The sequence below is a fragment of the Danio rerio genome, chromosome 19 (assembly GCF_052040795.2).
Source record: "Danio rerio strain M-AB ecotype USA chromosome 19, GRCz13ab, whole genome shotgun sequence".
NCBI classification, from domain to species: domain Eukaryota; kingdom Metazoa; phylum Chordata; class Actinopteri; order Cypriniformes; family Danionidae; genus Danio; species Danio rerio.
The window spans coordinates 29047218-29119306 of NC_141039.2; the positions used below are offsets into that span (position 1 = coordinate 29047218).

Sequence of the window (72089 nt, forward strand, 5' to 3'; positions counted from 1 at the left end):
GTGTGGAGTATTATGATGTAAAAAGCTTCTGCGTTATCATGTAATTACAGTATGTTAGTGTGAAAACACAACATTCTATAGTGGGTTTAGTTATACAGTAAACACTCATCATCTTTTATCATCACATGCAGTCTAAACAGTCTCTCTGTCATTGCGACTGAAGATTTTTGACATCTTCTTGGGCACTTTTGCTTCCAAACAGTTTTCTGCATTTATAAATCGCCCATGTCTTGAGGTAGTTTAGTATGATGCGATTTACCTTTTATGTGCGATTTGATTGGACAGGAATCACAGGACAGATTTTTCTAATCCCCATAGACTGATAATAAAGTAGTGACTGCAGGTTAAATAAAAAGTAGTGAGGTAAAAGTACCAATACTGCACTAAAAATGTACTCAAGAGAAAGTAAAAGTACACATTTTTAAAACTACTTACAATTTCAGAGAAAAACTACTCAATTACAGTCATTTGAGTATTTGTAATTTGTTACTTTACACCACTAAAGCTGATGATAATTTTGGTAAATGATATTCAGTTTTTGCACAGACCAGTCAATTCACTTGTGTTAATTTTGATTGCCTGTATATTTTTTGATTCTCCCCAGCTGAGTAGTTGTAGATTCATATCCGTTGAGTCACCACAGACTGCAGTTTTCAGCTTAAAAATGGTCTTCTTAAAACGTTCCCTATATTTTGGATGACCTGAGGGTGAGTAAATTAAAAGCAAACTTGCATTGTTGTGTGAATTTTAAGTGCTGCGGTCTTGGTTGTCAGTGAACATTTGCATTGTTTATAAGAGTTTTGTTTGGTAACTTAATTGTCCTCGTGAAAAAAACATATAAAATGTATATAAAATAAAAAATAATTACAGCAAAACATATAGAGGACAGTGGGTAACATTAACGTTACTTAAATTACTGTGGGACAAACTGTAGGACTCCTAAACTCAAAACGAATGACAAATAATATCATATAACATGAAAATTAGCCATTCACTAGCCAAACACTATTTATTAAGAATATAACGCATTTAAAATGCTAGTTCGGTAACAATTCGTATTAATTTTGTAATATGAATATTATACAAACACGTGGTTAACGTTATACACTTGAGAAAGAAACCGTCACTCAATGTTTACATTAACTTACTCTTGAGCTAAAGTAACGTTAGCTCAACACTAGCATCTTTGTTTTAGACGAGCTATTTAATAACACTGTCCGCACGACTCTTTGATTTAGTGAGAGGAATTGTGAGTGATTCAGTGAGAAGCAATGAATAACCCAAAAACAAATCGCAATCACATGATGCTCGAGGATCACATCACTGTCAACACCAAACAGATCTCACTACAGCTGTCTTCTTTTTGTGTCTGATTTCGGCCATATCTGCCCAACAGTGATCACGTGCATTTTAAAATGTTACGGCTTTGATTAGCAGAATGAAAATAAGTCAGAAAACTTACCAGGAAATTTTTTGCACACAAAAAAGATGATTTTCAGAATAAAAGCCCCGTTTTGATTACAATAAACCAGCGGTTTGTTAACAGTGGGTCGAGTACCCCTTGAGTATTATTGTAAGGCAAACAGTGATTGGTTGGCGCAACAGCGAGCTACGATTGGTACAAGCAATGCTGCCGCTATCCTATTGGTTTAAATATATGTGGTAGGTGGAGTCTATTGGTTCGTAACAACTGAGTCAGTGGGCGGAGTAAGAGGCGTTATCTACTACATCCTAACCATAATCAAATCATAGGTGGGTGGACAGATCAAGCTCTATCCATCACATCCACACAGGGATTCCTTCAAATGGATGTGGTTTTTTGGCTCTACAGTGGCTTGGATTTGGGGAAGAGGATGAAACCAAATGTTTTATCATTTTCTTTAGTGCCGCACACAACAGGTTACATCAGTTATTACAACTCTATTACAAATCTATTTTTTAGATTTGATCAATATTGATTAATGATTAATTGATGTTTAAGTGCATTTAAATATATAAAATAAATAGAAAAAAAGTTTGGTTTGCAAAGAGCCCACTCTTTATCTCTATATTTTTCTAGCAACATACGAAACAGTATGTTGTTGCACAAATCAGTGACTAAGAGGACCAAAAATGTCCACCGGGTCCAAGAAGAAGACATGCTGAGGCTATAGCTACACTGTTAGACATTTCTGTAAATTACACAGTTATTTACTGTATTTCACCCAGTGTAATACTGCAAATTCCTTTTACAGTAAATAACTGTATTTACCGTTGCATTATGGGAATTTAGTGTGACGTCGAACAACATATACAGCGATGTACTGTATTTGTAAAAATTCGTGTATTATACTGTATTTTCCACAACTGCTTCAACGCCACCTTGCGGCGATTCGACTACTCTGCACCACATTTTGCCTGAGGACCCTGGAGCAATTCTGGAAGACAATTTATTAGTGTGCCTGAAGAACATACTGGATTTAACAAACTTTACTCTGGTAAGCTGAGGCAGTGTTTCATTTTACAGAATGTTTTGTGGACGAGAATAGAACAAAGTAAAGTATAAAGTTGGCTATTATTATTTTCTCTGGCTTGGCGTTATTTCGCCCATTTGAGAAATATATCATCTATTAAGATGTTACCTTTATTTAATTTATTACATTAACACTACTATTACTACTAAAAGGGCATCCTCTGCTTAAAACATCTGCTAGGTAACTTGGATGTTTATTCCGCTATGGCGACTCCTGATTAATAAAGGGACTGTGCCGAAAAGAACATGAATGAATGAATGAAAATAATAAAAGAGCAAACAAATACATAAATAATAGGAAGAATAAAGAAAGAGTGGTTAATATTATTAAACGTTTTAAATGATATCTCAATCATTAAAACTGAATATCAGAGAACTGATAAATAATAATACATCAGGGTTTGTGAGAATAAATACCCTGTATAGATGCATTTTATAGCTTTAACTGGATTCCACGCAACAGTTTTAAGGTTTTAAAATACACTCTAAAAATGGTGCTAAACAGCACTAAAATTGGTTATTGGGTGCAATCATATGGCTATATCTTTAAAGATGGTATATATCACCTTAAACACCTGGAAAAAAAACCGCTGAAGAACCATTGCCTTAACAGATTATTTATAAGTGCTTAATATCACATATTACATGCAATAAAAGTTGACCTTAACTAAAAATTGTGTGGCAACTTGCTGCACAGCTTGTTTGAAGCTGACTCAACTTTTAACTCACACTCAAACATAAAAGACTTTTGTTGCTCGTTCTTCAAACTACTTATTTAAAAGGAGCTGAAAAAACACAATTCTTTTTTTTTTTCGTTTTTTGGGGAGACAACTTAATTCTTTTATGTTCAATCCACTTAAATTTGTAAAAACGATTAAGTTAACTTAATTTGTGTTTGTGGGACAATATTAAGGATTTGTGTGGAACCCAGCATTTTTTACAGTGTAAGTATTGCACTTGACTCAATGTAAGTTGATGCTCTGCAGCAAGTTGCCTTACAATTTTAGGTTGAGTAAATTTTTTTCACACTGTATTTATGTAGCACTTCTTATTGATTGCTGTAACTTTGCTGGAAATTTTTGCTGTAAAGCTGTTACAAACTCTGGCACTATTTGAAGAATGTAATGCATTGCTTACAGCATGTTTTTATTTTCATTTAGTATGAAATGCCTCTAAGCAGAGATAAGTTACGCAGTTATACTACCAGTCAAAAGTTTGGGGTCAGTGCAATTTTTAAATGTTTTAAAATAAGCATCTCCAGCTCACCAATACTGCATTTATTTAATCAAAATATAGTACAAATTGTAAAAATGCAAATTGTTATTGCACAATAAAATAACTGTTCAAAAGTAGTTTAGCATTTAATTTAATCATTTATTCCAGTGATTTTAAAGTCATTACTCCAGTCTTCAGAATCACGTGATCCTTCAGAAATCACTCTAATATTATTATTATTATAAATAATAATAATATTATTATTAATGGTAAAAGTAATAAAAGCAACAATGACTGGAGTAATCATTTCATCTGAAACCACATACAACAAGAAAGCAGTTATTTCAAATTGTAATAAATCTTATTATTATTTTTTTTACATTTAATAACTGCTGTCTTGATGAACAGAATAATTTTTTTAATTATTAAATTATTTAAAATTAACTGACCCCAAACTTTTCACCCGTAGTGTATGAGAAGGAGAAGTGAATACTGGGCTGCTATTACACAGAAGTGTGTCTGGTTCCAGTTCTAACCTTAAATGGACATCAGCCACCTTGGTTGAGTTTACTAAAGTTCAGCAACAGAATCCAGGGCATTTTGGGGGAATTCCTGCTCACATCAGTCAAGCTGACGACAACTGGATAAGACTAAAATGAAATTTGGATACTGATATTAGAGTCTTTGATGAAAAGTGCAAATTTTGAAGTGCTGAAAAATGCAAAAAAATTTTTTTTAAAGATATTTGATGCTTCTTGTCTGCAGATTCATGTTTTTTGGCTCTAGGCTTTAAGATGTCAAGAGCATCCTTACAAAAATTAACCATGGTTCAACTGCAATTAGAGCAAAAAAAAAAAAAAAAAAACTTGTTACTAGTTAAACATGTTACATTTACAAATCAACCATGGTTTTGCTACATTAACTATAGCAGTGCTTCTCAGCCACGTCCCTGGTGGACCACCAGCACTGAATGTTTTGAATGTCTCCTTTGTCTGTCACACCCATTACAGGTCTTTCAGTCTTTGCTAATGAGCTGATGATCTGAATCAGGTGTGTTCGTTAAGGAGACATGTATGTGCAGAGCTGGTGGTTCACAAGGAAAGTGGTTGAGAAACACTTAACTATAATAACACCAAGGAATTTTATAGTAAAAGCGTGGTTAAACATATGTGGTTAAACAAATAAGCAAAATTAACTGTTGTTTAACTGCCAATACAGCAAAAAAACAACAAAAACATACTTGGTTATAAAAATAGAAATTATGGCATAAAAATGTTTACTACAATTTTACTACTATAAAAGCATGTTTAATTTTTGTACGGGCACTGACATATTTAAGCAACCAAAGTAAAGTATTTTAGGAAAGAAATAACAAGAAATAACAGCTCAGAGTCATAGAACAGACACAGATAAACACACACATTTCCATATAGGCTACTGGCAGTCATATCTCTCCCTTTTTTAAAGTGTAGGCACACACATTAAAAACAATTACTTCAAATATCTGCCCATAATCATAAACAACAGTCCATTATTTTTACTCCATTGACTCAATATGTGTAGCAAAAATGAAAAGCGTAAAAATAAAATAAAAGCCTGCCCTTTGTATTACAACACCACTTTTATTAATTTTCACTCAGGCATGATGAATATTATCCTTGTATTCACCGGTCTGCAACACATGCATGCAATATTACATCAAGGGTTGTTTATAATTTATTAGTCAATTATACACTCTCCTTGCTAGTAGGTTTAATAGAACTACCTTAATTCATTGTGGCATAGCTTTAACAAGATGTTGGAAATTTATTGCCAACTGCTAAGATACATTATAAAATCCTCCAGTATTTAAGTGCCCTTGAAACTATAAATTCAGTGAACTGGGGCTGCGCCTGGAACTTCCTCCCTTATATGTAACCTTCTTTTTTACTTGCCACTCTTTCAAAACCTTCTGCCATCTGTATAATACAAATAAATGAATTATATTAAACCTAAGGTAATCTAATACAAATATAAATATTTATAGTATACTCATCTCAATGGGACATGCCTGCAACACCTTCCTAGGCATCCGAAACAGATGCCCGAGCCACCTCAGCTGACTTCTCTCGAAGTTGAGGAGCAGCGGCTGTACTCCGAGCTCGTCATCCTATCTATAAGGGTGCGCCCTGCCACTCTGCAAAGGAAAGTCATCATCACCATAGGTGAGAGTAGGAACGTAGATTGACCGGTAAATCAAGAACTTTGCCTTGCGGCTCAGCTCATTCTTTACCACAACAGACCGGTACATTGACCGTATTATGGCTACCGCTGCACCAATTTGCCTGTCAATTTCACGTTCCTCACTTGTGAGCAAAACCCTATACCTGAACTCCTCGACCTGGGGTAAGGACTTTCAACCAACCTGGAGATGGCAAGCCACCTTTTTCCGGTAGAGCACCATTGCCTAGGACTTGGTGGTGCTGATTCTTATTCCAGCCACGTCACACTCGGCAGCACACCGCCCATGCAGTGCATGCTGAAGGTCCATGTTCAATGAAGCCTACAGAACAACATCATCTGCGAATAACAGAGATGAAATCTTGTGATCCCTGAACTACATCCCCTCCAGCCCAAGGCTGCACTCTGAAATTCTGTCCATAAAAATTATGCCCTGCCGGAGTCCAACATGCACGGGAAACAAGTCTGACTTATTGCCGGCAATGCAAACCAAACTCCCACTCTCTTCATACAGGGATGAGACAGCCCTTAACAGAGCGCCTATGATCACATACTCCCAGAGCACCCTCCACAGAATGCCATGAAGGACACAGTCGAATGCCTTCTCCAAGTCCACAAAACACATGTGGACTGGTTGGGCATACTTCCATGAACCCTCGAGCACCCAGCTGAGGGTATAGAGCTGGTCTCGTGTAGTCACTAACATAGCAAAGCATAATAACTAACTTGCACTAGAGCGTGCAAACAAAATGCTAAACTGAGGTATAGTAAATTGTAAAAAAAAAAAAAAAAAAAATGCTTTAAACATAAAATAAGCTATGAAGTGCTAAAAATGCAAGCCTTTTTTTTTTTTACCTAATTAGCGGTTAAAAATATTATCAGATGACTGCTTACCTCCGTATGGACAGCTTTCCCACTGTAACCAGTCTGTCCCATCAGCTCGCCATGTACGTCAGTGGACTTGATATGCAGAGGAGATGACCACGACAACGGGATTTGAGTCCAGTAAAGAACGGTTCCAGGAAGCAGGTTTTTTTAAACAAAAGAAATAATAATAAAAAATAAAAAATAAACAAGTACAGGGTGAGAATGTGGTAAAATCGTAAAAAGTGGTAAAAGTCAGATGAGAGCTTTTCTTTTTCATTTAGGGAAGTGGGTGGGTGGCTCAGTCGATCGGTCAGTTAGTCAGTCAGTCATTCAATCATTCAGTCAGTCAACAGCGGCCTCTGGTGGGTTTATGTGAGAACAGCAGGTGCGAATAGCACTCGCGAAAAAATTAAGAACTAAAAAAGCGCACACAGCGACCTCTCCTGGATTTGAGAAAACAAAAACTGCAAAAAAATGTATATGTATTTCGCAGTCCCCAGAAATATATAGAGGTACATCTTCAGAATGAGCCTGAGTTGTAATTACCTTTATGGGACCAGCAATGTAAAATTAATTCACAGCAAAAAAAATTTGTTTAGACAGTCATTTTAATTAGGCTTCCATTAAATTAGTGACATACAGAGACTAAAGTTACGCTACAGAAAAATGACATGTTTTCTTTCGTTCCTTCACGCCACACTAACTTATAAACATATTTGATACTTTTTATATTAAATGTTTAGCACTTCCAGAAGCCCTACAAATACCTTCACTGTGCATTTATTCTTATCTGCTCACTTGTACTTCTCACTTGACTTTTAACCTGTAAAAAAACAAAATCTGTGCTCTTATGTGAAATAAAGGGACAGTTCACGCAAAAAAAAAAAAAAAAAGTTCTATCAAATCTTACGGTCCTTAAAAACAAAAATATACTGAAAAAAAATTGAGGTTCAAACATCATTGGACTATATAAACACATTGGGTATATAAACACAAACCTTTAATTTCAGCCAGCCACCCTCAGAGCTTCCAGTGAAGTTCTTTCCCCTTCTTTCCATTATAAAATTGCCACCTTTAAGATCTGATTTCTTTAAAAATTTGTGATCTTCACTGCCTGATATAGAACATGAAGCGGGTCTCAAACCTGACAAGAAGTACTGCATTAAATTACATTTCTTTAAAATATGAGTTTATTTTACTCCAATATTGTCAGTGGTGTTTCTGCGCTAATCCTAACAGCAGTGGTTGGTCTTTTATCACTTTTAATGCTTAAACAACTAAATGAATGCTGAAGTCTATTTAAATTAATGTATTGTAATTACATTACAACATTCATTCAATCATTTTCTTTTCGGCTTAGACCCTTTATTAATCCGGGGTCGCCACAGCGGAATAAACTGCCAACTTATCCAGCAAGTTTTTTAAGCAGTGGATGCCCTTCTAGCCGCAACCCATCTTTGGGCAACATCCACACACACTCATACACTACGGACAATTTAGCCGACCCAATTCACCTGTACCGCATGTCTTTGGACTGTAAGGGAAACCGGAGCACCCGGAGGAAACCCACGCGAAGGCAGGGAGAATATGCAAACTCCACACAGAAACGCCAACTGAGCCGAGGTTCGAACCAGAGACCTTCTTGCTGTGAGGCGACAGCATTACCTACTGCACCACTGCCTCGCCCACATTAAAACATCAATGCTGTAAAAGGAACCTTATGAAATTGAAAATAGTCAGATTAAGCTTTCACCGTAAGTTTATCACTGGCTGAAAGTCAATAGCTGTGCATATACCACATTGCAAATAAGTATAAGATCATTCAGTCTTTCCAGGCTTTAGAGTTCAAAAGCTTTGGCAGTGTTCAGCCTGCAAACTGATAATTCTGAATCACTTTGAAACAAACAAATCATTACATGTTGGTTACAAAGACGTACATTTTTACCTAATGTGCACTGATGCATGATAAAGCCTGATTTATACTTCTGCGTCGAGTTACCAACGTACCCCAAGGCACAAACCTTGTGGCACATATGTAGCCGATGCTTATGTGATTATAATGTGGCAGTGGCTCAAACACACATTCAGGGAAGAAAGACACAGGTACCAGTGAAACTTCTACAACTTTAATCACAAAATATACACAAAAAAGTTTCCATCTGTGAGACTAACTGTGCGTTCACACCTAAGGCAGCGAAAGAGTCAAAGTTCACTCTTGCCGCCCTGACAACAATGTGGTCTGCCTTTAAAGTTCTGTCGGCGAGAGCATCAAAATTTGCTACATTGAGCTCATTTAAAGGGGCTGTTGCGGCAAATTACTTACATTTCCACATAAAACATGCTTTCTAGCGTACAAATGTTGCACAATTTTTATCAAATTTATTTAACTATGGAAGATCAAGTTGTTGTGTGTGGTGTGGCTTTGCTCCACTTATCCAATATGTGTCCATATGTCTGAAATATTCTGAAGCAGCAATACTGTCTTGTACTGTCATTATAGTTAGTGAGATTCCTTTTTAAAAAAAAAAAACATCAATGATGCACATCAACTCTCCAGTACTAATCAAAAAACATAGTAAATAATTGGAAAATAGGCAACCACAATAATCAAACCCTTGGAAACAACTGTGATTGGAACCAGGACTGTGTTCCCTGGAATCCTCTGAAGTGGTGGGCTTCTACATTCCATTTGCTTGCCGCCAAACCGTATCATAGCTCATTACCATAAAGCTGACTTCATTTCAACTTTCCTTGATGCCCACACCGGCGAAGATGCACCTTGCCGCTGGCTTCCATTAAAAACTTATGACTTCCGGCGCCTTTGACACTTTCACCGCTTTCGGTGTGAACACATAGTTAAGACTTGTTCAACAACCTCCGCTATCAGCTTTGCTCCGCTCCCTAGGCCCTACCCTCTACCAAGTTGGCCAATCACAAATATTGTACTCTGCTTTGTGACGACACGTAGTTACATTTTTTGGGAGGTGTGTGCCAGGGTCTGTGTTAAGGTACACGACTGTGCAAAAGTTATGCCAGACGTCCCACATAAACTCGACACAGAAGTTTAAACTGGCCTTAAGCCTACACATGTGTATTGAGAAGGTAAATAAAGGTAAATTCAGATTTTATTGTAACAACCCACTCTGACGATCTAAACTCCTCCCCCAGCTCCACTCTCATTGTTTCGCTGCATCTCCAGGTAGTTTTGGGCAGTGCTGCACCACTGCCTCGCCCACATTAAAACATCAATGCTGTAAATGGAACCTTATGAAATTGAAAATAGTCAGATTAAGCTTTCACCGTAAGTTTATCACTGGCTGAAAGTCAATAGCTGTGCATATACCACATTGCAAATAAGTATAAGATCATTCAGTCTTTCCAGGCTTTAGAGTTCAAAAGCTTTGGCAGTGTTCAGCCTGCAAACTGATAATTCTGAATCACTTTGAAACAAACAAATCATTACATGTTGGTTACAAAGACGTACATTTTTACCTAATGTGCACTGATGCATGATAAAGCCTGATTTATACTTCTGCGTCGAGTTACCAACGTACCCCAAGGCACAAACCTTGTGGCACATATGTAGCCGATGCTTATGTGATTATAATGTGGCAGTGGCTCAAACACACATTCAGGGAAGAAAGACACAGGTACCAGTGAAACTTCTACAACTTTAATCACAAAATATACACAAAAAAGTTTCCATCTGTGAGACTAACTGTGCGTTCACACCTAAGGCAGCGAAAGAGTCAAAGTTCACTCTTGCCGCCCTGACAACAATGTGGTCTGCCTTTAAAGTTCTGTCGGCGAGAGCATCAAAATTTGCTACATTGAGCTCATTTAAAGGGGCTGTTGCGGCAAATTACTTACATTTCCACATAAAACATGCTTTCTAGCGTACAAATGTTGCACAATTTTTATCAAATTTAACTATGGAAGATCAAGTTGTTGTGTGTGGTGTGGCTTTGCTCCACTTATCCAATATGTGTCCATATGTCTGAAATATTCTGAAGCAGCAATACTGTCTTGTACTGTCATTATAGTTAGTGAGATTCCTTTTTAAAAAAAAAAAACATCAATGATGCACATCAACTCTCCAGTACTAATCAAAAAACATAGTAAATAATTGGAAAATAGGCAACCACAATAATCAAACCCTTGGAAACAACTGTGATTGGAACCAGGACTGTGTTCCCTGGAATCCTCTGAAGTGGTGGGCTTCTACATTCCATTTGCTTGCCGCCAAACCGTATCATAGCTCATTACCATAAAGCTGACTTCATTTCAACTTTCCTTGATGCCCACACCGGCGAAGATGCACCTTGCCGCTGGCTTCCATTAAAAACTTATGACTTCCGGCGCCTTTGACACTTTCACCGCTTTCGGTGTGAACACATAGTTAAGACTTGTTCAACAACCTCCGCTATCAGCTTTGCTCCGCTCCCTAGGCCCTACCCTCTACCAAGTTGGCCAATCACAAATATTGTACTCTGCTTTGTGACGACACGTAGTTACATTTTTTGGGAGGTGTGTGCCAGGGTCTGTGTTAAGGTACACGACTGTGCAAAAGTTATGCCAGACGTCCCACATAAACTCGACACAGAAGTTTAAACTGGCCTTAAGCCTACACATGTGTATTGAGAAGGTAAATAAAGGTAAATTCAGATTTTATTGTAACAACCCACTCTGACGATCTAAACTCCTCCCCCAGCTCCACTCTCATTGTTTCGCTGCATCTCCAGGTAGTTTTGGGCAGTGGTCCTTCCGTGCTGCTCCTTCAGGTGGCGCCGCAGAGCAGGCTTGTGGGCAAAGCTGACATGGCAGTATGCACAAACGTGTGGGCGCTCCCCGCTGTGCAGGTTCATGTGGTCGCACAGTGTTGACTTCTGAGTGAAGGTCTTGTGGCACAGGGGGCAGGAGTGAAGTTTGGACACCCCGCGGTGGACAATCATGTGGCGGTTGAGGTTACTGGAGTGGCTGAAGTGCTTCCCGCAGCATGGACACACGTACAGCCTATGCGTCGACAGGGAATGCATCGCTAAGTCCTGCGTTGTGGAAAATGCTAGTCCACACTGCTCACACACTACTGGTCCTGTTACGCAGGACGTGGATCCCACCACTGCCACCGACTCGTCAGCAGCTCCACGTTGATTCGAAGGTGCTCCTACTCCCATTCCCTCAGCCCCAGCAGAAGCTTCCACACCAAAGTGTGCTGGACCTCCATCAGGGCCAATCTCTCCTCCTTGTTCTTCTCCAGCTCTGTACTCAACGCGGACAGAGCCATCTGCGAGATGCTGATTGGACAAGTAATCAGCCCCAAAGTCAGCCCCGAAGCTACCCATGATCTCATCCGGGGTTGGAAAGCGCCAAGCCTCCTGATAGTTACCCAAGAGCTTGCGGTCCTTTAATGTGTATCGCTTCCTGTGTTTGAAGCCTCTTCCTCTGCCTCCCCTGTGCTCTCCGTGCCTCCGTCTCCATATACGACCTGCACCGCGGAAGCCACCACCTTTAGCTCGCCCTTCCATGATGGAATCCTCTACCCCCATGTCTAGCTGACAGTGGTCGTCTAACACAACAACTGCATGTCTGTCTTCCTCCTCACCACCAGTAATCTTTTCTGGGTCTTGATGATCATCGTCGATGTGCACCTGAAAGATGTCGCTGTCCTGCAGATCGTCTCCCTCTAAGTGGCCAGATGCATTTGATTCTCTAACCTGGTTTGGTGAAAACAAATTAGGTGAACCTGTTAGAAGCAAACAACCAAAATAAGACCTGATCTACCCTACTTTTTTGAATTTGTTCGATCTGACAAGCATGCAATAGAGAAATGGTTTATATTCAAGTATTCATTAGCAAGGCTCTGCTGTGTGCTCCTCTGAGATCAAGACTCATAACAAACCTACATACACTTTATATAATATATCATATTTATTAGCATGTTTATAGCATTTAAAGATATTTACATGATGTAAGACCAAATCACTGTCATCTTTGTGATGGATGTTGGAAAGTTCAGCATCGCAACCCTGGAGCTCCTTTCCTGAACTGTGAGGATGCAGTGAAGCAGTATCAGAAGGTGATGAAATAGACCCCAATGAATGGGAACTTCCACTGACAATCACCGGCATAGACTGAGGGTCTTCTGACTTCACAGTCTGAAGATATAAATGGGACAAAACAGACAGGAAAAGACAAAGAAAAAGAAGAAATTGAAAGAGTAATAATAATTTTTATAGGGAAACTTCAACCAAGAACCACAAAATATCTTTTGCAGAATAGATGAGGTATTCAAATGGATTTACACTTTTAAGCTCCAACAAATATAATGAGTAGTAATATACAGCACACATCTAAAATAATGAAGGAGTGGCTTCACGACAATTCCGTAACTGTTCTTGAATGGCCTAGCCAGAGCCCTGATTGAGCCACCCAATTTAGCATCTCTTGAGAGCCCTAAAAATGGCTGTCCACCAACATTTACCATCCAACCTGACAGAAATGGAGAAGATCTGCAAGGAGGAATGGCAGAGAATCCCCAAATTCAGGTGTGAAATACTTGTTGCATCTTTCCCAAAAAGACTCATGGCTGTATTCGATCAAAAGGGTGCTTCTACTAAATACTGAGCAAAGGGTCTGAATAATTAGGACCATGCGATATTTCAGTTTTTCTTTTTTAATAAATCTGCAAAAGGGCAACACAGTGGAGCAGTGGGTAGCAAATCGCCTCACAGCAAGAAGGTTACTTGTGAGAGCCTCAGCTGGATCAGTTGGCTTTTCTGTGTGGAGTCTGCATGTTCTTCACATGTTTGTGTGGGTTTGCTCCGGGTGCTCTGGTTTCCCCCACAGTCCAAAGACATGTGCTACAGGTGAATTGGGTAAGCTAAATCGTCTGTAGTGTATGCGTGTGAATGGGAGTGTATAAGTGTTTCACAGTGATGAGTTGCAGCTGGTAGAGCATTCACTGCGGGAAACATATGCTGTATAAGTTAGTGGTTCATTCCGCTGTGGCAACCTCGGATTAATAAAAGGGACTAAGCCGAAATTAATAAATCTGCAAAAGTGTCAACAATTCTGTGTTTTTTTGCCAATATGGAGTGATGTGTGTACATTAATGAGAAAAAATTAACTTAAATTATTTTAGCAAATGGCTGCAATTTAACAAGGAGTAAAAAAAAATGAAGGGGGTCTGAATACTTTCGGTACCCACTATATGCTTTTTACACAGCACTTAACCCTGGGATATCATGATTCAAAACACAGCTTTGTACCCTAATACATTTAAAATGTTTCAGACCCTTGTAATTTGAAAATAGCGTTAGCTCCACATTTTACCCATGCTTACATTGTACTCATGCTTATAGAACAGTAGTTAAAAATAAAGACCCAAAAGAACAAGCAGTGTGAAGCGTAATTACAGATAAGCCAGGATTTAATTTATATAGGGTTTAGGATGAACCTTGGTTGACAATCTCAATAGTAAAATGCCCTCTAGGTCACTGAAACAATAAAAGAAATATTGTAGAGGACAGTGAACAAAAAATATAGCCATTCAGCTGATTAAAGACCAAACATAAAAGAGACTTAAGTCACATCCTTCCTGATTTCGGACCTCTGCTTCCCAGAACTAAATTTATGGGTTTGACAAAAGCTGTTAACGCACTGGAACTGCAAATTTCAACCTCAGGTGCTGTTTATACTAATGCATTTTTGTGTTAAAATGCATAGGCGCAAACCATACTGAACTGAACTAAACTGAACTTCAACACTGAAAATTGAACTGACACTTACTGACCTGACACATTACATGGACATCAGTAATTGAATTATTTGCTTTAATCCAATTAAGACAATGATAAGATTAGGGTGTTTACATGAGTTGCTTTTTGAATGTTTCTACCATGATCGCGTTTTGCATGTTATAACGCATAATTCGATTAACGTTATTGCATCAACGCACTATCCGCATTTCATTCGAAGTTTCATGCAAATTCGGGTGTTTCATTATTTAATTTGTGGACTTTAACTGCAGTTTGGAACTTTCATTTTCATTCACAAACATTTCATGCATGCCCTCAGTGACAAACGAGATATTGGATGCAACTATGACCTGCTGGAAGTTTTGTTTTTAATGGAAGTTCATACCGCATGCTGAATGGAAGAAAAAAAAAACTCAGCATTTCACGATATTGATGTCTGTGGTCTGCACTGACTGGGTAAGAGCAAAGAGTGTCAAACAGCCGTGTGTGTGTGTGTGTGTGTGTGTGTGTGTGTGTGTGTTTGTGTGTACTATCTTGTTGCAAAACGCGGTGAAAAGTCCTACATGACGGTAATAGTTCAATTAAGGTGTTTACATGTCTGCACTGCACTTCAATAATGCGAATAAAATCGGCATACTGCACACATTTTAATTCGATTTCTCTTTAGTTCGATAACGACCTTAATCTGATTAAATTAATCAAAAATCGCTGTTTACATGGTTAACTCTTAATCAGAGTATTGTCTTAATCACATTAAAATTAAATTATTCGTGTCTATGTAAACGTAGTCAATGTTTTAATTCACTATAATCTTCTATGTGAAGCTGCTTCGACACAATCTACATTGTAAAGGCGCTATAGAAATTAAGATTGAATTGAATAGGTTTTGTTATGGTTATGCCAGGCATCCACACTACTCTGGAATCTTCAACTTGCAAAAAAAAAAACGAAGGATGGACTAAAAAGCAGTCTTTTGAAAATGGAGGTATGGATATCCACAATCGCTCTCTGACATCTCTGGACTATTTCAAAGCATTCTCTGATTTGTCAGATTCCTGATGCTGGAAAAATATATGCATACCCAGTGAGCGCAAATGGTCATCTATTGGTGTGTAAAGTTTGGACAGAGATCGTTTTTCTGAAACACAATAAAAACTCCAGGCTCTACAAAGAGAGTTTCAATTTAGTGAAATGAATCAAAAATGGAATAATGTAAACATCACCTTAATGCACTCTTACAAGTGTGTATGCAACGAAAGAGCATTGTTTTTTACCTAGACAACAAGGGATAAAGTCGATTTCCAAGACAGACCCTTTCAACTTAAATGAGCAATCATCCTCTACCCAAACTACTAAAACATTGCATGTGTTAAGAATCTGCATATATGTAAATGTACATCAAATATCTTTAACAAGTCAGTACTTTCAAGAATTTCTGGCTGAACTTTTTAATTAAGAAGAAACAAGGTCTGTAATAGTGACCATTATTTGAGGTTGAGATACTTACAATGGGACTGCGACTCCGGGGCTGCATGTACTGGCTCAGTGCTCCTCTGCATTTCTCCACCACATGCTCCATCTGCAGGTAGCTGGCAGCAGTCAAGTAGTTCACAATCTCTTTGGCGCTGAACTGCAGTATCCCTGTATAACAGGACTGGAGGAGTTCAAATACCACTGTTGAGCTGTGCAACATTGAAACCTGCTGGAAAGAGAAAGACAGAGCCACTGTTTGTTCACAATCAAACCAACAATTTCAATTGTTACTTGAACGAAGGCAGCTTTACTTAGAGAATAAAGAAATAAGGAATACAGGAAACATTTCATGTGTACCAAGGGTGCCAATAGTTTGGACCACGACTGTATGTGTTGATGAATACACATTTAGAAAACAAATATGAAAACAGAGCAAACTTTTATTTCAGCACTAAGATTTCCCGAGAATATTTACTTAACTCAAATAGGTTTTCTGAACTCATACCATTGATTAGAGACAGCGTTGCTATATTTTAGAGACACAATGTTCTGGTAGCATATCAGAGCCCAAAAAAATCGAAGTAACAAGTCAGTTCTCATAGCTAGATGAGGTGTTGAAATTGGTTAATAAATAAAAGTCTATGTGAATATTTACTTTTCAGAAATGAGGAGCGCCCACGAATGGAAAGAATGAATTACATATTTGCCTGCAATGCACAACTGTGATATACAGGACCGATGTCTCTTTCTGCATTAAGTCTGTTGCACAGTGAATTCAATATGGACAACTTGGGTTTAATTTGTATCCTATTTTCAGGATACCAGTTATTGTTAAAACATTTTTTTTCATGAAATTCCAACTTAGTAATTCTAGTGCATGAGAAGTCCCTCACCTGTAGCTCTGAAGAGGGGTTCAGGAGAAACTGGTCCCTGAGAAATGCAGAGCAAGCCGCCAACACAACCTTGTGACCCCTAAACATGCGTCTGCCCCCCGCCATAATGGTGACATCACAGAAGTGCTGCTGCGACCGCAGGGAATTCATGTTATTTAGGGTGGTGTCTCCATGTCCAGGCAAACGGAAACTCACCACTTCCACATCCATGATCTTAGCACTGGAAGCTAAAGGAAATAGGGCATTTATTATATTAACAGTATTAAATAAGAACACACACAAAAATACATGAAAAGATTAATATTTACTTATTAATAAATAAATGAATTGTTTGTTGAATTTTTTGTTTGCTGTAGACTGTATTTTGTTATTAACTGAATGATATAGCCAAACATATCCTAAAAACCCTTAATGTAAAACCCTTTCGACAAAACTGGAAAAGTGTAAACTTTAGTGAAACTTTTAAAAATTATATATATTTTTAAAACTTATAATACAAAATATTTGCTAATATTACTGTAATAAAACAACAAATCAATGTGGAAGTTACATTTTACCTTCATTAACCTCTTACGTATCTTTTTATTTGTGCTACTGGTGGATGTTAATAGTTAGTAAATATGCACGTAATATGTAAAATTACACAACAGAAACATTTTTTTTTCAAAATTAGAATGATCTTATGACACTAATAACAAAGCAGAAGCACAAATGGTCATTGTTATTGCACGTTTATAACATTGTAGCTAAAGTAGCTCAACACTGTAGCATCTTTTATTTCAGCCAGACTAACAACACGCTGTTCTCGCTACTCTAAAACACGACTCCGATGAGCAATGTGAACTTACTTGATTGATTTCGAGAGAAGATATCAAAAATGGTACAGTACACAGACACGTTATGATGTCTGGAGATCAATTCAGCTCCGTCCACATCACTGCTGGAGCGAAAACGTGAAACTAAAACTATCGAGCTGATCTCGTTTAACCGTACAGAAGTCTTTTCTCTTTGTGGGTCTGCTTTCGGTCATACCTACTACATATTTATAATGTGTTCCCAGTGTTTTTAAAACAATTACAGTAAAACACGCAGAATGAAATGAAGTCGGAAAACTTCACAGGAGATTTCCAAACCGAGAGATGATTTTCAAAATAAAAGCCCCGTGTGGACAACATAAACTGACTTGGCGACGTAACGCTTAATGGCGGCTGTTTCAAGATGGTTTGTTTACTTCATGACCCGCATGCGTGTGAGGCAGAGCAATCTGAAACACATCATTTTGAAATTGTTATAAGATTACATTTAGTTAAATGCATTTGTATGTACAAATTAAAATGGCACTGTTTAGTCTGTGAATTAATCATTTTAGAAGCGTAAGTAAGCTTTTAAATTATTAATTACTTGGCGGATATTTGTATAACCACATGGAGGCGCTGTAAATTCATGATAGAAAATGATAGGACAACTACAAAGGCTGAGATTTATTTAATTGTGTAAATAGAAAATATTTGATTTGCAAAAGAATATAGAAGTGCAAATTATTAAAGTACAATACAGAAAGGTCACCAACCAATTTTATTTGTTAATATTTCTGTTAAAAGACATCACATTTTAACATACTTCTGTTATTGGAGGTCAAGATATCTCACTATATGATATTATGTTATAGTTAGTATTAATTACTAAACTAATATTAATTAAATAAATAATGTAAGTGGTTGAAGCTAAGACTGCATAGATCATCTGGATAATACTGTCTTTGAAAGATGCGTTCAATTCATGTCTCCTGAGATTTCTTCAGCTGATTTTTTTTTGTTATATCCCAGTCCTTTCAGTTAATTTACTGACAGGTGATCAAAAATACAGATCGTTGTCTGAAAGCTGCTCTTGGTTGTTTTGTTTTAATGTAATGGTTTTTCCAATTTTGATCTAATTTCCAGAGGAACTGCATTGCAGTGACAAAAATGTATGTTTTGCAAACCTTGATTGGACATATACATCACAGAGAAGTCTATTTGGTGTTTGTGTTTACATCTGGATATTTATTAGACAACATTTATCCTTCTGCAAAATGTCTATTAGACAATTGTTTGGACATTATATAAACATTACATCTTGATAAGTCATTTGGCATGCACCTTTGTCCAAAGCGTGCAAACTTACAAATGACTTACAGACATTTAAAATGTCTTTAAGATGTTTACATTTTATAATGTTTCAGCAGACCACTTAAAGTAGTAATTCTAAGAAATTAAAAACTGTAGATTCCAAACCATCTTCAATACATCTTGCGGATGTAAGTGTGCAACTTGTTAAAACCAAGGACTGCAGAAGATCATCTCTGAACACACGTGAAAACCTTGAAGCAGATGAGCTACAGCAGCAGAAGAACACACCGATGACGCTTGTGTCAGCTAACAATTAACTAAAGCTACAGTTTCTGCTTGACCGGTGCTGTAACATTCATATGGAAGGGTCAGAATTTGGCACAAATAACGAGAAAGTATAAACGTATCCTAACTTTCAGGCTGGTTGTGGTGTGGTTTATGTGATTTTTCTTGACACTCTTTGGACCTTTTAACAGTATTGCTTGTATTATGAAGTAATTACAATTATTATGATTTTACTAAACTCAAATGGCTCCACGGTCAACCTGTTTCAATCCAACAGAGGCAAGGCAAGTTGTACAAGACAAAGGTGCAAGACAAAAAGGTGCAAGACATAGAACCTTTTTAGACATGGTACAACTAGAGATTTGCATCATAGATGTGTTTGCTTGTATTAATAAGAAACAACAAGTTGAACTTTATAGGTATCATTTATTAAACATGATTTCATCAAGAAACCATCAGTTACAGTGGTTGTAAATTATTTTAAAAGGTATCAAGAGACACCTCAATGACTCAAAACCAAATAATACCAAGGTTATGAGCAATGGACTTAAACTATGTGGTTTCCCATCAAAACAGTAGATGCTAGAGACTGATAAGGAGTGATAGACTAAATACAACTGATGTAACGTCTTGCAAACTCTTTCCATATGAATAGTTTTAAATGTCCACAGTCATCAGAAATCCCACTGTACGGTTGAGGCATAAATTCTCTTGATCAGAGATAAGAGAGAAGATCAAACGGGATTTAAAACACTGCCAGGATCAAGTCCAAAAACACAATTAATATTGATAATATGCCATTTAACTCACTTCAAACAGAGTGAACCCTGAAAAAGAAAGCTATAATCTAGAGTAATGAAAAACCATATTCATCAGTCAGTGATGGAAGAATCTGATCAAAAATGTCACTTTGATTGATCAATCAGAAAGTGCTATCTTGCTGCAAACTACACTGTACAGTACATTATTACAATGACACACTTATATTTTATATCTATATCTATATATATATTATTAATCTCTTTCAATGTACAAATTGAACATCATATTTATATAAGTAAATATCAAGCATCCATGATGTAGAGTTGCTTCCACCCAGTGTGTTCTATTCATCTCCGCATCTAAAGAAAATGAATTAAATATGCCCCAACTGAATTCAGTGAAAAAGTCACGGGAAATATCCTGCTGAAATGTTCCATATGACTCTGTTACTGTATATTATAATTTCCGGGTGACAACAAAACACATTTAAAGGCATCAGAATCTACATTCTTTGTTTAGATGAAACCAAACTGATCCGGTTTTTAAGGTATTGATGAGTTTAAAGAAATCCATTCACCTTTGTCAAAATTTAAATGCGTTTCGCTTAGACTAACTGACCGGAATGGGGGGTATACATCATCATGCATGTAAACATGACAACATTTTTAAAAAATACACTCTTGTCAAAAAAAAAAAAAAAAAATTAAGTGTGAGCATTTTCTGAGAAGTATTTTCCATGTAATGAATTGGTAATGTTAAAGACAAGTGCCGCCAACCACCAAGTAAAGAGTAACTTAATGCGAGTCATATCTGTTAGCGTTCATTGGTCCACAAAGAGACATAAAGAAACTACACAGGAAAGTGCTGTTCATATTTTCTGTAAACTCATAAAGAAACAGTGCTTAATTCCTCTCTTTCTCCCCCAGCGCGGCCTGCAGCTGTCTAATTTTATCATTTATGAGAGACACAAAACCATAAATATGCCGACAGGACAAAAGGAAACCACATTAAAACCCAAACTGCCACTGCAAAGAACAACTCGCAAATATAACTGAGGCATAAGGCTGATTTCGGGACAGATTTGAAAGGACAGAAATGGTAATAACGGAGGGATGAGTCACTGGTGCATTGTGTAACATTCCCTTGCCTAGCAATCTAATTACAATAGACCTTCATTGATCTGTCAACCCATAGTCTGGGCGAATGGCCACACGTCTGGTGTCCGATATCATAAAGCTGAAACTCTAGAGCCAAAACAATAACTCTAATTTCACAACGGGTCAATTGAGATCGATCGCCAAAAAGTAGCAGCGCAATAGCCTTTGAAAGGCGATACAATGGCCACAATGCAAATCTTCAGCAATCCATGTGTAATTCTGAACTGATGCAACTAAATTGGCGGGGAAAATTTGGACACCATGTGCCGTGATTCAAAAACATTTGTAGTGCAGATAGTAAATTATAAGGTAATACAGGCTGTTGTATTGCTCTTCTGAAGAAGTACGGAGAGCAGGTCATCATAAACTCTTGTGGGAAAATAAAGAGGAAACAGTGATAAGAAATCTCCATATTTAATCCATCTTCTCTTTTTGGACCAGTTTGGGTGCATCAACAAACTCGCGTCCATTGACCACGATGACGGCAGCGGTGAGAGCACTGGCCATGCCCCAGAACAACACGTACGCCAGAGTCTCCGTCCAAGTATCACCTGATAAACAGTACAGAACAATTATTCAAAGAATAATCAAGTCGTACAATTGTAACACACATCTGTTTCAGGGTCAATGACCTATAAGGGTGTCCTATATATTTTTTTTGCAGATGTAGTTTAAAATATGAGCCATGTTGTCAAAAGCCACTCTTCCACTATCAATCCGAATGATTCTCTATGCTTAACCATTCTATTTTGTGCTTATACAGGCCAGTCAGCATGGATATGGTTTCTTTGTCCAGTGTGGTGCAGATAATAAAGCTCTCTGGCATTCAATACAAATGCGCCAGTCATTGCCTTAGTAATGCAAGTTTAACGTAAACAACCATATGGATGATGATCAGATATTTTTGTTTCGCAGATGTAACCCTGCCAGTCCTACACCACCCAACATGCTCTGAGATGGGATTGAACCGGCCACTTTCCGCATGGGACTCGGTTGCTCTACCAAGGAGACTAAAGACCATGACCTCTAGTGTCTATCACTAGAGCATGTTTAGAGGTCAGAGGAGTGAGGTTTACCTGCACAGCACTTCACTAGCTGGCCTCTGCTACACTCACCCCTCTAAACCTCACTCACATATGGGTCAAGGAAACCAATTTAACCCTGTCGGTCCTACACCACCCAACCCACTCTGAGCTGGGATCGAACCGGCGACTGTACGCATTAGATTTGGTTGCTCTAACAAAGAGACTAAAGACCATGGCCTCTTTTTCTGATATTTACTTTGTTAAATAACAATAAATAAATAAATAGTGCAATTCTAATTAAGGCTAATTTATACTCAGGCGCAGCCTTAGCGCAGTCACATTGCCCACGCCGTCGCTGATGCCGACGCGCACCTCTCAAAAAATTTGACTACATTTAGTATTCACATATATAAGTATTCACATCGCAACAACGCGTAGCGCAAGCTCTGTAATTAGTCAGCTTTGTAGCTGTGACGAGTGTAGGCCGGACCGTGAGATGTGCGAACCCGTTGGAGCGAGTGTTAACAAGTGTTGAGCCCCGTGAAGTAGCTCTAGATGGAAACTGTTGTTTTGTGTTTACCTTATGATTATTGTTGCTGCACGTCTGCCAGCTCCTGCCTCTGAATGAGCAAGTTTTAGCAACTTGTACATAAAGGTAGCATTCAGAAAAAACAAAACAGCCACAAAGAAGCACAACACAGAGGAACTTCAAAACCTACCGCCAGCTAGCGTTATGAAAGTGTTATTGCAGAGCAACGCAAACAGCACGCATAAGTATAAATGCATGACTATGTGCAAGACAGGCGTCGTGGGTCATGCCGATCACTCCACACAGAAGTATAAAATAGCCTTAAGCCTGCTATTGAGAAACATACAGCCAGGCAACAGAGTGGCAACATCAAATATGCACTCTCTACCAGCATGGCTTAGCATGATTGTCTAACCATGCCTAGAATTCTGTGCTGAGTATGGTTTGTAATCATGCTGTGCCATAACAGGATTATGTAGAAATGCAACTGGAATTGTCCTGGATATTACGTTCAGTGTGATAGTGGAAAAGAGGCAAAATTGTACTGCTTGCATTCAGGTTGGTAACAAAAAAAAGTATACATAATTATTTGTGTATATAATATTAATATTAAGGATGTTTATTATGTACACAAAAATTGTAATTGTGTTTTTTAAAGTTTTTTGGGGGACATTTTTGTCATGATTTGACAGGACAGAATGACGACCGAAAGTTGCAAGGAGAGAAAAAGGGATTGGAAAAGGTCCACAAGCATGTATTTGAACTCGGGATGCCTGAAGTGCCTTGAGTAGCAGTAGGCTATCTGCACCGTCTCCTACTTGTTTTAATGCTACACATGCTGACAATTTTTGTCACTCAAAAAATAAAATAAATAAATAAATAAAATAAATATTCATCTCAATATTTAACACTAAATTAAGCACATAATCTTCATCTAAGGTGATCATTTTCATAGAAGTTTGTGCTTTTGTTTTGACATTGCAGAAACCGGTTCTCTTCAAATAACGCCTTTGTGGATGGTTAGGACAAAAACATACAAAAAATATAAAAATATCCATTTTGACATGTGTCACAGCACGTGTAGTTAGAACATGGTGTAATGCAGTTAGAATCACTCTATAATTAAAATTATTTAGCCAAAAAAGGGAAGTTTTCTCTAATATTCTTAACATATGATTTATTTTTGTAATATCACACAAGCAAGACTTCCTGGATTAATTAACAACTATCAAGTCGCTGTGGAGTCTGACCACATGACATTCTTCATCCTCAACTAAGCTTGCCTTAATGAAATGTCATACTGTCTAATATTTTAAGAAACTTTTTGACCTTAACACAGCCATGAGAATCTGCAGCGATCTTCTCAGGGGGTGTAATTATAATTTCCCGTTTCGTGTTATCGCATATTGACTGCACCACATGACTTTGATTATACCAGTGTTTAAATATTAAAAAGCGGCTTTGTTAGATCTAAAAAAACAAACTAAATCCATGCTCATCAGTGAAGATGAGTATTCTAGGCACACAGCACACACAAATTTAATTTCAAATGTACTTTCCGAATACATTTATGCATCCAAACAACAAATGGGTGTCACGTCATTGACCCTGTTGCTTTATTCCACATTATGCTTTAATCTTACCAGCCATTAGGAGACAGATGATGCACATGGAGAAAGCCACCACCATAATAACAGGAAGCTGCAGGACAAATAACAGACACATATGAATAAAAAATATGCAGGGAATGACCAGCGGCAGCTTGTGGCGTTGAATTATAAATGTTAGGACTGTATCAGGCAGCTTGGACTAAACTTCTCTTTTAATGACCTCTTTTTTTTCTGTATTCTCTCTAACATCAAGCAATATCGTGACAGCACTGACCAAAAGAAACTTCCAGTCCTTCTTAACGTGCAGAGGCGTCAAACTATCAGTTTCATCCACGCTATAGTTCCCAAGGAAGAGATCGATGGAGTCCTGCGGGGAAAGTCAACTACTTAATATTCATGGCAGCAAACTGGGTCTGATTTCAAGACATAAAGACAATTCATACGCACTTGTCTGAAGCCATCGGAGAAATTGTTCTTGTAGTAACGGATCATTGAATTCCAGCCGTCCATTACCAAGCCCCAGTGAGTCCTCTTCCCAGTCCTGAGGTTAAAGTCGGAGGTTACAGCGGTAAATGTAATAAAAATAAAACGTAAAAAAAAACCCTGAAAGACGGATGGCATACCTGGTGAAGTCGGTTTTCAGGGCACCTGTTCCTGCGTACTGCTTAGCACAGGCATTAGCATTGTCTGCCCAAGCTGAGAGAAATAAAATATGAAAACAATAAACAAGGTTTCCATTTTAAGCCACATATCAATTTACCTGACTTTTGCATGACTTTCACCGACTAAAAAGCTTAATTTCCATAACATCTAATAAACAGAAAAACAGACCACTTTAGTGCTTTGCATAATCAGCTTGAATATAGCTTTGCAGGACATTAATAGCCACTAACAAAAGAACAACAATGCAATGACTTTTCAAAATCTGAAGTGCTTAATGTTTGTGTCTACAAAATTCTCTCTCTCTCTCTCTCTCTCTCTCTCTCTCTCTTTCTCTCTCTAATATTGATAAACTAATTGTAGTTTTACAATTTTTTTATTCAGCTTTTCTGTCGACTATTTGTAACATCCAGTCTTTGAGGTTGTTATTTTGAATACAAAGCTATTATAATTTATAGTATGTTATCCGTAGTTAAAGAGCTCTTATTTTGCATTATAAAAAGTCATATTTTGGATTGGGGTATCCAACAACAGGCTGATATGCATGCCATGTCAATAAACACTTTCATTGTCTTTTAATATGCTTTTATTTTTACCTAATTATCCTGACGACTCCCATATAATTTGTTCAGCGATTCATTTGTTCCCAAACCCCTCCCTTGCTTGATGCTAATCTGCACTGATTGGGCCGATGACCCAGTCTGTTGTGATTGGTTGACTTGGTTCAGATTGAGATGGAGAGGAACGCCCACCATGGTTATAAAGTAGCCAGAGTTCAGAGTATATGTGTGAGCCTAATGGAGGAGTGCATTAAAGGAATGCAGGTAAACACCAGCATATTGCTGTATTCTTGGCCATAACCCCAAGTAATAACAATGACCGCATTTAATATTAATCCACACAGTGGCAAAAGTCGAACTATTTTGAAAATGTGTGTAAAAACAGCTGTTGTTGGCCATAGCAGTGACAAACGGCAGTGAGTTGAGCACATTTAAATCAGTAAAGGAAGAAGCACACGTCACATTTTCAATGTGGTTTTGGACACGATATGTAAATAGCCCATAATTATTTAACCTGAAAGATACAGAACAAGCACTGATCTAAAACCGATATGCGTGGAGCAATTACAAGTTACAACACACAAGTAAATACATATTTTGTCAACAACAATAAAACAAGGTAACCATTTTAATCACACTTCACGTTGTGTAGAAAGGAGAAACACTTACAGGATCCGGGGAAAGAAGAAACTGGTCCACATAAACTGTGTAATAGTTACTGACAAAGTCCTGTACATTAATAGTCTTTGCTGATTCTTCATTTAATAACAAACAGCCAGCAAATTCTACAATGCAGCGTTTGTTATTGTATTACTCATAAGAAAAATCTGTAATCCTTGCGTCAGGATCAATCCCATATTTCCTTTTGCTCTGCTAGTGTTTGAAGGGAAAGGTGCGTTCACGTTTTACCGGATCCTGTACTTCAGGGATGTCAAACTCAATTCCTGGAGGGCTGCAGCCCTGCACAGTTTAGCTCCAACCCTACTTAAACACACCTGAGCAAACTAATTGAGTCCTTCAGACTTGTTTGAAACCTACAGGTTAGTGTGTTGGAGCAGGGTTCGAAATAAACTGTGCAGGGCTGCGGCCCTCCAGGAATTGAGTTTGACATCCCTGCTGTACTTCATATTTGGCAATGTTGATATGAGCAGGCAAAAATGCGAACTTAAAATGAATCATTCATTCAACTCTGAATTAACTCTTTCCTTATAGAATCAAAAGTTTTGACGCGGTGCACTTTTAGATTTAAACCTCAGCTGGATGTTTACCCTCACTTAGAGCTGTTACACACTGCAAGGAAGGTCACTTTTAAAAAACCCATAACAGGTACAGGCTTTTTAACAGGTACAACCTGGCTTAACTTAATCTACATTTCCAGTTTAAGAGTGTGTAAGGAATAAAATGGGACTGAAAAAAATTGTCTAACCATAACAATGAACAGCTTGATTTGAACTGAATCATTTTTAAGTTAACTAGAACTACCCCAGCATTCCACCTCTACTCTACTGCCTGCCTGACTTGCTGGAATGTTCTAAATTTTGTGCTATAGAAGTGCTAAAGAAATAAAGTTTAACTCAATTGAATCAATTTTAATTGATTTAAAAATATGGTACAAAAAATTGTAACAACTGTAAACTACAATTCAAAGTGACAAACACATTTTTTTTTAAATTCTATAATATTTCAGAAATCTCATGAACAGTGGGAATCTTGTGTAAATGCTTTATGGTCAATAATGGGAAACTTGTGTTTACTAAAGGAATCTGTGGTTAAACAAAGAAATAAACAAACCGTTTTTGTAAATCTTCTCAAAATCAGCTTGTTCCTCGATCTTCTGGCCAACGTGGAGGACACCCATCCTCTGAAATGACATACAGCCCAATATGAGGAAGTACACATGATGATAAATCAATAAGAAACCACTTTATGGATCCATATTTAGCGCCCTGAGACTTCTGCATTGCAAAAAAGTGTGGCCTGATTCACAGAATCCAGTTATGAAAACAAGGTTTACTGTATAAGCAGAACTGTTCGATCTTTTACACACTTTTGATGTTACACACGTGATGTTTATGGTATTTGGGTATTGGTATTTCAGTGGACTTCATCTCAGTAGTTAAAACTTACTAACAACCAAAAAAAAAAAAGAATAAATTTTTAAAATTCTAACAGTAAACATCTTTTAAATTTCACTTTCGTGCAATTCTCTTCATTAAAAACCGGTAACTATCACACGTGCATCAACAAATTCCTAATTTTTTGTTGCTTAGTACTTTTTAAAAATAAGTATTTAGGTATTGAGTAGGATTAGGAATGTAAAATAAGATCTTTCAGAATATGTTCTATAGATTATAAGTACTAATAAATTGTCAATATTTAAATAATAGACAGGTAACAAGCCACTATTTAACAGTTGAAATTGTTACCTAAAACTGTTAATCTTTTGTACAAAAACAAGCCTTTTTAGGGCTTTTATTGTTTTTGAAAATGTAAGACATACATAAAATATTGATATGAATTCGAATGATTAGACTTTTTTAAATTTAAAACAAACAAATAAACAAAAAACATAAAAAAAATATACAATAAAGAAAAATTAAAACAGAAAAAAATAATTTATGAAAATTAAATCTAAAATATATTTCTAACAGAAACCTAAAAATAAAAATTTTACTACATTTAAAAAATATTTGAAAGGCGTGTTTAATAATTTAAAGTCACCATGAAATGGAAGTTAAGACTTCCACAATAATCACTTGAAATGATCCTGAAATTAGAAAAAAATGAAAGATGTTGCATGATTTCATTCTTTGAGAATCAATAAGATTGTTGGAAGAATGGATAAAAGCGGAGCAGAGGCAAGACACAGCCTAACAGCCCCGCCCTAAAGGCATTCCATGTGACCAGAAATGAGTCATTTCAAGCAGGGAAGGAAAGGTTAGGATATTTGATTAAAGATTTTGAGTGCAAATACATCTGTTAAAAATAATGAAATGCACAGATACACTGTTTATAACAAGCACTACTATGTACAAATAAAGAGTATATTTTAAATAGAGTAAATAGAATTTTATTATGAATTTAAATTTAACAGACAAGTTGTCTAAAGTACAGATGTTTTCTTTTTTTAAATAATCCTTTTCCTGTTTTTCAAGTTTATATTTTAAACAGTAAACCAGGGGTGCAAAATGTTGTTAGCCAACTAAGGATGCAAGTTTCACTGTTACAAACATAGTTCATTGGTTTGGCGTTTCCCAAGCCATTATTCCAACAAATATTTGCAAACTTGTGTGGTGGCAACTACTGCTCTAGAGCTGTAGTTGTAAGCAGAGTTCCTGGCTGTGTTCTATTCTCAGTCATCCCCCCTAAGCCCTATTCATTTCTAACGTTCCAACATTTAAACTTAAAATAATATTAAAAAAAAAACATTAATCCCTCTTACATGTAATTTGCTTACAAAGTATTTTTACAGTTTAGTTTTAGCGATCTTCATATTGACAATTGCACTCCATTCATGGTGCACTTTGCAAACATTTATGCCATTTTGAAAATAGACATGGCTCATGATGAACGCTAAAGGTGACCTATGATTTAAAAGCCGAATCTACGTTTAGTCTCTAAAGCTTGTGAAAAAAAAAGAAGATAAGTTAGAGGTTTTGGAGTAGTAGGTAGCGATGTCGCCTCACAGCAAGAAGGTCACATGTTCGGGCCTCGGCTGGGTCAGTTGGCATTAGTGTATGAAGTTCGAAGTAGAATAACGAATTCAGAATTACGAGATTACAATATGTTTTAGCTTTGTGGTTTTATGTTTTTAAATAGAATATGGGATATTCTCAATAATATTTTTAAAGGAAATAAAGGCCCTATATGTGCTTTTTGCATATATTTTAATTAATATTAAAAACAAATACATGTTTTCATCAAAACAAACAATGGATTTGTTTTTTTTAAATGCATGTAAAACAATATCATTTGCACAAAAACAATTATGGGGATTTTCTCTAAAGAAGTAGTTACTCTACCCCGTTTAGAGCGTCTTGTGGAGGTTTAAGTTATAACTAACATGTTTCCAATGATGGATCTGCAACAGAGCAAATGTGGTTTTGGGAAATACTCGTCAACACATCGTTTTTTGACAAATGATGCATAATACTACGGCTGTTCAGCTGTGAGTTACACACATTGTTAGGGAAATGCAGTCCCGTCTGTAAGAAAATGGCTTGCTAATTTTCATTTGACTAAAACATTAAATAAATGTTAAAAAATTAAATACTTAAATAAACAGAATATTTTTTTTTTAATTAAAACAAGATAAAACACCATTAGGATTATACAAACCAAAAACATAATGTAATGAACATTAAAATTAAAATCAAAAGGGCGCTAAAATTGTAATTTTGTTAAAACTAATAAATTGCTGTCAAATTAAAATAATAAAAGTTTTATAATTTTAATTAATTACACACAGATAAAACTGAATGAGGAACAAATTAAATGGATAAAGTATAATTTGGAAGAAAAAGTCTGAGTAAATATTGACTTATTTTTAAATGTACCTAAATCAACCATGACCGAACAAGACAGCTTTATCAATTGCCGAACAGAGTGTTCTCATGAAAACTATGCAGAAACCAAAGAAAAAACAGTCGGCTTGCTATAATGGGAGCGTAAATGTCCTCAGCTGCGTCACATCTAGCTAATTAATGTCAGTGGTGTTATTTGTGACGGGGGTCTCACCTGTAGCTGGCTCTGCAGGGAGCGTCTGGCCAGCAGGCTCTGAATGACGTTAGTGCGGTCCAAGCAGTCCATACAGTTACTGCGGAAGGTTCCAGACTGCTCCGATAACACCTTCCCATCTGAGCTCACCATGAAGTACCTACACAATCAGCATTCAAGCACCAGATCAAAGCGAATGAGCGACAACATCAGAGACCACAGTCCCGCTGAAATGACTTGCAGATTTTGCACTTTCCATCTGCTCTTTGCAGACGCTGCATTTGTGTGCCATCTCCAATAGCAACTACATCCAAAAAAAAGAAAAGAGAAGGTACACTAGAGAAATGAATACAAACCCAAACTCCTCTTGCATGTCAGATACGGCATCAACGAGAATCTGGAGGCGATGCCATCTCATCTTACTGCACTCTTTGTGGAAATCAAAGGCTATGTACCTCAAAAGAGACACAAGTGTCAATACATGGCTGCAAATAGAAAGTATATGATCAACACATGCATGATTTTATTTTTAACAATATTATTCTAGTCAGGAAGCGAGGGAAGGTGCAGACAAAGGCCTTTTCTGATCTTTCAAACTGATATTGGAAAATAAGCTCAAACAATTTACATTGTCAAAAAAAAAAAAAGTTACATTTTAAAGTTAAAAATACTAGTTAAATGTTGAAATATATACTGAAAATAATGTCCAGTAATGTTGAAATACTGAAATAAGTTACAATTTATGAATGTAGTAAACATATTTTAATATGTATATACACTATTGTCTAGATTGAAATAATTCGTTTAACACAGGATTTGCTCTTCAGTGTTTGGACTCTCAGCAGTGAATATTAAACCACACTGAACTGAGCTAAACTGAACTGAACTTAAACTCTGAAAACTGAACTGACACGGTTTCAATTCACTATAAACTTCTATGTGAAGCTGCTTTGATACAAACTACATTGTAAAATGGCTATAGAAATAAAGGTGAATTGAATTGAATATTTTAGAAAATTAAAGTATATGAAAGTCTTTATGAATATAATCCTTCAATTTAAGCAAGGGATCAGGAATTCATCGCATAAAAACACACTCATTTTAGTGCCTGAAAACATATTAGTTTTTGTAAAATATGTGCTATAACACTCAGAAACCTTTGTTTCAGTAAGGCACTAATTTACAGGCACTGCATGAGAGCTGCTCTTTGAGAATACAAGATTTGCAGTCAAACCCTAATTTCTTTTATGAAAGACAAACTTAAAAAAATTAGTGGAGTGTGAAACCGTCAGTGTGTGTGGTCATCGGACTGCTTCTCCACAAACGAGGAGAGGGAGAAAAATCACAAGACATTGTCTCAGAAAAATAATTCCAGAAATTTCATGTTGCATAATATTGATGTCAAATTCAAAACATATACTCAGGAGATGTGTGGCTTTTGACCTTTTACTTTTCTGTGTTGCTCCAGAACAAATTTCACATATTTGTTTATGAAATAATAAAATGTTTAGAGCAGTGAATTTTGTTTTTTACATTACTTAAGCATCTATAACTTTTTATTATTATTTTGAGCATTATAAACTCTAGATGATGGATAATAAAGCCCAGAGTGTCTTCTTTCCAAAGATGCATAAACTTTAAATGTAGACCAAATCATTCAGCAACTGTAAATGGTTTAGCTTAGGAAGATGTTTTTTGAGAAAGTACCTCTGACGGTAAGGGAGAGAAGGACATTGACATAGCCTCTGAAAACTTTTTTACAGATATCTCATTTTGAATGCTAACCTAATCAAATTTAAAATATAAACTCATTAAATACTTGGCTTTCAAGTCATATCTTTACTGGGACATTATATTAATGTTTTCCTGTGTTTTTATATGGAAAACAAATATCAAACACAATACAATTTGTTTTCCTTATAACTTCATAATGTATAACTTTTTATATTTTAACACGTAACTTCATCTTTTACCACAGTAAAGCTCAAAGTGTCTTCTTTCCAATGATGCATAATTTGTGTTTGTAGCTTACTGGAGTCAGGAACTGTTACTATTTAAAGTTAGGTAGGTGTAAATCTCCAAAATTGAGTGCTGGTTAACAGGATTTATTGTATATCTGCAAACTTTAGACCAAATTAGCTGACAGATTTTAGTAATTTATTTAGTGTTTTCCACATAACTTAAATCAGTGGTTCTCAAACTTTTTTTTATCAAGTACCACCTCAGAAAAAAATTGTCCAATTGTCAGATTTGTTTCTAAGTACTACCACAATGACCAGTATTGAAATACGTAGCGTAGTGTAGCAGGCCCAGTAAAGCAGCAACAGCTCTGCACAGTTTAAAAACGTGGTAGATTAACTACTTTTATTAAGAATATGTATTATTATAAGCCACTTTAAACATTATAAATAAATAGTTAACAATGTTCTGTGCTTATTTGTAAAAAGACAAACAAACAAACAAAATAAAATGTTAACGTTTTAATAAAATGTGCTTTTATAAGTTCACTAAAAATGGTAGGCTACTGTTCTTAAAAAGTAAAAGAAAAACTGCTGTACTTAAATGTAAAGTGTTAACTAATAGTATCCTATTCATCAAAACAGAAATGCTGCATGGACCTCACAAATGTAGGCTATATGTCTTCATATTCATATATAAACCATTTTTAATAAATTCTGAAATGTATGTTGCATGTACATATGACACATTGCATTCCTCTGCATACCACTGGAAGGAAACCCGCGTACCACTAGTGGTACATGTACCACAGTTTGAGAACCACTGACTTAAATGATATTCATTCATAATTTTTCTTTTCGGCTTGGTCCCTTTATTAATCAGGAGTCACCACAGCGGAATGAACCGTCAACTTATCCAGCTTATGTTTTACGCAGTGAATGCCCTTCTAGCTGCAACCAATCACTAGGGAACTTAAATTATACCAAAATATTTTATTTAGGTAGCATGATTATCTATTATTTTAGAGTTTATAATGACATTTTACTATTTTTGAGTGTATGAACATGAAAAAAAAAACATAAAATGATGAGAACATTTGCTTTTTAAAACTTTTTTTCCACTTTCAAACAAAACACAGGATGTTTAGCACAAGTACCTTAAGAGAATCATAAATGAAAATGTTTGAGTCGCAACTCTTTTCCCTCATATCTGCTCATTCTTAATAATCAACAGAATTGGGTAAAACGCATTCCACAGTAACCCGTTACTGTATTCTAACTACATTTTTGGGGAAAGCAGTAATGTAACGAATTACATTTTAAATTTGTGTAAATTGATTACAGTTACTGAAGTCAATGTAATTGTGTTACTTGCATAACAAATATAGCTTTTAGAAGAAAAAAATCTTCTTTTACATAACGTTTTCTGCTACAACAGTTAATAAGCATGCAATTTTGACATTAATTTGATTTCATTGAGCATAAAAATAAAAATATTGCTGTGAAATGCAGTCTATTCTCTAAAGAACTTTCGATGGCTTTTAACTCGACCAGAACCTTGTTGAACACTAAAACAGGATGCATTCTACGACAACCCTCATTACCAAGGAGGACATCGGCACCCAAAAACACAGCGGTCCAACTCATTGGATTTTTGTGCAGGATCGGGAGTAAATGTATCTTCTGAATGTGAAGAGAAGCGTAGCTGCTTATGGGGCCATTCACATATCACGTCTTTACATAGCACACGCAAGTTCGTTATTTCCAATGGAGGTGCGTGGCTGGCACAAACATATTTAGAGTGCATATCGCGCATACTCGCATTTTCCAGGCACACCGGTTGAAAATCGCGAGTCACGAGACAAGAACTGACCAATCAGTTTCATACTTTACAAGGAATATACACATTTCAGTAGACTAATTATCTCAGACAAACACAGAATACGCAAACACTGCAGTGCTTTTGCATACTATGGATGTCAGTGGTTACAGTTATCCAATTTTCTTCATGTCTTCTTTTGTGAACAAACAGGATTGGAACAAGTAAATGATTAGGAGAGAATATTAAGTTTTGATCGAAAAAGTCTTTTGTATATGCCAAGCTGCTGTGATCAACCCACTGTAATGCTTTTCAGTGAATATTAAATTTCTGAAAGAGCTGCAGTTTATTTTGTATTTTTATAGGCATATTTTACATGTTTTAAATCGGTAAAACATCGGTAATGAACTGTTAGGTAAACTGTTAAGTACTTGATGAATCCATTCTCCATGCTGCTGACCATTTTGGCAAAGGCCTGTTCAAGAGGCAACTCTGATCCTTTCTGATTCACCTGAGGATAACACAATCATGTTAAACTCTGCATCTAATGACAACCAACCATCATATTTTTGCATCATTCAACCACAAGAAGGAGAAGATCATTTATTTACCAAATTTAGAATCACTTGCTTGCCATAAATAAGAACCTGTGACTCAAAATGTCTCCTGAGCCCATCCATCTGCAAGCAGACAGAGAAAGACAGATCCTTTTACAATGTTTATTATGCCATATCATTAGCATTTACTATAATCATGGCAAAATGTGTACTCAAGTAATCAAAATATAATCATAACTATTTCTTAATAATCATGCATACTACAAAAAACATTCTATTAAAATATTTAATATTGAAATAATATAAAATAACGAAGTTCGCATTCATAATGAGCCAGTCTTACGTGATTGGTGTCTTTGCTTATTAGTGGCTTGGGCTTGTACTTCAGGTTGGGTCTCTGAGACCAGAAGAATGGTATGGAGCCTCGAGTCTTTGACAATGAAAGAGCAAAAATTAAACTCTGTGTGATGCATTCTGGCATGTCATTCACAAATAACCTTGAATGAGAGGGCAGTGTGTACACCAACCTGGACAAAGGACGCCCTGGCATTATTGAACTGGACTATCTGTTCTGTCTCGACGAAGTTAGCAGCATGTCCTTCTGAGTCAATGCCTGAGGTGTAGGGAAAATATATATATATCAGTAGCAAATATAACCTAGGCAAATACATATACATGCTTGACTATATCTCACCTCTGACATAATATCGCACCCCTGCTCTGAAACAGCTCCGTCTAGAGATGATGATCCACTCAAACACTTTCCCATTGATGCAACACGGCTTCATCACAATAACTGAAGCAATGAGTTAAGGCTCAATTTCACACAGATTTACCAAACACTTCAGTGTCATTCAGGGATCGTATAATCCAAAGCAATTTGATGGAATGAATTAAAATGTATTTAATGTCATATATAACATTTTCAATTAGATAAAACTTTAATGTTGGCCTGGAGAAAAGGTCGAAGGCGTTTTATCTCATAGGTTGGTTTTGTAGTTGCAATAATGTTGCTAGGTTGTTCCTAGGGTGTCTAAATGCAGAGTTTAACGTAGTTGTAGCTTGCTAAATTGTCAATATGCTTTTGTAATGTATTCTAAGTAGTTACTAGATAGTTGCTAAGGATTTTAAACTGGTTGCTTCTGTGTGGTCAGATTAATTAAGGACCAAGCACCTACGGTGCGTAGGTCCTATTGGAATTGCTCCGTTTCTTATTATTCTTCTTCCACTTCTTTTCCGGAATGAATCGCGATTTTGAGGGACTAAACATGCCTGAAAACTCACGAAACTTTGCACACGCCCCAGAAGTGGGGCGTTTTTTATAAGTTTCGGAAGTGGGCGTTGCAAAATGACTCGACAGCACTACCTATGCACTTTTGACGGACTGGCCTCTGAGCTACAATTCACGCATACATACGAAATTGGCACACACGTCAAACAAGCCAAAACCAACAATAAAAGTCTCCTGGTGCGAAATCTCAATCCCAACAGGAAGTCAGATATTTTTAACTTCCTCTGCCGAAAAAATGCATTTTGCCATTTACAAAGGTTGTTTTTTACGAACTCCTCCAAGGGATTTTATCCGATAAACACCAAATTTGGCTTTTGTCATCTAAAGGCCTTGGTGATGTTAGTTTACGAAGATCTAGAGTTTTTGTTGAAGGGCGTGTCTGTGGCGGCCTCGCAAACTTTGACGATTCGCCACGAAACAGGAAGTTGCTATAACTCAGGCTGGCATTGCCCGATGTGCCTCAAAATTCACACGTTTGATAAAAGTCCCGACCTGAACACGTTTACATGCCAATATCCAGATACAGTTATAGCGCCACCTGCTGGCAACAGGAAATGACATGTTTTAAAGTGTTACAAACTCCTCCCACAAATGTTATCGTATCAGCCCCAAATTCGGCTGGTGTTATCTGAAAGCTTTAGCGAGGATATATTGTGAAGATCTTGAGTTTTCGCCAAAAGGCGTGTCCAAGGCAGCCTGACAAACCGCAGTGATTCGACATGAAACAGGAAGTACATATAACTTAACCGCACAATGTCCGATCTGCAATTGATAAGATTCCTCTCCTGAAGACATCTACATGCCGATATTGAGTCATAGCGCCACCTGCTGACAGAAGGAATTTTGGCTAATAACTCAGCCAAACAATGTCTGACCTGCCAGAACATTTGCATGTTCCAAAAAATTCCTCTCCTGAAGGCATCTACCAGCCAACATTGAGTCACAGTTATAGCGCCACCTGCTGACAGGAGGAAGTTTGGCATAAATCTGTGATTTTCTCAGATTTTTTAAATATATCAGCTCAAGTTATTATTGTTCGCTGTTCTCTGTCATCCTGAGGCCACCGGACGGCGGTGAGCCCTTTGATAGCTGCTTGCAGCTTTCATGTAGTTTTGTATTACTAGGATGATAACATGTAGTTGCTATGGTACTTAAATTGGCTGCTAGGCTGTCGCTAGGCAGTTACTAGAATGTACAGTGTGATTAAATTACATTTGTAAGGGTTTTGTTTTGCTAGGGTGATGATATGCAGTTGCTAAGGTATTTTGGGAGATGACAAGGCTGTTGCTAGGCTGCTTGTACACTGTTCTGTGCTTCCAGGTAAGATTTGAAGTAGTTTTATCTTAATAGGATTTTATGTGTAGTTGCTAAGGTGTTGATATGGAATTGCTAAGGTATTCTGTATAGTTGCTAGGCAGTTTTTAGACTACTCTGTTTGGCCATATGGAATTTAAAGACGTTTTATCTCGCTAGGGTGTTATGGGTTGTTGCTGAAGTGTTTGTACAAAGTTGCTAAAGTATTCTAGCTGGTTGCTAGGTAGTTGCTAGGCAATTGGAACTGGTAACGAGGGTGTTTTGTGTGCGCAGATAGAATTTAAAGTAGTTTTGTATTCCTAGAATGATTTCATGTAGTTGCTATGGTATTTAAATTGGTTACTAGGCTCTTGCTAGGCAGCTAATAGGATGTACAGTGTGATTAGATTACTTTTGTAAGGGTTTGTTTTGCTAGAGTGATGATGTGCAGTTTCTAAGGTATTTTGGGTGATTGCAAGGCTGTTGCTTGGCAGTTCCTAGGTTAATCTGTGCTTCTGGGTAAGGTTTGAAATAGTTTTATATTATTAGGATATTATAGGTTGATGCTAAGATGTTGATATAGAGTTGCTAAGATATTCTGTCTGGTTGCTAGGCAGTTTCCAGACTGCTCTGTGTGGCCATATGGAGTTTAAAGACATTTTATCTTCTTGGGTGTTATGGGTTTTTGCCAAGGTGTTTGTACAAAGTTGCTAAGGTATTCTGGGTGGTTGCTAGGCAGTTACTAGGATGTCTTGATTGAACTGCTCTGCTCTATATAGTGTTTAAAGAAGTTTCATCATGTTAGGGAGCTATGGGTGGCTGCTTACTAACAGTCAAGGCACAATAAAGAAAGCAACTAAACTGTAAACTTTGTTAAATACACCACATGACTTCTTTCAAAGGATACATCCGTGGATGACAGGAAATGCAAATTTATGGAGCTGAAAAGAGGAAGCGGTGAATTAGTATGTATGCTTTTCCCTTATATGAATGTTTTATGAATAAGGTATATTTTTATACCTCGGGCTGTGCGATGATTTCTCTTAAAAGGTTTCCGTTCCACATGAACCTCTGGTCCGCCTGTGTGGAGAGATGAGAGAGAAAACCAAACTAAGCAACTCCAGAGATCATCTGAAAAGCTGATGTTGTTTTGAAGACTCTTTTACATGATGAACCATGCTCAGGAAGTTTGAGTGCACTGAATTTGAACTTTAAGAAATAAATATATGGTAGGCATTTATAGAGAGAGAGTTGGGTTCAAGACAAACTGCAAAAAAATAAAAAATAAAATGTGTCAGAAGCCAGACACAAAAGCTGAGCTCAAACTCTGGCTTTGAAAAGATGAAAATAAACTGTGAGGGAAAACACAGTGCGTGCCAGCATGTCAGCAAGTGTGCTTGTAAAACAAGAGCACTTTGTAGCTTAAAAAGAGAAAGCACATCTCCAGTGACGGCCCTTTATTGTAAATGAGGGATGCAGTCTGAGACAATGAGCTGACCGGCCTTCTGTATGTAGCGGCTGATGAAAACCTGCACCCTGCTGTGTTTTACTTTTCTCTCTCTCTCTGTGACTGGAGCTTCAAAAGACTCACCCTCTCCAGCAGGCTCATCTCCTGAAAGTCCGGGCTGGTGTTGGACAGGCGCTGCTGGGTGTGGGTCAGGTCGTAGTCCGTGCAAAAGTAGAAGCCGTCTGTGTTCAGTACATTGTTAATCATAGTCAGAAATGTCTTGTTGTCTTGCATCTGTTAGAAGAAAATAAAAAAAAGCCATTGATGGAGAATCTTGACAATAGATAACGTGAACAAAACAAAACTTGATTTGATGTTAATTGTTAATTTGCATGAAGCATATTTCTGAATATATTAATGTCAAAGAATAAATACAAAAAGAAAGGACTTCACAGAGAGGAAGAGGAAAAATAAATAGAAATAAATGAATAAAAGTTGGGAATTTAAGCAAAAGGCAACTAAGGCTCATTTATTCCAAGGTCAATCATTAAAATGATCTTATATTCATTCATTTTCTTTTCCGCGTAGTCCCTATTATTCTGAGGCCGCCACAGTGGAATGAACCACCAACTTATGCAGTATATGTTTTGTGCAGCGATGCCCTTTCAGCTGCAACCCAACACTGGAAAACACCAATACACACTCATTCACACACATACACTACAGACAATTTTAGCTTACCCAATTCACCTAGACCACGTCTTTCGACTTGTGGGGGAAACCCATGCAAACACAGAGAGAACATGCAAACTCCACACAGAAATGCCAACTGACCGAGCCAAGGCTCGAACCAGCGACCTTCTTGCTGTGAGGCGATCGTGCAACCCACTGCGCCACCATGACGCCCTAAAATGATCATGAAATTTATTATATATATATATATATATATATATATATATATATATATATATATATATATATATATATATATATATATATATACACACACACACACACACACACACACACACACACACACACACACACACACACACACACACACAACAGTTCTGTCTGGTTCTCAAATATATTTAGATATATTTAAGTAAAATAAGCACCCATACAGCCTCTTTACCCTTTGTGTATTACTCCGCCCACATACAGCAAGCAGCAAGCAGACACTACAGATCTAAAGTTTAAAAGATGCTTGCTCAGCTGTTTAACTGTCAGCTTATGATTTGAATTCAACGCAGAAGAAAGTAGTTCCTCATACAAAAGGGTTTTTAAGACTCTCCATGTTTGATTTTGTTTATATATACACAATTATGCCGTCAAACTGTTGTATGAACGCAATATCACACTCGTAGCAGTGCGATATGGCTGTATATCGGCACTGGTGGGGGCACTAAGGTACTCGGCCTGCGACCTCGTGCCAGCATACAGACATATCGCGCTGCCACTCATGTGATATTGCTCATATATATAGAAATTTTTAAGTATTAATGATTAATTAGTAAGGATTAATAATATACCTATTAATAATAAGTTATTTTGTATTTTAAGGTCTTTTAAATATAATCTAACTGTGATAGAATTGGGTTTATATTTAGTCATAAAAACTGAAAAATTGAAAAACAAATTTGTCAAATTTAATCAAAAAAATGTGTAGGTACACACGCACGAACGCACGCACGCATGCATGCATGCACGCACGCACGCACACACACACACACACACAAGGTATCACTATATAACTGTATATGTCTGAATATTTATATTAGTATTTACATTAGTTACATTAGTTGTCAAAAAAAGTAAAGTGTGTGAATGCGCACTTCAGCATCTCACTGGAATTAGTAGGGCGTTGGAGTACATTTCACCTATTGTTTTTTAAATACTATGAATTTGAATGTACTACACTGCTACTGTGCTGGGTGTAATGAATTACAAAGTAACTTAAAGTTAAATAAGTTAGATAAGTTCAAATACGTATTGAATGAAAAATGTACAGTAAAGTAAGAATTATTAGCCCCCCATTGGCTTTTTTTCCCCCCTTCTTTAAATATTTCCCAAATGATGACAAACAGAGCAAGTGAATTTTTACAGAATGTCTGATAATATTTTTTCTTCTAGAGAAAGTCTTATTTGTTTTATTTCGGCTAGAATAAAATATTTTTTTATTTATTTTTTTAAAATCCATTTTAAGGTAAAAATGATAGCCCCTTTAAGCTATTTTTTTCTTATAATCTATAGAACAACCCATCGTTATACAGTAACTTGCCTAATTACACTAACCTGCCTAGTTAACCTAATTAACCTAGTTAAGCCTTTAAATGTCACTTTAAGCTGTATAGAAGCGTCTTGAAAAATATCTAGTAAAATATTATTTACTGTCATCATGGCAAAGATAAAATAAATCAGTTATTAGAGATGAGTTTTTTAAAACTATTATGTTTAGAAATGTGTTGGAAAAAAAATCTCTCTGTTAAACAGAAACTGGGGAAAAATAATTCAAGCAGGGGGGCTAATAAATCTGACTTCTACTGTAAATAGATTATTGTCTATTTTAGGTAATTACACATACTTGTAATGTAAATAAATGCATTCAACAGTTCTGTATGAATCAGATGCACCTGATTAAGAAACTATGAATTGAGTATGAAAATATTTATTAACAGTATACGGTATAAATTCAGAAAAGCAAATTAATTGTATTTTTTGTTATTCAGATATTTTGATGGTTACATTTGTCAGCCAATATTACACGGTTATTAAACAATACATTTAATCATTCATTCATTAATTTTCTTGTTGGCTTAGTCCCTTTATTAATCTGGGGTTGCCACAGCAGAATGAACCGCAAACTTATCCAGCACGTTTTTATGCAGTGGATGCCCTTCCAGTTGCAACCCATCTCTGGGAACAATGCATTTAATTTGATGTAAACAATCTAAGGCATAGGTCTCAAACTCAATTCCTGGAGGGTCGCAGCTCTGCACAGTTTTGCTCCAACCTTATCAAACACAGCTGATCCAAATAATCGAGGTGTTCAAAAGAGTCATGAACATCACATTAGTTAGATCAGCTGGGTTTAATCAGGGTTGGAACAAAACACAGGAATCAGAGAGTGAAATTCGATACCTTTTAAGACCTTTTTTAAGACTCGTTCCATACTTTTAAAGACCTTATAACCACTTTGGATTTTAAATGGACACACTTTCGAGATTTAACCTTACAGTATATTTACTAAATATTAATGTAAGAAACTAAACCTAACCTAACACATTAGTAATGTACTGAATAAAAATCTATTATATCTAGCTAATTCAGCAGGTTAGCTGAAATAATGGTGTTGCCTTGGTTACTACAGCAGCCTGATGTCAAATCTAGCAGGATTTCACTGATTTCATAAACTACACAGCATCCTGATGTTCGCAGATTTAATTCAGGCAAACTTTAGCATACAATGGTACATTGCATAATCAAAAATTATATAACATGTAAAACCTTGCAAAAACAGCATTTTAGACTTTTTAATACTTTTTAAGGGCCTTATATTTCTCTACATTCATTTCTCAACCTCTAATACTTTTTAAGACCCCGCGGACACCCTGAAGAAGAAAATGCAATTGCGTGTCAAATAAGATAAATAAAAGATGAAATACAAAAGGTGCAGGGCTGAACTTGAGAACACCCATCCGTCAAAGCATGACTGAGTGGAGATGTTAAAAAAAATGCAGTTTAAACACTTTGGTATTTCATTTATGTATTCCAAACATGCATTACTCACATGTTAATCAGTTTTAATACATCACACAGCAATCTCACTTTACCATATAACATTCAGTCTTACTGAAAACAAGCTTTGCTACCCGTGCAGATGCCAAAAAGAACAAAGCACCCAGCCAGTCTCAGTATATCTGTTCTGTAGTAACAGGGTCAACTAACCACTAAGCTCAGCTCTGGGAACGAAGTAGAACAGGAACAACCTGATCCAATCTCGGCTCCCAGAAGAACCTGGTCAGCAGAACCATTTGCCTTTATTAAGCAAGCTTGTCTCTCAATGCAGCTATTCCCATCCGCTCAACTCTGGACTAACAAGAGTTTATGTTTAAATGCAATAGTCAACATAAATCGTTATGCAAATAATTCATGCATGGACTCATCACCTGCCAAAACCAGGGGAGACAACAGATTAGCAAACATGTGCATTAATCTCAGCTCTTTAGCAGGGAGGCCAGCACACAAACACAGCTGAGACTGCAAAACGCAATTGGATTTTATTAATGATGGCAGCCTGAGATATTTGGGACAAAATAATGCAGACAAGAATTCACTGCAGACTTCATGCCCTTACATAGAGAGGTTTGCAGTTTACTTTATCATTCTAGTTGGTCCCAACCATCAAAACACTTGCTTAAACCCGAACACGAAACGCTGTCTGTGTCCAGTACTGGTCCATTCACAGGCTGTACCCAAGGCCAGGATTTCAGCCTTGCTAAATAATGCAGAAAGTATACAACACTGTAATGAGATATCACTGTGCTCCAAGCTTAAGCTCAAATGAAAAATTTACTGTGTGAGTACTCCCCGCTTTCATAAGCCGCGGGTGAATCTGCTGTGTCTTCCACACAGCACTTCTGAGCAAAGCGCAAATGGAAATATCGAAAAGTTCAGAGCAAGGAAATCTCTTGTTGTGATTTACAGACGCAATGGGCAACTCATCAAACAACAAATGACATTTATAGCCCACTTCTGGTTCAAGGTGTGACAAACATCAGCATAAGTCTGAAAGTTGAGGTTAGGGACTTTGCTGACCTGAATATCTGTGAGGTGCAAAATGGTCTTCTTATAAGAAATCACATCAAACTCCACCGCTTTCCACACAGTGTGGCCAAACAGGTCGCCCACTTTCCGCTTCCGGGTGATGACTATGAGGTACATCCCTGAAGAAGCCAAAACAAATCATGCAGAATGCTGAGCAAGTGTTTATATGGTACAATTAACTAGGGTTGTAATATATTGGCATTGCGATATTTTGTTTGTATCTGATATATTTCTTTTTTTATTTACAGTGCTCAGCATATGCAAGTACACCCCGCACAATGTTATATTTGTGCATATAATTAGATTAGTCACTACTGAAGCTACATCTGGAGCTTACCTAACAAAATAACTTACAATAATGGTCCAAAACTAGTTCATCCAAATTTATGATGTAGAAAAATATTAAATACAATTTAAAAAATAGGAAAAATCAAGAGAAGCAATTTTTTTTTTTAAATTTACTTAAAATTTTGTAGGTTGTTGTTTCTTTTTTCAATATTTTGCTTAAATTTAATTTTATTATTTTTGGATTTCTAAATATATTTATATTGTTTAAATGCACCACAATGCATTGCCTATAATCACGGAGAAATAGATAAATATATTCATTTTTAAAATGGGGTGTACTCAGCTGAACACTGTATGTTTTGAATGCCACATCAGCAGCATTGGCTATACTCATGGCAAAATCTATACTAAATATACAATATATAACAACCAATCAAATCAGTTTTTTAATAAACATTTATTGTACAAAAAAACATACAAAAACCAACAACACTGAAAAAAGTCAAATACAATCTTTTAGTTTGATTAATGATATTCTCAAATTCCTCCAGAAGACACATTTTTGATCATTTCCCTTACAATATTTCCCAAATAAGAACATTCTCCAATATCATTTAAAAATACACATTCTATTAAAATATCTAAATATTCTTAAATAAATCACAAAAAGGCTTTTCTTCCCATTTCAATAAATATGAGTGTGTAAGTCTTGAGTGTCCAATTCTACATCTCGCATGGGTAACCTGATCATGTCTGTTTCTGTTTCTGTTCTTTCATTTACAAATGGATTCACTAAATACACTTTGTTGTTTTTACATTTATCCCATTCCATTTGCAATTTCTCATTTATATACAAGTTTAAAGCAGCTTTAACATCAGAAACAGGAATTTTACATTCTGTTTTCTCCAACTATAGGGCTTCTTTAGCTGCTCTATCTGCATGTTCATCTCCAATCAATCCCATATAACCAGGTAGCAAAAAATGATAGTCTTTTTTGTGTCTCTGATATATATTTATTGATGTAACGATTTACCGTGACCAGGTTGAAAATCGATTAAAATATGTGACAATTCAAATCGGTAGAAACGCTGAATGAATCTCGATATAATTATTGAACAGACGGGGCGCTGTGTTTACAGGTGTTACAGGTTTACAAAATGTCAAATCCCAGCACAGTCACAGTTTTAGTTTATTTATATTAATAAATCTTCTTTAGTTTAGTCTTCTTTTAGTTTTTTTGTAATTAATTTGTTTTTAAAATAGCATAGTTTGGTTATTGTAGAAAATGTATTATTTTATTTATACATCACATTTCTATGCAAAAAAATGTGCAGCATTTAAGAAAAAATTAAATGGCTCTTCACCTCAAATTTGTTTCAAATAATTTCGTACAAAATCGTGACTAAATTGTATCGTGAGATTAGTATCGTGAATCGTATTGAATCGTTAGGCAGGTGAATCGTTACATCCCTATATATAGTACAACAATAACACCATTTCACATGGCAATTTATAACTATCTGGAAAGAATGAATAATTTTTTATTATTTTGTAGAGGAGTATGTACATGAAATATGATAAACCAATTTCATGCATTGAATTCAATTGAACAAATATAGAAGATGGTACAGAAATACAATAATCTTCCTTTTAAAAATAATTAAATACAATTAATCTTTGGTAAAGCCTCAAACCTTGTAAATAACTTCTATATACTACTTTTACTGAAATTTTACACTGTCATATGTTATAAAAACCAAATTAAAATCATTCACTCTATTAGGTTTAATTTCTTTTGCGATTCAATTTATCTTTATTTTCTTAGTACTTTTGCCATGTAGAATATGTCAAAGCAGCCTAACATAGATGAATAAAAGAGAGTAAATAGCTGTAATATTTTAAATAGTTAAATTGAAACTGCTTGAAATGATGACTCCATAAAAATCCCATTTTGTTGTGGCTGGCTATTATAACCCCAACCCGACATTGGAGATTTGCACATTTATATGCTGAAATGATGTATTGTGGAGCCGTACAATTAATGCTATGTGGAATATAAATAAGGTGGGGCCTACCAGCTACCAGGCGAACAGTTCCCATGACTCCACATATGGGCCTGGTTATGCCTGATGGTGGAATGTCCTTAATACCTTCAAGTAGAAAAAAAAAAAAAAGTTATTAATGCATCATTCAAATTTACATTTTGCAGACTCAACAGATTTAAAACACTTCTCTGCGTCAATGAGAGGAAGTAACAGCTTTGTGCTTTGCTATTCCTGGAATACACCTTTAACAAAAGACCACAGCAACTACCTCAAAAGTAAAATGTCACACTGACGGTACTGACGAAATGTCACTTTATAGGGAGGTCAGCATTAAAACAATGAACTACGATGAAATCCAAATAGCTGCCATAGCTCTTCATCGATGCCAGGACACTTTGAAAGGTCTGATTCCTCAGGAAGTTGTAACTGTTCATAAATGTCAGATCAAAGCTGCACATTCTATAAATCTTTCGCTAGTACTTTTTCATATAGTCAGAGAAATGAGGTGCTTAACCTTCGGGAAACATTCATCACCAACCTCCAGATAATAAATGAGCATTTTAATGGGGATTTTTTTTATTCTCTATTAGAAACCTTGAGATAGTCCTCCAAAAATGAAAATTCTGTTATCATTTATTCACCTTCCACTTTTGCAAACACTTTTCTGCTCAACTTTTTCAAGATTTAAGATAAGTCTTTTGTGTCTCCAGAATGTGTCTGTAAAGTTCCAGCTCAAAAAAAACATCCGATTATTTATTATAGCTTTCAGAATATTGGAACTTTCTGCTCTGAATTTAGCCGTTTTTGTTGCCTGTGCTTTAAATGCTTGTTCTCCCACAGTGACAGACATGAAGGAAGCAAATCTCATGTAACATTTGTGAGAAAGAACTTTCCCAATGATTATTTGATGTAATTGTTGTCTTGTTGATTTGATTATAAGCGTTACTACAAAAACTATAAGTCTTAACTAAGTTAACTTAGTTAGAAGTTATTATGCGGCTGTCAATCAATTTGGTTGGTGGGGAAACCGCTACCCTACGTCACGTTGAGGTGGGCCTCAAAATGAGAGAGATTTGGATCCTATTTTAACATCAGAAAAAAAAAAAAAAAACAGACTTATTGTCTTTATACAACACCAATATGTCTGTGGACAGACTATACCTACACACAGTTCTGTCCAAACTGCTTACAAAAGATGATTTTCATCATTGGTGCCCTTTAATGTGTCCTTGCCAAATAAATGTAATTTAAACAGCTTCTGTACAATAAAGTTAATTGAATTAATTTTTATGTCACGTTGCAAAGATTATTAAGATGATCATATACAGATGGAGTCAGAATTATTAGCCCCCCTTTGATTTAGTTTTTCTTTTTTAAATAATTACCAAATTATGTTTAACGGAGCATGGAAAATTTCACAGTATGTCTAATAATATTTTTTCTTCAGGAAAAAGTCTTATTTGTTTTATTTTTGCTAAAGTAAAAGCAGTTTTAATTAAAAAAAAAATTTTAAAGGTCAAGCCCCTTTAAGCTATTTCTTTTTTCCATAGTCTACAGAACAAACCATCGTTATACAATAACTTGCCTAATTACCCTAACCTGCCTAGTTAACCTAATTAAGCCTTTAAATGTCACTTTAAGCTGTATATATTATTATTTACTATATTGTTAGTATACTACTACTATATTAGTAATGTAGTACTATATATTATTATTTATATAAATATTATTTACTGTCATTATGGTAGGGATAAACTAATTCAGTTATTAGAAATTAGTCATTAAAACTATTATGTTTAGAAATTTGTTGAAATTTTTTTCTCTCTCCGTTAAACAGAAATTGGGGAAAATAATAAACAGAGGGGGCTAATAATTTTGACTTTGACTGTATGGTGCCGAAATTTTAATAAATCTATTTTTGTTTGTTTGCTTGCTTGCTTGCTTTAGGGATCATTGAAATATTATAGTAATGCATAGTGATTTCAAGTGAAAATCAAGAAAAAAAATACAAAGTTTTAAAAGAGGGACACCAATATATCTGATATGTTAAAGAGCATCCCAATTGTAAACATTTGCCTCTATAAAAACAGACTCTGGTGCAATTTGTAAATACTGTATTAGTGTTATTCATTTGAATAAGTTTGAATGCTGTCATTCGATGCCTGCTGTATAAAAAATGTCTCTCAATCAAATGGAAACAAATGAACAATCTCTGGTTCAAGGAGCAACAAAGAAAAATACAATATATTTAGTTTGGTATATTTAGGCTCTGTCAAAAAATGACACAGTAAATGCTAAATGAATCTTGACTAAATATATCACCAGTTTTTTCTTTTTTCTTTTTTTTGTTTAGACCAATTATTCAGTGCCCAACAAATGTGGATGCACCACAAAACATAATTATAAACTAACATCACAATAGACAGTACATTTGTTGAATTCAAAATGAATTGAAATTGGAAAAAATAGACTTCAAATCAGTATTATCAAGGTGTACCTGCAAGGGTCATCTCGGTGGACACCCTATCAATGACCAACACGTCATCAGCTCCATCATCACAGGCCTCAATGTAGAACTTCTCAGGTGTGGAATGCCTATCAAGTCAGGAAAGCCAAAGAGACAAGAAAAATCCGTAATTGTGTTTACCTTTAACAAATAAAGCAACCTCTTCTGATTAAAATGATTGAGAATGGCATGTCTTTTCTTTCCTAATTGTGCAGGGAAATGTGGCAGTTAGTTGCATTCTAGAAGCAAATACCATAGAGACTATGATAATGTGATAAACAGTATTAAGTAAAAGGGATTTGGATTTGAGAAAGAATTGTATGCAATACAATAAGATTTCGAAATAGTGATAATATCAAGAAGATGAACTGGTGTCAGAAATGTAATAACTTTAAATTCATCCTCATCTCAGACCATCTGGAGAGAGCCGATTTGCAGCAAACTCATAAATCAGAAGTGAAAAGCTTTTCATGTTCAGTTGCACATTTTTAAAATACAGTTCATAGTAAACTACAGATCACACATAGATCGTAATGCATACAATTACCTCTTATATCTCTGCTTAATGCATAAATGCATGAGAATGCTGAGCAACCACTTTTTGTGCACCATTTGATGCGTCCGCAACCTGCTGCACTCGCACGGTTAACCTCAGCCCTACTGACAATGACTGCGTAACAAGGATGTGGAATACGAATTTCAAAATTGACTTGCAGTTGTGAAAATCTGGGTTTGACGATACACAAATGTAACACCCTTTTTGCATTCACAAAGCCAATTAATCAGGTCATGCAATAAACTCAATAGAGACTCAACATTTGACACATAATTTCTGGAAATGTGTCTAGTTTCTGCAAGACAGAATACAGTCATTATAGCCTACGTGTGCAGTAAACTGGGTTTAATGAAAATGTCTCAGCAAACCCAGTGTTTGTAGAGCAAGAGATTCGTGATAAATATTCCATTTTTGTTTTTAACCAGTTTTCTCTTGGCTGTAATGCCTCTGACATGTTTGTGTTATGCTGTTGAAAGGCTATTCATAAATCCACCTTTCCACTGCACACGACATTCGGACATGACTGACAGAATACGCCCCATGTGACAGTCGCACAGGATTTGTAGTTTTGTCGTCCACCATACGAGAGAAGCTGATTCTCGGGGTGTCCGAAATAAAGGAGTGCAAAAGCAAGAGCCTTCCTTCTCTGTGCATTCAACATGGTTAATTGAATGAATGAATGAATGAATGAATGAATGAATGAATGAATGAATGAACGAATACTAGAAACTTATAGACCTCAAAAAACTTGTAGAATGTGGAGACAACATTAAATAAATAATATTTTTATTCCTCATTTATAAATAGAAATGTTTTTTAATATAGACTTTTTTTCTGATTAAAAAATAACAAGAAAAATACTTCATCTCGTGCACATGGACCTGCTAGGAGAACACTTGAATACTTCACATCCGGTCGGCTGGTTACATGCGGCCTAGTCGCAGGTGTTCAAATATTTCAACATATCCGCAGCTCAAATTGGATCTGAATTTTCCGCATATGGAGATGATCGGAACTCCACGCAGCTCCCAGACTACTTACAATTGGAAATAATGACTTCCGTTTGTCGTGTGCAGTGGAAAGGCGGCTTAAGACTCAAAAGTTTACTGAAAACCTGTACACACTAGGGCTGTACGATATATTGTTTCAGCATCGATATCGCAATGTATCAATCTGCAATAGTCGCCAGATGTTAAACAATTTCAAGTGAATTTAAACCATTTGACCCATGGTGCCTGCCTTGCGTGTTGCTGCCATTTATACTTCTGCGTGCTGTTTGTGTTGCTCTGCAAAAACACTTCTGAAATGCTAGCTGGCAGTAGGTTTTATGTTCCTCTTTGTCAAGTTTTTTCGCTACAAGTAGCTAAACATTCTCATTCAGAGGTGGGAACCAGTGGATGTGCAACAACAATAATCATAAAGTAAACACAAAACAAAAGTCTCCACTTGGAGTTTTTCTTTACGGGACTCGACACTTGTAAAAACTCACTCTCATTGCCGCCCAAACTCGTCACCTGTTCCAAGCCAACCAATCACAGAGCATGTGATATGCGTCATTGCGATGTGCAGTTACATTTTTAGAGAGGTGCGCGTCAGCCACAGCAACCGCGTGAAGGCTGTGCCGGACTATATGCGTGCGCTTGACGCAGGAGTATAAATCAGCTTTTAGACTTCACGAAAAACCATAAAGCACTGTTTATTTCATTTTCATCTTTATTCTATTGTTTTCAACTGTGCTTAAATTTATTTTTATTTTGCATATCTTAAATTTGGTTTACAATTTTGTATGTTTTTATGCTAGGGTAAAATTGTAAACCAAATTTACGATTACATGATTGGAAATCAGGCCTGATCACACGGCTTCAGACTCGATCGGAATCGGACGTTAACTCCTGATCAGGACTCTAATATATGTATATACAGTAGAGCTGCACGATTCTGGCTGAAATGAGGATCGCGATCTTATTGCTTAAAATCAAGATCATGATTTTCTCATGATTCTGTAGACGTAAAATAAAGCATAATATGAGTCAGCAATTATTATTGTTTTTCTCAAACATATGGTAAAACAACAATAAATGTTATGTGTAGGTCTACAGGTTTAAATAATTCTATTCTCATTATAATAGTTCTGATGTTGAATTTTGAGATATATGCTTGCAATCTGTCATTGACAACATTATTAGATCATTTAATTCACTGGTACAATCAACATTATAAAGGCTAGAGTAGTTACACTGACACTAAACATTTATTTTCATGCACAACTGTGTTCGCCATGAAAGAAAAAACATCAAATGCTTGTAGCAAACATAACTCTAAAATGCGATATGATTATTTAAATGATGTGCACGCTTTCAGTTTCATCTTAACTGCTAAGTGCTTTTCATACTTCGCACGCAGCTCTCAAACAATTACTCTGTGCCACAAACTGAATATTATTTACAACTCTATTACCTGTTACTCACAGCCTATGCAGGTTCTGTTCACTAAAGTAGACGCGTGTACATCAATCAAGTAAGTTGTGCGCCCGCCCTCTCTGTGGTAACAGCTCAGCAGCTCACACCACGTGTGATTTCCCGGCCGCGAATACAGCATTATATGAAGACAAAAATGAAATTTTTAGGTGAATTATACCTTATAAATACAGTATGTGACTCTTTCAACATTATTTGGAGGTGTCCATGTTGCTGAGCAATGTATGTGAAACAATGAAAAGACTTGTGCAGCCGCCTTTGCTTCTCTCCAGAACATGAAAATATGATTGGCAGAATCGTAGAAATGCTGGATTAAGATCGTCTAGAGGGTCGAATCGAGATTGTGATCTTTTTTCGATTATTTGTGCAGCTCTAATATACAGTAAATATACTCTCATTTTAAACACATTTGGAGTTATTGGAGTTATATAGACCTCTTTCTTGAATTCACAAAGAAACATCAAGGCGTGCCGCATGACATCACTTTGTTGCAAAGACGCTATTGGTTAAATGCTGTAGAACACGGAAGCAGCTTGAAGCGGAAATTGAGAGCATGTCTGTAGTCTGGAGATATTATAAAGCTGATGACGACAACATTGCCATAGCAAACTGTGAGATACATAAACGTTTGTATACGCATGCAAAATTTTTATATTTTCATATCATTGTCAGTATCTATTGAGAATGTATTTAACCGTCAAGAAGGTTTACAATAATGTCACACTGCACACACAATTAGGTTATCTTCTCATAATTCTGTCAGTGAGTCAGAAACAGCACTATAACTCATATCAGTGTCTGTGTTGATGTAAGGTGTGGGCTGGTGACATTCCATTCAGGTTCACCTCCCTTTCAGTGCTGCAAGTTCAACCCTTACAAACAGTACCATTTTAACAATCTTAAACACAAAATATGTAAAATTACCAGATTTCCACACCCTTGCTTCATGAATATATTAAGATATACTGGATATACAGAAAAGGTAGTATATGATATATGCTACAAAAAGAAAAAGCATGACTATTTTTTTATAAAATATTTCTGACTAAAAGTAATGCTTTGATATGTCAAGCCATTTATATTTATTTATTTGCATAATGTTAGTATATTTTCCATTAAATAAAAGTACTTATTAGATACTAGTTATTAATGTTAAGGTAATGGTTATATTTAAAATATACTATATTCGTTATGTAATGGGACTTATTTCAGTATTTTAGTATTGACTTGGTATGCTAGTTATTCATTTGGAACAAGCAAATTTTTAGATAATACTACCTTTTATTAGTTAACAGTATTAAACAGAAACAGCTTCTTTATTAGATACTGGTACTTAATGATTCAGTACTAATACACTGTAAAACTGTAAAAAGTAAAGGTAACTTAAACAGTTTGAGGGAACCGATTGCAATAGACCATTTAGGTTCAACGACTAATCCCAATGAGTACTCTTAACTTAATCCTAAACGACCATTAACCTTTTTCCTCAGAGAAAAAGCTGACAAAACATTGCCGTCACTCTGATACAAGTTTTATTTATGAAAAAAAATTACAAAGCACTGCGCTTCTTGGGTGTTCTGTGTTTGTCTGAAATAATCTTACCAAAATGTGTATTTTCCATACAAGCTGAAGCTGATTAGTCAATTATTGTCATGTGATTTGCGGGATTCAATCTAGTGGCTGCGTCTAGTCTAGAAGGTGCGAGTGCCGGTGTTGTGTCAAGAAATGCACCCCCTTCGTAGACTTTCATTAGCATTCTCAGTCTACATTAAAAAAAAAAAAAGGCCATAATTGATTAAAACGTAGGCTAATATGATTATTATTTTGATGAAGAACAAGAAGTGGAATGCATTTTAAAACTAGGTTTGCAAATAAATGAAAAATAAATATATGTAATGAGCCTTTTTCTAAAATTAGGCATTTTTGGTGGGTTTTTACCAACGAAAAACATAAAATTGTTGAAGTTTTCAACTAAACCACACATAAACTATTCACTTTAATTAATCTAATCAGTGTTGTATTGAAATTAAACATTTATTTATTTAATTAAGGTAAGGGTTCCATTTATTCACTGCATTAGTTAATAAAACTCTATTATTATTATTATTTTTTTATCAATTTAAGGTAATATATACACATTTTAGAGGGGGTGCATTTTACAGCAGGGGTGCATATATTGGCACAACACTGGCAAGTTGGAAACAACGAACTTGCGCGAACTCTAGAAAAAAATGCAATATGCGTATGGCCCCTAAAAGGAAGCCGACCTTTGCGATCTCCATCAGCTGATCTTTTTGCACAGCCATGGTGGATTCACCTGATTTGTTGACAAATGGGTTGCGGATTCATTCCTAAGCAGTTCGTGGGTCCTTCACTGGGCCTTTTCCACTTAGCGAAGAAACTTTCCAAAGACGTCTGTTTCTTACTCGTATTGCTGCTTGTGGGTTAAATGTGGGCACTCAAGTGACCAAAATGTAACCGAGAGAATACAGCCATTTTTTAAAAGAATAAAGATTTTCAAAAGATCAAAGATTTTTCAAAGTAAACGATTGATCAGACTCAGATAATATATAAAATGTAAACGATTGATTACTTCTGTACTTCTACATATATATATATATATATATATATATATATATATATATATATATATATATATATATATATATATATATATATATATATATATATATATATATATATATATTCATGAACATATGTAAATGTTCAGAGTAAGTAAAAGTTTTAGAAAAATTATATGGCAAGAGGATGAAAAAATACAATAGGCTTTATAATATCAAGTATGTAGGCCCAGAAAAAATCTGTCTTAGTAAATAGTTTTATGCAAAAGTTTGGGCCCCCTCTGTGGCTGCATAGTAATGTGGTCTTTCTTTGTAAGAGAAAGTTGTGGTGGTACGTCATTCAGTTTCTAAAGAAAGATAGTTAATGTCATGTTTTTTAGACAAATATGTAATGTAGCAGTATTGAGATGTGTGAAATTAAACTGAAACTGGAAAATAAGTTGTGGAAAAGTTAGTGTGGTTTTCAAAACTTTTAGTCACTTAAAGCTGATTGATTACAACGAAAAATGTATTTGAGAGAAGCTGCGGTCACACTGCACTTTCCAAACATGACCAATTGCACGGTTAATTAAATGTCTGATCATCTTGTTTAATACCGGCCCCTTTCGCAGCACCGTACAACAGAATTTTGCATGCTTAAACATTACAGCTTGACTCAGTGAACCTTACCAATCCTAGAGGTGCAACCAATCATAAAAAAGGATATTTAAGATAGCTGGAATAGATAGACTTTTAAGATAGATTACTAGTTGTGCTTTTCCTTATTGGTAATTAGGAAGTACTGTAACATCATGTGAAGCTCAAAAGAACCTCCTAATGACCTAAAATCTAACCAACATGAATTTAGAGAAGAATACAAAAAGCTTCTTTGTTTTTTTTTTTTGTTTTTTTTCCAAAAAGCTTCTCAAAGGTTTACAGGCTCTATGTCCAGTCAGAAAAATAGTATAAGAAAATGGAAGGCCACAGGAGCAGCTCTTGTAAAGGAAAGATGTGGTAGGCCAAGAAAATTACTTGAGAGGAGAAGTTGAAGAATGGGGCGAGGCAGTGGTGCAGTAGGTAGTGCTGTCGCTTCACAGCAAGAAGGTCGCTGGTTCGAACCTCGGCTCAGTTGGCGTTTCTGTGTGGAGTTTGCAAGTTCTCCCTGCCTTCGCGTGGGTTTTCTCCGGGTGCTCTGGTTTCCCCCACAGTCCAAAGACATGCGGTACAGGTGAATTGGGTAAGCTAAATTGTCCGTAGTGTATGAGTGTGTGTGTGGATGTTTCCCAGAGATGTGTTGCGGCTAAAAGGGAATCCACAGACCACCACTAAAAGCTCTAGCAATGACTTGATGCTGATAATGTCATCGTACATCGTTTCACAGTTCACTCTTGACAAAGAACAGCTAAATGGAAGGTCTTCTCTGCATTCTGCCATCAAGTAGAGTCATTTGAGGTATGAAAAGGCTCATCTGGACAAGCCTAAATCATTTGTGCAAAGTGATCAGCGTGACCATACAGCGCATACAACGTGCTTTGCCTTGCATATATACATCTGCATGCTGTTTGTGTTGCTCTGCAATAAAACTTCCAAAACGCTAGCTGGCAGTGGGTGTTTACGTTCCTCTGTGTCGAGTTTCTTTACTGGTGTTTTGTTTTTTTCCGTGTGCTACCTTAATGCACAAGTGGCTCAAACTGACTCATTTTGAGGCGGGAATTGGCGAATAATTCCATCTGGAGCTCCTTTATAGAACTAGACACTTGTAAACACTGGCTCCATCGGGCTCGCGCAGCTCCCACCTCTGCCACATTCGTCAGCGCTGCCACAGACCTTGAGCTACGTGTTGTTGCGACGTGTAGTTAAATTGTTTGAGAGGTGCGCGTTAATGTCGCCCATGGCCACGGCGAGGGCTATGCATCCACGCGTAGGCTGCGCCATAGTATTTGGATTCGCTAGACGCAGAAGTATAAATCAGCCTTTAGTGTGAATGTGTTGCAAGTAGGGGTGTCGAAATAATTTAGTTTCTTCGATGCACCGTGATGCAGACAAGAACAATTTGGTATCAGTTCAGTAATAATCACAAGCGGTTATTATGTACAGACATCATTTATCACATATGCATTATATGGCAGAAGCTTACTATGGCGAGGGAGGAGACCGCGAGTAATTAATACATTCCCACTACTTAAAAAGCAGATAACTGTGCACAATTTACTGCTCGTGAGTTTGCTGGACAGTCTTTCACTGACAGGAAAGTACATCAGAACCCAGCTAGGAAAAAAATGAAAAATGTTTATCGTCTGATAAACACGTTCTTCTTTTTTTTTCCCATATCAGATTTTGCACACACTTTATCACGAGGAAGACAAGTAGGAATCATTAATAAGTGTGTGTATTATGGAAGAATCAGATTTATGTCTGGATTGGAAAGGTGTTATATCCAAATCATATGCATTATAAGTTTGTAGAAGTTAAATATCCTTAAATATTTTTAGCTTATAACTTCAGCAAGCAATACATTATAGAATAATTTTATAAAAAAATATATTTTATTAATCTTATTTTTTGATTCACTATAGAGGTGTGGCCAGGTAGATGGCCTACAAGACATTGTGCCGAGGGGTCTCTGAATTCTCAATCCAGGCCTGCGTTTCATAGACTTTCATTTGTATTCTCAGTCTACATGAAAACAAAAAGCCATAATTGATCAAAACATAATATAATTATTATCTTGATGGATAAAGCAAAAACAATAAGTGAGATGCATTTTAAAATGCACTAGGTTTACAAATAAATGTAAAAGCAAATCTGTAACCTTCTGTAAGGGAAGGGTTCACTTTTATTAGTGTCATAATGATGTTTGGTCACATTTCAGACGGGCTGCGTTTTATGGCAGGGTAACAGCCTTTAATGTACAGGTGTCGGCACGCAGTGAGTTTTGGAAATCGACAAAATTAAAGTTTAACTAATATGATGATGATCTTATTTTGCTAGCATATCTCCTGATAGAGTTTTTTTTTTATGAAGCAGAAAGGAGGGAGAAAGTCAGGGAGTTTAGACTTAAACCTAATTCTTGGTCATAACATAAGTCAGGTCTAAGACAACACACAATAGAGAATTCTATAAAACATGTTTTGTGTTCTACAATCTGCACAATTTCATTCTAATGAAATTAATATTCATTTATTAATTTTCCTTTAGCTTAGTCTCTATTTCAGAGGTCATCACAGCGGAAAGAACTGCCAACTGTTCCGGCATATGTTTTACACAGTGGATGCTCTTCCAGCCGCAACCCAGTACTGGGAAACACCTATACACACCTATACACACTCATTCACACACACACACTGATGCACTACAACCAATTTAGTTCATCAATTCTCCTATAGTTCATGTGTCACTCGAACCAGTGACCTTCTTGCTGTGAGATGACAGTGCTAACCACTGAGCCACCATGCTGTCATGAAATTAATGTTCATTAATATATTTCTTAAATTATCTTAGCATGTTACTTCAGTTGTATCTTTACATTAATTTTCCAGTTATAATTAAAATACTTTTTTCATTTATTTATTTATAATAGAATAATTATATAATAGTAAAGATACTCTAATTTGTAATAAATATTAAAAAATGATTTATTAAAAGAATATATTTATCATTTTATATATTTATAAATAAACAGGCGTGGCTTTGTTGTGGGGGCGTGGCTTGTGTATATGGGCGTGGCTTAAATTCTCACTCCAAGCTAAAGCCATAAGTTGGCAGCCCTGCAATATTCAATGTTCAGATTCTTAAGAACAATGAATTAGTCAAGAGGCTGAAATTACGCCAGAGTTGGATGTTTCAACAGAACAATGACCCAGTGCACAGTTTCAGATATACCAAGGAATTCATGCTCAGACAAGATACAATGTTCTACAATAGCTATCCCAGTCCCCAGACATGAACATCATCGAAAGAGCTTGACTGAAAAAACCTGACTGAACTCAAGAAACTTTACAAGGAAGAATGGTCCAAAATGCCTTTATCAAGAATTCAGAGACTTATCCTTGGCTATAAAAAGCATCTACAGGTGGTTATTTCAGCTGGGGTGTTGGGGTACCCAAATTTTTGCACCTGTCTGTTTTTGTTATTAATAAAATTGCATTGCATCTGTTGATTAAATAAATATCATGTCAGAACTCAAATGTTGCTTTTTCCAAAGGGTATAAAATATATCCAAATCAAATTACTGCTTTAAAAGGCCAACAGACTATGACTTGCTATTAAAATAATTATCAGGGTTGCCCAAACCTTTGCATAAAACTGAATGTTTTAAGAGAGACTTTCTTCGTGTAAAAAAAAAAAGTAAGTGGATCTAATTGGATTTGCATCGTAAACCTTAAATAAAAGTTTAAAATTGTTATTTCCTATTTCATATTTAAGATTTTAGTTAAAATATACTCCCAAAATCCTTCAAATTTGACAAAATTCTGCAGAAATAGAAAAAAGGTCCACAAATTGTGTCTGGCGCTAGTAAACATTAGTAAATTATTTGAAATCAGCACTTAGAAATAGCCCTATTATAGTTATGTAATAGAAAAATACAAGTGAATTTCATTAGCTTTCAACTCCATTTAATAAAACAATTACAGCTTTAAAAAAATAAGTTATTTGACATATATATTTGATATATATATATATATATATATATATATATATATATATATATATATATATATATATATATATATATATATATATAATTAACATCCCATACTGTATTTAGAAGTGCCCACAATATCGATACTGTACATATTCATTATCACAATATATTAAATTATTGAATATCGGCAAATGATAAATTGGTATTTTATGTTCAATCTGGAAGTTTTGGTGGCTGCTGTACCTAATCACTTTCAATCCACACTAGTTCCCCCCTGGTCTGTCCATGCAGTCATCATCAGCGTGAAGTCCTAAGCAACTGTTTAGAATCTTGTAGATGCCAGGAAGAAGAGGGTGACTAATTTTATGTATTATGTCAATGCACAGAGGTGATGATAATTTGGTAAAGATAATGCAGACCCTGTATGACTTTGGCCCATGTCTATATGGTATCTCTAAAATCACATTAATAAATCTGAATCACAGTGATCTAGAGCTTTATCATGTCAGGTGATTATGAAAAATTTTGATTCTGGGAAATCTCCCAGAAGACCTCTTATCTATGAATGGATTTTTTTTTGTCTACATAGAAGGACTGACATTTAATTTTAATAAATAAAAAAAAACATTTGTGCATTTTAGTGACCCACAATGTTAGCAAATATGTAATGAGGCAAAATAATAATGGCTATGGTATTGAAAACACCCCTAATTCATTTATTTATTGATTATGCATTTTGTATTGGTTCATTTACTAATTTACACTTATTATTTAATATGTATAGACATTTACATGACATTATTGACTAGGCATGGGACGATAACTATTTTCAAGGTTTACTGTGGTTTGGAAAAGTCTTTTCATTATACCGTTCCCTATGGTATATGTAAGTTTTGTTTGTTTTTACTTGCTTTTTAAAACTATTGTATTCAGTTTTCCGGCTGTATCTCCGGCTGAAAAAGGACCCTTTACATTAAAAGCCACTGCTCCAAACTATTTTAAATGTTTCTTAAAATAAATTATACCACGTCCAATGGAGGAAAGGTTGTTGTTTTTTACCCAGACATTTAAAACAACATATTTTAGAGCAGTAATCACAATACTGTGATACCATGAAAGCATGATATTTTTATCCAAGGTTATCATACTGTCAGCATATTATACCGGCCCATGCCTATCATTGAACCCTTTTAATGATGATTATATGCTAATGTTCTGTATTTAATATTCATGTGCATTATTTGCAAAGTAAAAAAGTTGAAAACTAACTGTAAAAGTAAGCAATAGAGACTAAAGAAGTAGCCAACTAATAAGTAAAATGAATAGATGTCTCTAAAATTAAGAGGTAGTAACGTTATCATATAACCAGAAACAATAATTGTTGATATATTAAATGTTAAGTTGGCTTGGCAAAGCAATAAAAGCGGGTTTGCACTGAGGTTTAACATACTGTAAATATAAAACTGCAGAATGAAAACAGCTCACAGTTCTTCAGCTGACCTCAGCATCCTAATACCATCAGTCAACACTCATGTCTACATTAAACACTGAGTTTACATAGAGCAGTCTCTTATTATAAACAAGTGATCGGTCTAAAAAACATCGCTTATACTGTCAAGCTAAAGTATAAAGTATAATGGTCGATGGTTTTGCATTCGTCTAGACGGGCAGATCACTGGGTTTTGATACACAGCCAAGCTGAAGAGTCTCTGGACGGCTTAAACCAATGCAGCAACACACAAATGCCCTGTACAGACAACATGAGTGGATGACAGCGCCCGCAGACGCCGCCATTCAACGGGCTGCCTCTCGTTAAAGCGAAACGGAGCGCTGTGCGCGTTAATTTATGTCGTTGCGTTTGAATAAAAGTTTCAACTTACAGATTGAACCTCTCGTAGGCGTTCGCCATCTTCACTTCCGGGTTTGGTCAAGCCGACGTGACGTATTTGTGGGAGTGGCAAAAAGAAGGTGTTGCTTCCGGTTGACGCGTCATCGTGCAGGTTACTTTGTGGATCATAAACTTTTATTTTTATTTTTATTTTTATTTTTTTTATTGAACAAACAGGGATGTACAGAGTTATACATAAACAGTATACAATGGAATTAATCGTGGACATTAAATATTTTTTCCAGTAGTTGAGATGTCTTAATAGCTTTGGTATTACTTTGTATAGCAGTGAGGGAATCATAAATAAGTTTTAGATCAATGAAAAATAGTTTACAATTTGGTACAGTCAGCATACATTTTGTTTTGTGGATGTGATACTTTCCAAATAAAATAAGAATTTTTGCTATTTTGTCCATTTCCAGTAATCCAGAGTTGCAATCTGTAAAAAAAAAAAAACATTTGCTCAGTTATACTGATTAATTTATAAAACACTTCAAAAAGTAGTAAGGAAACTTGGGACCAAAACTGTTTTGTGTAACTGCAACTGAAAAATAAATGAAGAATTGTTTCCGGTTCCTTTTAACAAAAACAACATAAGGGTGAAAAACCTTCCTTAAACTTATTTATAAAATCATTGCATGGATAATATCTATGTAATATTTTAAAATTAGTTTCTTTTACTTTATTAGGAATTATGTATTTTGTAATATCTGACCAGATTTTTGGGGAAAAGAAGAATGAAGGGAATGCTTGTTTCCATTTAACCATTGCAATTGGAGGAACACTTTTATCTGCAGTTAGGATATTCCTGATATAATTGTTATTACATTTTTTATCCTTGATAGAAAGCCCCTTAATAGTAAGCTCTGGGTGAGAGCCAGATACATGGTTATATATTTTTGCGGTTTTAATAAGGTGAAGTAATTTTGGGGAAATACAATGAACAAATTTTTTGTATTCAATCAAAGTAATTTTTAAACCAAAATTATTAATAAATTCATTGTAATCATATAAATCCCCTACACGATTTAATAAGTCCGTAACAAAAATTACTCCTTTTTTAACATAATCATTCCAAAATATGGACTTGTTTTTAAATAAAATATACTGATTGTTCCAGATAATACATGAGTGGGGGGAAAAGTTATGCTTATAAATCAGTTTCCATGTATTCAAGGCTTGTTTATGAAAATTTGACATCTTAATAGGAATTTTAGAACACTTAAAATCACAAGTTAGCAAAAAGTGTAGGCCACCACATTTTTCAAAGATAAGATTTGGGATAGAGAACCAAAAGGAATTATTGTAATGAAGACAATTTTTGATCCAATTGATTTTAAAGATATTGTTAATAGTTTCGAAATCTAATGCATTTAATCCTCCTTCTGATATATTCCTAATTATTGTTTTTCTTTTAACATACTCTGTTTTGCCTCTTTGTGGATCATAAACTTGTTTGTTCCCAAACAAGTTTATTATTTGTAATAATAGATTTATTCAGTATTTTAAAAAATCGATATTGTATTAAAAATGAAAATGATATTGTATTAGTTAGACAATTTCTAAATTTGAATGGTAATTTATTATCTTATAGTGAATTTTTAAATAAATTTGGTTTTCCAGTTATGCCAACAGAGTATGCTATTATATTTGATGCCATATATCAACAGCTTCTTCATTTTGTGAGTATGGAAATAAATATTTAGAAGGAAAATACGTTGAAGAAAAACAATATTTTAGTAGATATTGATATTTTTACACAAAGTTATACTAATAAATATATCAGAAATTTTATAACAGGTCATACAGTTATATATAATAATTTAAAATGGACCAATGTGTTTAGAAATATAAATTGGAAAAAAGCTTGGAGCTCTTATGAAATATATTGTATGAACAACAAAGTAAAAGAAGCTATATATCCGGCTAAAGAGGTTTTAGAGAGATTTAATTTGGAAATTGATTATTCCTGTGATATATTGTATGGAAAAGGAATCTATTGTCCATATGTTTAGTGATTGTTTACACAGGGATTTTCTGGGTGGATGCGTGGAAAAAGTTTCTTAGAAGGAAAACAAATATTGTATTCAAGTTACAAAATGTTGATATTTGCATTTATTATGTTAATACATGTAAAAAAAAAAGGCTTTGTTTTGTTAATTTCCTTCACGAGACTAAGGACTACTGCACAAGTTTGAAGAATATTAATAAAAAAGCAAAGAAGACTTGTAATATTTTTAGAAAATATGTATATTTTTATTACTGAATGTTTTTATGTACACTCTGGCATATATTATTGTACATTGTAAAATTCTGTATTTGTTGTTAATTAAAAGAAAACGTATTTGTTTCATAAACAGGCCCCTTACATATATTTTGATTTTTGTCCTTGTACCTATTTTATTTGGAACAATAAAAATATTAGATATATTTTTTTTAAATAACTGGTTTAATAAAAATATATTTTTGGTTAGTCAGCTCTTAGATGACTATGGTGTCCCTTTCTCATATGAAGAATTTATGCATCAGTTTTCTTTTCCTGTTCCGCCCAAAGAATATCCCTTTTTGGTGCAATCCCTGATTGTGTTATACCTTTAGTCAAATCTGGCCCTAAAGGTTCTTTAGATTCAATGTTTTTGACAACACAAACCTTTTTCTTGGCCAAACTCTTCTCAGTTCTATGTCAAACAAAGATATTCACTTAGTTATTATTAGCTCTCGGATCTCTTTACCTGTGGCATAGGTTTTTGGAATGATATATTTGGTTGGGAACAGTTTGGGCTACTTAAGAAAAAAAAAACTTTTATCTAATAAAGCTGTCGAAGTCATAATCATAATTGCTATGCAATAAATACCAAAACAGCTAAATTTACAATTAACAATATTTCCCCTAAATGCTCATTTTACTCAATATGATAAAACCCCAAATCATTTATTTTGGGAATATACTTACTGTAAAGTGTTTTGGGTGGACTTTTCCAATTTCAATAAAAAATTCTTATTTCCAAACTTTTGTATTTCCACCTACAAATTGTTTTCTTTGGTTACTCTCTGAACTTAGATCTTACTCATTGTAAATTCATGATTAGTTCATTGCTTTTTCTGACAAAATGTTATATTCATTAATGGAAATTTTCAAAGAAACACCCTTACTTTTTATTTTCAGAAAGGATTTTGATTTAATTTGATCATTTCAGCTTATTTTTTGTCTCTTTGTACATATTGTATCTTTGTAAATGTTCTTTCTTGCATATTAATAAAAAATCTTTATATATTGTAAGGTGTATGAAAGATGTTTACAACTGTTTATTTACTAATTAGGTAATAGCAATGCCTTTAAAGGGATTGATCAGTGAAAAAAAATAAATAGTATTTTTTTCTTCATCAGCACTGAGGCTGGCTGAAATGAAATGTCTGTGTGCATATACCCAATTATTTAAACACACAAAGTAAACATTATGAGGTAAAAGATAATAACTATGACAATTACAAGTCAATTACAGCAAATAAAAAAGATGACAAGATATGTACTAATTGTTAATGAAATAAAAACTCAAATCTGTTAACAAATGATGTTGTCATGTCCATAGTTTTATGTTCATATATTTTATTTTACAATATTGACTTTTTTTTTTAATCATTATTATTAACCAAAGTATTATTTGTCTATGTGCACACAGTTTAGTACAGTAAACAATGCAAGTGTTAACCCATGGCAATACTGTGAAATATCTTGCAGATCTTGGTAACTGTGGTCAGCACAAGATTATGACACTGTCAGCAACACATTTCTGTTTAGCAGACTTTCAGCAGGTATGTTGTCTTGTGTTTTCCACAGCTTATCAAAATGAAAAATCTATACTAATTCTCAGACCTCTATGTTTTGAAGAATTATTATGAATTTTACAGTCCCCCACCCACATCTCCAACCCAACAATGAGTCAGAAGAAGGGTAAAGCCCACAAAACAAAATGTGAGGGTGAGAAGGAGGAAACCATTTTCACCTCTCTTAACACCTCTACACAGAACGTTCCCCTGAACTACATAAGTGTGAAAATTATTCAATACACTCACTTTTAGCACTTGTATATTATGATGTAGTACTTGAATAATAAGCAGAAACCAAAACTTTTATTCAGTAACTTATGGGAAAATGTTTTTTTTGTAATCTTTCTTTACAACTGTCTGTTAGTTTATGTGTGTGTTTGTGTGTGTGTTTCTCTGTGTGTGTGTGTGTGTGGGGGGGGGGGGGGGGGGTATTTGTGTGTGTGAGTATGCATGTATGTATGTATGCTTTTATTCAACAGGGATGACTTTAAATTACAAAAGTAACAATACATACATTTAAATAAATATTATTATCCATTCATTCATTAATTTTCTGCAGCTTTTCTGGAGCTGGGTCGCTGGGACAGCAGTCTTAGGAGAGAACCCCAGACTTCCCTCTCCCCAGACACTTCCTCTAGCTCCTCCGGGGGAATCCCAAGGCGTTCCCAGGCCAGCCGAGTGACACAGTCCCTCCAGCGTGTCCTTGGTCTTCCCTGAGGCCTCCTTCTGGTGGGACATTCCTGGAACACTTCCCTAGGTAGGCGTCCAGGAGGCATCCGAAACAGATGCCCAAGCCACCTCAGCTGACTTCTCTCGATGTGGAGGTGTCAGAGCTCCTCACCCTATCCATAAGAGTGTGCCCTGCCACCCTTCGAAGGAAACTCATTTCGGTACGTCGACCGCATTACTGCTGCCACTGCACCAATCTGCCTGTCAATCTCACGTTCCATCATTCCCCCACTCGTGAACAAAACCCTAAGATACTTAAACTACTCCACCTGGGGTAAGGACTTTTCTCCAACCTGGACATAGCAAACCACCTTTTTCCGGAGGAGCAACATGGCCTTGGAGGTGCTAATAATAATTATAAAACTATCATTATAATTAGTTTGTTTGTGCGTGGCTTTAAACAAACTCTAAGTAAACACAACTTAAAGGAGACATATTATGCACCTTTTTTTACCTAATGTTCGATTGATTAAATAATCCACAAACACATTAGGTAGCACTGTTTTCATCAACAATAACAATGATAAAAATAATAAAAATATTTCCTTAAACAGTCAAATCTGAAGGAATGCTTGACACACGTGAACATGTTACGCTTTAACAATGCTAAAAATTTATTCTAATATGTAAGATTTGAAAAATTTGAAACACACTGACAAAACCAGCATGTTCTAGCTTTTTTTCAAGCCAATATATTCAACAATATTACTATATTGAGTGATTAAATGTTGATCAGTTAAAATTTTCAGCCCACAACCCCAAAATAACAATGCCAATGACTTCCCCCATTTAATTTGAGGTGGTTATAAATATAAACCTTGCACACGCAAAAGGCCCAAGTTTATTTATCATTTAAACGTGAGTGCTTTAAAAGTGTCAGAAAGTTTAACCTGATGCCATAAAATCAATGTGCTGCATCTGACGCTATTACTGTGTGTTTATATCACCCTAGGAGTTGCAAAAAAATAAAAAATAAAATAAAAATTCAAAAGGCTGATGGCTTTTACTTACTTACTATACCTATACTATACTATACTATACTATACTATACTATACTATACTATACTATACTATACTATACTATACTATACTATACTATACTATTGCGTACATTTTTCTGTCTAGGTTATTGATAAAAAATGGCAATTCTAATAGTTTGATAAAACTCATTGTTTCGCAAGCATCACTTTGGGAACAATTGGTGGATTAAAGATTCGAACAATATTGACATATCACATAAAAAAATTTATTTTTGAACATCATTTTTGTTTTTATTATGAACAGTACCTATCACAATTTTATAACCAAAGGACTTCTGTTTCATTACAACAAATGGCCCTTGATTTAATAAGTCAATTATTAATCCTCAAGTGTATGATTTTTTCACAAACTCCAAGATTTTGATATTAGTCAGATGAGTATCAGATGAGTGTAAGAGTGTTAATGATGAATCGTGAGAGGAGATGTCAAATGATCCATGATGCAGTGAATGGAGGAAGCTGAAGGCGTGGTTGCATCAAATAAGGCTAGTATAGTGGATCTAATTTCACAATTCCAGGGACTTTACAACAGCATCCCATGCAACAATCACACTGTATTTCAATTTTGCTTGTAAAATGAAATTGCTGTAAAATCGAAGTTTAACTATGTCTGTGTATATAATAATTCATATTTGATTGTAACTTTTGCTTAATTTGATTTTAATGCAATAATGTGCACCTTTTGTATAGCTACTTTGAAACAATAATGATTTTAAAAGTGCTATACAAATAAAATTGAATTGAATAAAATAAAGTTTCACTTTCAAGCTAAGTTATAATATGATGGTATACAACTGAAAAGATTATATGTCGGTTTATTTTGCTGTGGCAACCTCTGAAAAAGAGACTAAGCCGAAGGAAAATGAATGAATGAATCAAAAGATTATACAAGTTTTATATTTTGAGGTAAAGATGATGAGATACTAAGAAAGACTGGTGGCAGCCCAAGTATTTGTGACATTAGCATAATATCTATATGCACTTCCTGTCCATCAGGCACGGTCTCAAATTAATGGCTGATTGGATTAATGGCTGATTGGATTGGCTAATTATTGTATGTGTAATTGTTTTATGTGTAATATTATTAGTTTTGGTTAATATTATTTTCATTACTTGATATATGACTTATTAGTATTAGTTACCACTGATTCTCTTAAGTGTAATATCTTATATAATAGTTTGTATACTTATGTATTGTGGCTGTTTCCTTTTATAGATTGGTTGGATTTATGTGACTTATTTCACTTACTTAATTTATTTATTTTGTCTTGTGGTTTTGTGTTTCTGTGTTTTGTGTGTTGTGGCAGTCATTACATAAGCAATTTCCTGCGGGATAAATAAAGTTTTCTAAGTCTAAGTCTAAGTCTAAGATTAGCACATGTGCATTTAAATCACTACTGTTATTCTGATGAGATCAGAGGTCTCATTTATAAATGTGCATTACACACACACATGGAAACATTTATGTTCTTCCCACACAAAAGAGAGAATGTGCGTAGCTTTAAGTAAACATAACTTAAACAAAACCTATTATATCCCATTTTACAAGAAGTAAAATAAGTCTCTAATATCCCTAGAGAGTGTGTTTGAAGTTTCAGACCAAAATAACACACAAGTAATGTTTTATAACTCTTTGAAACAGTCCCTTTAAGGCTTTTTTGTTATAAAATGTGCCGTTTTGGTGACTGTCGCTTTAAAATCAAATGTGTTTGTGTGCTCTTTTCAAGAGAGGACAGAGCTACAAACACATATGACTCAGCATAGTGGGGTTGTTGCTATATCGGATATGGTTACGGCTGGAAGTAAACAAGAATTATTAATATTATTTATTAAATTTCCAAAATATTGTATTTTATTAACATCTACCCCTACCCCAACCCAATGTCAAAGCAATGTAAAAATATTAATTATTGTTATACAGTGTCAGAAATAAATGCTGATACAGTATATTAATGTGCAAGTTGCACTTCCAGTCAGCTAATATAAAACCAAACCAAAAGTGCTCAGGGGTAGCTCAAATTATGTGTTGGCCCTCTTTGGGCAAGGGTTTCATCAGAATAAACAGCAAAAATTAGTCCAAGGCACTTGAAAAATGTGGTAAAAATATTAGAAAGCCTTTATCCACATGGATAATCCTTAAGAAATGTGCCTATGCGTTTTGGCAAGAACTGCCTTTGTCAGGGAAACAGTGATCTGGTACGTCTGGAGTTTGTTTTGAATGCTGCAATGTCTAAACAATACAAATTGCATACTATCTTTGTGAACTTTACTATCTTTATTTAACTATCTTTGTGAAAATCTGAAAATGTCACAAGAACAAGGTAGTTTATAGAGACTACAGTATCCATTTGCGCATCCTAAAACTCCACAATTATAATAGTTGCTGATAATATTTTGAGCAGAATCAGTGTGGTTAAAACTGAAAAGGCAGAAGGCAGAAGGGCTGTCTATGCTAATGAAGGAGAGATTATTATAAATGGACGGGACTTTTCCTCTCCGATGACATGTGCAATAGGAGAATATCAAAGTGTTTCTGCAGACTGTTTTATGAAGTGTGATTATAAAAAATACAATTAACAATTATTTTAGTATTAGAGGCTGGCTATATTCACATACCTTTGCCACATGACTGTGTATCAATCCCTTATGAAAGTGATTTCTGAATAAATTTGGACTTGAACCAATTTAAATAATTAAATCATAATCATTAATAAATAAGTGACTATTTATTCCAACTTATACGTTCTGTTTTAGTAAGGTTTCTTCGCAAAGTTTTGTAAATAGATATAATCTATGGGCTGCCCCCTAATATATATATCCTGCTTATATATATATATATATATATATATAAAATCCTGCTTGAAGAAAAACCACAAAGTCTCCTGGTCTACACTTCAGCGTTTACAACAACTTCCTTTTGGGAAGGCTGATAATATTTCGAAGGAGTTTTTTAAGTAATAATTGAGGAGGAGGATGAATAAATAGACAAGTAATTTCAGGGGAATCTTTTAATATTCATCGTGACTGAATCACAAGTTTGTTTATGATAAACATGCTGTTGCCTGAGATGCACTTCTAAAACACTGATATCTGGACAGAAAGATCTTATTAAAAGATTAATACCACATGTATATTTCTATAATAAAGCCATAAATTAATTTGAGTTTTTTCATGTGACACTGGCTTAAGGAAGATCTGTTTTTTCTGTTCTTATCTTTTCTTTTTTTTTTTGTTTTTTTGTTTTCTCATCAGGACTTACTCTGAAATGTGAACACAGATTCAGAACACTATTTTTAAATGTCCTACTTTTGAGCTCTCCAGATTCAGTAGAAACCCGCATGCTCCACGTCTCCACATCCTCTTGTGGTGTGCTGAAAACTTGTATCATTTGGCTCATCAGTGTATGAACTGGAAATTATTTTTGAAAGTGTTTTTTTTTGTTGGTACAGTGGCACACCACAATTCACCATTGTGACTAAACCACGTGCACCAACAAGTGTTTGAGTGGTAAATATGACATAGGTTTTCAGCACTCTGCGCAAGTCATAAGATGGTTTTTATTATTAATTTCCATGGACATACAACTTGGAAACAAAAATGACAAAACCATGTTGTCATCGGTTCTCTAGATTTTCACATGAAAAATATAGATAATAATGTATAGGCTAATTCACACAAATAAATTATTTACTGCAAACAGCATCACAAAACATGCTCAGCTATAGTGTAAGCTTGTCAGCCAATGATGAACTTCCAGTGACAGTTTTATGTAACTATTTTCATTTTCATAAGGTTCCTTTTATAGCATCGATGTAGTAATGTTATTCAAATATAATCAGTTAAAAAGACTTAAGCATCCATTTGGTTGTAAAAGCATAAAAAGAGACGCAAGAACAATAAAACGCATTGAAAATACTGGAGTAAAAGGCTGTTATTATATGGTAAATTTCTGTAATTTAATGTCTGTTTTTTATAGTAAATTTCTGTATTTTAAAGGCTGTTATTTTACAGTAAATTTAAAGGCTGTTGTTTTACGGTAAATTTCTGTAATTTAATGTCTGTTATTTTATTTAAAATTTCTGTAATTTAAAAGCTTTTTTATGTTTTTTTTAAATATATAGATATAAATATATAGATCCATTCAAATATGAACAGAAATAAACAACATTTTTTTACCTTAATTATACATTTACAAAAAATAAAATTAACTTTACAATTAATCATTTATTTATTTTATGTATATATTTTATTTCCATGTCATTTGCATAGTTATCATGCTATCTAATATACTTGAAAATAATGTAAACAGTTAAAATGAAAGTTTATTATGACTTTTTACCTAGTGTGTTGTGTGTGTGTGTGTGTGTGTGTGTGTGTGTGTGTGTGTGTGTGTGTGTGTGTGTGTGTGTGTGTGTGTGTGTGATGTGACATGACCCAGTCTGTTTTAAGTGTTTTACAAGTGTCTACCTGTAGACTGAGCTGTTCACATCTCATGTTGTAAGACCTGCATGAAAAGCCATTGTCTGAAATAGACAGAATAATTCCTCTATTATCAGAGGTTCACGCTGTGAGGCCTATAAGAAACGTCAAATGCACTTATTCTTTTGCACTTTCAATCATGTCACAGATGAACACACACAAAAGGGGAAACTGCACTCTTCACCTCACATTTGCACCGGAGGATGTGTTTTGATTTGGGAAAACACAGTGAGAGACTGGAGAATTTGGAAACAGACAGTGAAAAATCCAATCTGAACTTTTTGAGCTATTTTTAGTAGGAGATGAAAGAGAGGAAAGTCTCAGTTGTCTACAGATTTTTGTAGAACATGTGAAATGAATATGATTATAGCTATGATTCTTTTCAATAAAAGGATGTTGTTATTGTAAAATACTTAAATAATATATAGAAACATAACCTCTGAATCATATTCTTAAATTATATCCTTTCTGAATGATCATATATCATGGATGGGCAGCACTGTGGCTCTGTGGTTAGCCCCTCACAGCAAGAAAATTGCTAGTTCGAATCCCAGCTGGGGCAATTGGCATCTCTGTGAGGAGTTTACAAGTTCTCCCCGTGTTGGAGTGGGTTTCATCCGGATGCTCCACTTACCCCCAAAGTACAAAGATTTGCACTATAGGTGAATTGGATAAACTTAAATGGCCATTCGTATAGTGTATGAGTGTGTGTGAATAAGAGTGTGTCTGGGTGTTTCCCAGCACTGGTTTGTGGCTGGAAGGGCATCATGCGTAAAACATATACCAGAATAGTTGGTGGTTCATTTCGCTGTGGCAACTCCTGATTAATAAGAGACTTTATTTAATAATACCTTAATAAATTATTTTATAATTCAATTAAATGAAATAATAAAAAATTCAGTTACATACTAGCACACTGTCCCTCTGTCCAGTTCTAAATGGCAACAAATATTAATTGATGTCCTTTGGTAAATTATTGAATTCATCCACAGATTCTACATTAGGAAATAGACACAATAGATTATAATAATAGATATATAAATGTAGAATTGATATCAACATAAAATGAATCAATGACATTTTGCCTGTTAATTACTGTAAATTTACGTGACTTAAAACAATTATTTTGTTTAATTTTATGTACTTTAATGTTTTAAATAACTTTTGTGAAAATATCATGTCACATCACAGACAGTTACTTTCCTCATCATCATCTTTAGTGTTATTATTGATATAATTATTTTCACGAATGCTAAATACTATTTAAATAACCAATTCTGATTGCCATTGTCTCTGTTTACTGTATCTTTGCACTCTTACGGTAATAACACAAAAAGAAATGTCACAATATGGGTAAAATATTACTCATTTTGGTATAACAGATATAACCTATTTATAATTGTGTGGAAGCCTGCATTTTTTACAACAGGGTGGGTAAAATATGGACAAACCCAACTACTGGGTTAGATTAAAACCCTGGGTTAGGTTTAATATTTGAGCCAAAT

At 35.3% G+C, this 72089-nt stretch overlaps 3 protein-coding genes across 5 annotated transcripts in view; all 3 read right to left on the reverse strand.

Annotated features, from left to right (window-relative positions):
• Positions 1-1567, reverse strand: part of zbtb12.1 (zinc finger and BTB domain containing 12, tandem duplicate 1) — a 13320-nt gene extending 11753 nt beyond the window's left edge. Inside the window, exon 1 of the mRNA XM_087294580.1 lies at positions 1463-1567. The gene's annotated coding sequence lies outside the window, so the exon portion shown is untranslated. The remainder of the gene's footprint in view (positions 1-1462) is intronic.
• A 7353-nt stretch (positions 1568-8920) lies between these two features.
• On the reverse strand, positions 8921-18085 carry zbtb12.2 (zinc finger and BTB domain containing 12, tandem duplicate 2). 2 transcript variants are annotated; one of them, XM_087294577.1, is made up of 5 exons: positions 17786-18085; positions 16938-17164; positions 16079-16270; positions 12778-12969; positions 8921-12528 (listed from the first exon to the last, which is right to left on the reverse strand). In XM_087294577.1, the coding sequence occupies exons 2-5, from the start codon at positions 17145-17147 to the stop codon at positions 11509-11511; spliced, it is 1614 nt and encodes a 537-aa protein (XP_087150703.1). In that variant the 5' UTR covers positions 17148-17164; positions 17786-18085; the 3' UTR covers positions 8921-11508. The 2 variants fall into 2 exon arrangements, with proteins under 2 accessions (XP_087150703.1, NP_001038349.1); NM_001044884.1 differs by having other exon boundaries at positions 11105-12528; positions 16079-16273; positions 17786-18054.
• A 1651-nt stretch (positions 18086-19736) lies between these two features.
• On the reverse strand, positions 19737-60550 carry sacm1la (SAC1 like phosphatidylinositide phosphatase a). Of its 2 annotated transcripts, none has more exons than NM_001044878.2 (20): positions 60501-60550; positions 48373-48470; positions 45906-45980; positions 43533-43660; positions 38859-39008; positions 38288-38347; positions 38175-38208; positions 35378-35479; positions 35211-35296; positions 35027-35113; positions 34738-34806; positions 34558-34637; positions 30706-30804; positions 30371-30509; positions 27425-27494; positions 25037-25109; positions 24861-24954; positions 24688-24780; positions 24447-24504; positions 19737-21800 (listed from the first exon to the last, which is right to left on the reverse strand). In NM_001044878.2, the coding sequence occupies exons 1-20, from the start codon at positions 60527-60529 to the stop codon at positions 21664-21666; spliced, it is 1761 nt and encodes a 586-aa protein (NP_001038343.2). In that variant the 5' UTR covers positions 60530-60550; the 3' UTR covers positions 19737-21663. The 2 variants fall into 2 exon arrangements, 1 of the variants encoding a protein (NP_001038343.2); XR_015515991.1 differs by having other exon boundaries at positions 21648-21800; positions 30706-34412; positions 34503-34637; positions 60501-60539.
• Between the last annotated feature and the right edge of the window lie 11539 nt (positions 60551-72089).

What these genes read in the sequence shown, in the direction of transcription:
- zbtb12.2 (NM_001044884.1), bottom strand. Translation starts at nt 17,147, where the DNA reads ATGGATGTGGAAGTGGTGAGTTTCCGTTTGCCTGGACATGGAGACACC. An exon ending in ACCCCTCTTCAGAGCTACAG is followed by an intron (nt 16,274 to 16,937) that starts GTGAGGGACTTC and finishes TTCTCTTTCCAG; the next exon opens with CAGGTTTCAATGTTGCACAG. An exon ending in GTGATTTGGTCTTACATCAT is followed by an intron (nt 12,529 to 12,777) that starts GTAAATATCTTT and finishes TCACCAAACCAG; the next exon opens with GTTAGAGAATCAAATGCATC.
- sacm1la (NM_001044878.2), bottom strand. Translation starts at nt 60,529, where the DNA reads ATGGCGAACGCCTACGAGAGGTTCAATCT. An exon ending in TGCACCTCACAGATATTCAG is followed by an intron (nt 39,009 to 43,532) that starts GTCAGCAAAGTC and finishes TTCTTCTAACAG; the next exon opens with ATGCAAGACAACAAGACATT. An exon ending in CTGAAAACCGACTTCACCAG is followed by an intron (nt 24,955 to 25,036) that starts GTATGCCATCCG and finishes CTTTAACCTCAG; the next exon opens with GACTGGGAAGAGGACTCACT.